We start from the raw sequence: 72,089 nt of genomic DNA, 5'->3' as shown, positions 1-72,089 counted from the left end.
CAGTGAATTTTATAATATATTAAATTTAAACTGATTACTATAATAAATTTAAATTTATTTTCATTATATATTATATATTATAAACACAAGAATTATTAACTGAATTTGGTAACAGAAACATATATAAATATATATATAGTATACTGTACAGCGAAAATTGACTTGCAGGCGGTATTTACAAGTTGACTTGAAGTCAACTGGTAAATGCCAACCTCAAGTCAACTTTTAATAGTTGACATAGAATTTGACTAGAAGAGTCAACTTACAGTCGACAATTACAAGTTGACTTCAGGTTGACTAATAAAAGGCGACTTTCAGTCAACTTTTAGTTAAGTTTGCTGTTAGGGTAACTTCAATGGGGTAGCCTCGTGTAACACTAAGAAAAAATAGTAGTTATTTTGGAATAAGATTAAAAAATAATGAAATATTGTGATGTGGCCAGTTCTATGCGTATTGATATCGTCACCAAACATAAGTATAAAGATTTTCCGCACACTCTCGGATATACCATCCTGAGTTAATACCGGAAATCACATAAATATTCGATAATTGTAATATTATGGCCCTCTATCACTTGCAATTCTATGAGCATGTTAGAGTAAGATTTTACAGTTCAAGGTGAAAGGAAGCTCCAGAATCACCTCGGAATACCGCCACAAATAAAAGGTTACAAAACTCATTTATTCAACCACTTCCGTTTCATGTCGATAACGACATATATTATTTAATTTTGTATTGTACCGTGCTTTTTAGCTTAAATTTTGTAAAGTGTTCGCTCTATAAATTAAACTCTCTGTACGGTGTGTCGATCTGAGTGGGGGCCTTGCCACTCCTTCTTCTCCTCCATCACCAACCCAGGGGAAGACTGCGTTATCGGAAAAATCATCGGAAAACATACCGCAATTTCGTCTTTTTGCTACGGACTTACGAGGAATTTCGGCCTGCTGAAGGGTAACATCTGGACTTGAGAAGATATACCGAAGTCAGGGTGCGAGAGGAGCTGCATCTGAACAATAATAGAGCTATCGTGGAGTCCTCCAAATTTAAGGAATAATTGCATCAGAATGGGCTATCGTCACTTGCTCATACTCTCCTGCGGCTTTTATCCATCGCTGGTTCGCGAACGGCGACAGCCTCAACTTCACATTACTGATGAAGTTGACGAAAATATTTAAAGTCGTTCAGGATGGAGACTTACTCCTGGCGACGGAAAGAAGAGAAAACGAGCTATCGACCAGGATCACATAATATCCTGGATCCTCGTGAATATTCGGAAGTACGATCGATATCCGAATCTTTTAATCAGTAGGTGGGGATGATTGAAATTTACCATAATCACTGTCCTACATACTAGCGGCAAACTGTATATACAGGGTTTTATCCTAACAGCGGAGCATAGGAAATTCGTATTAGTTGACTATAGCACTCGGAATGATCGAATCTGAGAGCGCTGATTGGTCAATATTACGTAGTACCAACAGATAATAAGCCGTTACCAATAGTTGGATACCAAAAATGAGATTCATCCGCCATATTGGTGTGGAGAAATGTTTACAAGCTAATCCTAGCAGAAAGAGGTGTAAAATGGAGAAATGTCAAATGTTGTCGTTACTAAAGTAAAAATTGAATGCTTTGAATGGAAAGTTCGAATATTCTTACTTTCCATTCATTATTTTCCATTTTTACTTTAGTAACCTCACTATTTGACATTTTTTCATTTCACACCCCTTTCTGCTACAACTAGCATGTAAACACTTCTCCACTCCAAAATGGCGAATGGGTCTCATTTTTCTTATTCATCTATTGGTAACGGACCATTTCATGTTGGCACCACATGATATTGACGAATCAGCGCTCTCAGAAACCATCATCCTGAGCGCTATAGTCAACTAACACGAATCTCCTATATGACGCCGTTAGAGATAAACCCTGTATAGCTAACAGAGTATGAGATCTCCGGATTGCATGAACCGATTTTGATGTTCATGGGCTCAAATGAAAGCTTGTTTAAAACCATTTTAAGAAAAGCTTTGCTTAAATCATGATAATGGATTATTCAAAAGAAAAATCGGTTTGAAAATTAGGACAGTCAAACATGCTGTATAAGAGAGTAGTGCCAAGGTTGCCAAGTGTAGTACTTTCGGTACTACCGTAGTACCCAAAAGCGACGTATCCTATAGCGTAGTACTATTTTAGGTACTACGCTATAGACCGTGTTCCGTTTTTAACTGTAAGTACTACAGTGTGACGTCATTATAGTAAGCTACAAGCTGCGTTCCGTTTTAAATATTGTTACTGTAAGTGAAATTAAAAATTTTAAACGGAACGTGTTTTTAGTACTACTGACACTACGGCCTGATGACGTGCTGATAAATAAATTAAAGCTGAATTCTAGTTCCTCTGGTTGACCTAAGAAAATGAATTCTGCAGTGACAAAAGTTCTTGTCGTGAATGGAGTTAATGAAATTGCAAATTTATTAAACTCCGATACAACTGATAGTAATTCAGATGATGAAGATTTATTTTTTATCAGAATTAAGAAAATAGATCGCTCTGATTATTCTATGCGGGTACGAATCAGAAACTACGTAACAGAGGTGGTTTCTTCTTATTCTGAAAATGAATTTAAATCTCACTTTCGGTAATTATTTATTATATAAAATTTGTAAATTAGTAATATTATTTGAAAGGTTATATAAACGTATTTATGTAATACCCTTTAATTTATTAGAATCACAATGAATACATTCCACTTTCTTTTGGAGTTATTAACTCCAAATTTAAGCAGAAGAAGCGAGCGATGTGGCCGTCATCCTCTGTCCCCAGAAAAGCAATTACTGATTGTATTATGGGTTATGGCGACTCCAAATTCATTGAGGTGATAAATTTTTATGAGCAATTATATAATATAGTACCAACATGAATGCTCATATAAAAACAGTATTATTTTAAATTGTTAGGTGCATCAGTGACAGGTTTGGAGTGGGAAATGCAACTGTATGGCGCAGTACAAGAAGAATAGTTAATGCTTTGTATTCATTAGTAAATATATTTATAAAATGGCCATCAAAGGAAGAAGCTAAAGAAACGTGGCAAAAAATAAAAGAGAGGCTTGGTTTTCCAAAAGTCATTGGCGCTATTGATGGCACCCACATTAAGATTGCTGCGCCTAAAGAAAATCATGAAGCCTACATCAATAGAAAAGTTATTAATAACTATTGGGTATGTAATTGAGTGAATAATGCGATCAAGCATTCCTTTATGAATGGAATGTTATTTATTATATTTAACTTAAATACATATTGAAACCAATCTCAAAAGAAACTCTTCTATTCTTTTATACGCCATACAACCGTGAGGTCTTATCCACCATTATATACTTTAATGTTCTACTCTACTGCCCTCTACTTCCGCTCGATAGAGAGCGCTGTACGCTACTTAAACCTATTTTTGGCGCGTAGTATAAATTGCTCTATTTCAACACCCCTCCTCAATTTATACATTGTTAATAACAATTTACATAAAGTGTAAACCATTTAATACTTATCTATCATTCCTATCTTTCTAATATTCTTGACAAACAGTTCTGCGCTAAGTCCTTTTGTAAGAATATCAGCCTTCTGATCATCGGTAGGAACATAAATTATTTTTAGCACATTATTCTTACATAAGTCTTTTACAAAGTTATATTTTATATCAATATACTTTAGACGATTTTTATCCCAGTTCTTTATCGCACTAATACAGGATTGATTATCCTCATATATAATAGCAGGTAGATCAACTTTAATTTCTATCTCTCTGAACAATTGAATAATCCATAAAAATTCACAAATTGCCATTGCCAATGCAATAAACTCTGATTCTGTTGTCGAAAGTGACACCAATGATTGTTTCAGGTAAAACATTCAAAAATCAATGTAATTTAGTTTTTTACTGTTGATTTCAAGTTGTGGCCATTATGACAGAAGTTAGTAATTTATTTTATAATATTTTAACTTTTTACTAATTCCGTCTTCAACAATTTATCTAAATATTATTCTAACCATATTTTCTCAATTGCATATAATGAAAGTATAATTGAATGAATTGCAGAATTATTATGTAATTATTTGGGATCAATTCTGCTCCGTTGTCCCTTATAAATGGCTAAATTTATCCAAGAAGTCATGTATGTTCCCTGTAGGACAAAAAAATTTAACGAAAGCTATACAGAAACGACTGACTCCTGGAAAAAATTGGATTTGTTATAAATTTAAAAAGGTCTTGGGACCGTACGCTTCTTTTGAAATAGCTCGAAATGCGGAAAAAACATGTATTGATATTTCAAGTTCAGATGATTTAAAATTAAATGCCTTGTCCAGCATAGAAATGGAGAGTTTACCCATAAAAAGATTGACAAAAAAAAGGAAATTTTACGACGATGATTACGACTATGGCGATCCAGAACCTGTAAGTGAGTCTGAAACGGATAATGATAAAAAGAATCGTAAGTTTTATTAGTTTATGTATTATTAATGAAAATAATAAATTCAACATAACAGTCTTGCTTATTTCATATAATATATACGCAGGAATACAAAAAATTGGAAATGTTTAAAATATTATAGAGAAATAATATGACTTTTACTCTTTCGAAATATTTTCAAAATATTTGCTACTCCGCTTATTTGTAATTGAACTATTATAATGACCTCGAAAGTTATCTACAAAGATAATATTAGCAATGTAGTTTTTTGAAATGCTTGGAGTACTGAAATATCGATTTATATATTACCAAATATTTGTAATCACACAGTTTACAAATATTGATTTGGATTTTCACATACTTTAAGATTTCTAGAAACTATTGTAATTTGTCAGAAACATACGATGTAATTCAGAACTATCATACCCTTGGTATAGACCACATGCCTAGCTATCGCAATTGCATTTGAGAATGTATCTGAATAAAAGATCTATTGATAATTTAATAGTATCAAGTAGGATATACAATATTTTAAAATTTATTTGTTTTCAAATTACTATAACGTTGCAGGAAAAATTGAAATGCCTAAGTCGCTTTCACTACCTTCGTCAAATTATCAGCCCCGGATAATAATGAACAAATTACATGAACTTCAGCAGGTAAATACTACACTATTATTTGTAGTAATAATAGTTGCAACAAATTAATTTGTTCATGTAATTTTTTATCTATTCAGTTTTAACTTGCATTATTGATTTTATTTTATTAGGCAAAAAAGAATAATGTGAGGAAACCAATCCCTTTAAAACAGAATATATCAGTGTTTTCAACCAATCCACAAGTATCCAAGGCGATTGAAAACACCAGTATGCTTAATCATAAAGCTGTGGATAATGATTCCCCAAATGGTTCAAATGCTTCATTTCATTCGTGTTCATTGCTTAAACAGAAATTAAATTTAATTTAAAAACAACTTTTAACAAAATTTGTTTAATTTTATAGAAACTGATGACTGCAGTGCTCTTAGAGCGAACACCGATGAAAATGTGTGTAGTTTGTTACCTGCACAACATAACATCACTTCAAGTAAGCATATTTCATTTTGATGACATTAATTCAGTTACTCTGAAGTTAATCAATTCTTATTTTAATGTCGTTAAAAATACAGGTTTTACGAATTCTGTTCTTTCTTTTCCAAAGAATAATAATCAGCGGTTAAACCGAATAAGCGAATCAGTTAGACTTGAGCAGGTTAACACAATATATATGAATTGTGGAAAATTAAAATTTCGAAAATATTTTTCTTAATTTGCAATCATATTATTTTCATTAAAAAATTTAGAGTTTGTATAATTTTTATAATTAGATGGAGGAGAATAGTGGACAGATGGAAAGACCATCATCTATCTCCGCACCAGCTTTTCCACCCTCATATCAGGAATGCGAGGAAGATTCAAACAACTTTAATTTAAATGAGGCTACGAATGACAATGAAAGTATACATAGTCTAGTTTCTGAACAAGAAACTGGAATTTCAAGTAAGTATATTTTATCTAATCATATAAGATTTATGAAAAATGTAAAAAATAGTATTTTTACTATATGCTTCCCGTTCGGAATGGTAACTTTGGTTTAATCATTTTGTTTGTAATTTTTATACTTTCGGATATAATCTACATATTAATTTTTATTAGCTCTATGTGTTTAGTTTTTCAGGGCCAATCAGCTAATTACTTTTCACAAAATTAACACGCTGCGTATATAAACCTGAATCTTTCATGTCTTGGCTAAAACAAGCAAATCGCTATTCTCAGACTTAACCGTTGTTTCATTTATTCAGCAGAAACTATGAAAAAATGTATTTTTTAACGATTTTATGATTGATATATGAAACAGAAGGTTTGGCATATTGTCCTGATTTTTTCCTGAAATTCCTGCACTAATGGATAAAATGAAAAAAGAACAGGACGCAAAAGATCCAGGTTTGCTGACGGTAGATGCCGTAAAAATATTTGTTGACGAAGGGTTAATATTACTATATGTATAAGCAATTATAATACTTATTTGATACTACATCCGGCTACTGCGATATTTTCTAATAATTAATGATCGAATGACATATTACGTGCAAATATTTAATTTTTATTGAATAGCGCAGCTTCGTAAAACACAAACAGATAAAATTTGAACTCTTATCAGAAACAGAATTTGTGCCTATTAATATAATTCAGGCAATAAGTTCTGTTTAACACTGTAACTATAGAAGGTATCAATTTTTATTATAAGACCAATCTGAAGCACATTTCAACTTTTACTTAAAAAGTTAATATAGCAAAATTTGGTATATATGCTAGGTACGAAGTTAAAAGGAATTTTATAGTCTAGGTCATTTTAAAGGACAAATCCAGTATACACAGTTAATCCATTCCATGAATAATTTATTAATATTCAATGAGATAAAAATTGCATGTTAATAATCGGTTTGATGAAAGGCTTATTGTATCAGATAGAAGGCTTTATTCTTTTAAGAGAGAATAGTCGCCATACAGCAAAAAAGAAAAAGAAACGGGTAGTAAAAAGTTTACGAATGAGTACAAATGTATAAGTATGTTACATAATTACGTATGCACACACACAATCACCCATCCATAGGAATTGCTTTTCAACAATGCATATTCTCAATTATAACTTTTTAAATATGAAACAACGGCTCGACATAATTTTTTTGTTACAGGCAACTTAATCGTAGATATTAGGAGATTGCACAATGACTTTAATTTATTTCGGGCAGAACTAAAAAAATCATTGAACACACAGAGTAAGATTTTGACGGAAATGTTAGCCCTTATGCATGACGATACTAGAAGAAACGATATTCAGACTACAAATGACACAATGGGCTTTCTATTGCCTGATTTTCCTATACAAAGCATTGAAGATTATATAAAGTTTGAAAAACAATTGCAGGAAGATAATGAAATTCGTAAACTTTTTGTAAGTATTACAAATAGATTGTTGACTCGAAATGTGGAGTCAAGTTAAGTACAACAATATGCTTAGAAAAGTTTTGAAAATTTCCTGCAGATCCTAACTATTATGCTTCTAATATGAATGGGAATCTAGGCTTGGAATCTGGATTGTTGAAGACTATCAACAATCTTTCAACAGATTTTTTATCATTCTTAAAAATATTGCCGACAGGCTTTGACAGAATAGACTCCAAGACCAGATATCCTTCCATGCCGGAAAAAGAATAGCTGGGATTTTTAATATATATTTCAAATTATACTAGGGATTATATTTTTGTAATTTTTCCTTGTTCAGAACAATATTCAATTTTTAAAGTTTTACTGCTACCTTTATCTAAATTATGCTCACTTAAACAATTATTGCATATTTTAATAACTCATTGTTAAATTTATTTTTCTTTTATAGGCTAGTAAAATAAAAAGGATCGGTGGTAATACTATTCAAAAAGTAGTTGCAAATATTTTGAATTTTGCGATTTCCTTAGAAGTGGGTCATAAGCTTACATGGACAGGATGCAATGGTTCAACGAAAATGGAAGGATCCACTTTTGCTAATATCATCGTGGGTGAATAATCTCTTCAATTGAAATTGTTTTACTTATATCATGAAAACTTGATTTTTTTGTAAACTCTTCTATTTCATAGGATCAGTATTTCAACAAAGTGACCTTGGTCATACTGCAACAAGCACTGGTGTTATCAAACACATTAAAAGCTGGCTCCAACATGCAGGAGATAAGTTACGATATAGACAGAAAAAATTGGATAGGACGAATTGCGCACTTAATTCATCTAGAAATTAATAAAATAATGAGCTTCATGACAATGTCTTACTACTCTTTTTTCTCATTAGTATTATAAAGTTTCTTATTTTACGAATGATAATAATTGAAAAACTAATTTTATTTTCAATAAGAAACAATATTTTTTATGTAATTTGTATCCTTATATAGAAATTTGCGTATATAAGCTCAATTGTACTGTCCTATATTTAAGTAGGTTAAATGATATTCAAAAATAAAATACGTTAAATTGACAGTAAAGAAGATCTTTCAATTACTAGAATATTTGAACTATTAATTTCTTTAGTACTTTGGTTAATATATAGAACATATAGTCGAGGCGAGATTGTGGATATTCATGCATTAGCGCTGTGATTTTGGAAATGAAGAAGCGGGCGATATATATTTAACAACTTAAATGTTTATTATTATAATAACAAAATATTAATTATTCGTTTAGTTCGATATGCATAAACACAGCAGTAGTCAATAAATGTCCACAATCTTTAAATCTTCGATAATTTTAACATATATTTCAGGCTTATTTAAAAGGTTATACTTTAAGCTTGATCAAGTATCGGAAATTTGTTCACTTTTCAGCTGTTTACTATAGCCTTTAATATGAAATCACAATTACAGACCATATTAAACAGCTCAAAAGCGAACAAATTTCCAAGATTTGATCTACCCGAAAGAATAATCTCTTAAATAAGCCTGAAATATATCTTAAAGTTATCGTGGGGCTTTCATTTAGTCTTCTAAAAAATATTTCTACGTGTTCAAAAATGTCTTATTGTTATCTGAAACAGTTATCTTAAATTTATCTAATATACCTCTTATGCAAGACAACTTTACATGTTGCATAAGACATCATTTAGAAATCCTTTAAACAACTTTGCAATATTTTGCAAGATATCTTCAGACATCTTAAGAATCCCATCAGATTTCTAAAAGTTATCTTTTTGTTTATTGGGTTGTGGGATTTTGTTTCAGATTAAATTATAGTAATGTGTGTTTACTGTATCACTATTGAGGATGGAGCTATGTGGATTGAACGTTAAAACCAAAAGAGTAGATTCACCATAATCTGGTTACTGTGTCATCACTGAGGATCAAATTGTGTTAATTGAGATGAATATTAAAATAAAGAAGCTGATAGATTAGATATATAATATAACATGTAAGATATTTCCCAGTACTTTGTGGGATTTTATTTAAAATTAATAAATGTAAAATAAATATTTGTTTCTTATTACAATTGTATCTATATTAATTACTATATGTTGCAATCTATTAAAATTAAACCTTTGCTTTTATTAGCAAACTAATAGTTCCACACGGCAGTGATGACAGAATCAAGCTTTTAGCAACAAAAATGAAAATAAGCGCTAGCCAGCAGCAGTATAGAAAATTTGAAGGGAAGCGGTACAAACACAGCTATGCCTGGTCAGCATAGGTGTGATTTGGACTTCAAACAACATTGGCTTTAGAAGAAGAGTGACTACTGCTAATCGTGACATTTTGCGTGTCATCTGTGTCAAGTGATGCTGCGTTTACCCAAAAACTCAAAGCAAATAAAAATGCTTTTCCTAAATTGGTTTTTAATTTTTATAAAATGCTCATATATAGCCATTAATTATAATTATATTTAGTAATAAATACAAAAAATGCGTTCTTGTTATAACAAATTATGAGTTCAGGTATAATAATCTCAATGTTTTTATATTAATCTATTAACAAATGCATTTTTTTATTTATTATTGAGTCCAATAAGTTAATGGTTATTAAAAAAAAAATTCTTGTAATAAAAAAAAAATGAAAAAATTTTAAACTTCACCAAGTCTCGAACCCGAGCCCACCGCAACTACAAACGGCAACTATACCGCCTGCGCTACAGCGCTCGCTTGCTATACCAAGAACAAAACAGCCTTTCAACGACTGACTACAATTCTTTCATTAAATCGTCATAAACGATCAAGAATTAGCTGTAATAATAAATACATTTATCTACACAGCATTATTGCACTAAATTTATTATGTTTTTAATTTGAAGCATACATTTTGCATACAGATACGATAGTTTAAGGGTAACTATTCAGTACTCTAAATACATTAAGCTGTTCATATGCTCCATTGTCATAAAATAATTAAGTAATATTATAATATGTTACGCGTGTAATGGAATAATTTATGATAGATAAGCATATGAACAGCTTAATGTATTTAGAGTACTGAATAGTTACCCTTAAATTATCATATCTTCATGCAAAATTTATGCTTCAAATTAAAAACATAATAAATTTAGTGCAATAATGCTATGTAGATAACTGTATTTATTATTACAGCTAATTCTTGATCATTTATGACGAATTAATGAAAGAATTGTAGTCAGTCTTTAAAAGACTGTTTTGCTCTCGGTATAGCAAGTGAGCGCTGTAGCGCAGGCGGTAAGGTTTCCGTTTGACATGCGGTGGGGTCGGGTTCGAGTCTTGGTGAAGTTTAAAATTTTTTCATTTTTGTTTTTATTACAAGGATTTTTTTTAATAACCATTAACTTATTGGACTCAATAATAAATAAAAAAATGCATTTGTTAACAGATTAATATAAAAACATTGACTTTATTTACCTCAACTCATTTGTTATAATAAGAACGCATTTTTTGTATTTATTACCAAATCTAATTAATTAATGGCAAATTCGAGCATTTTATACAAATTAAAAACCAATTTAGGAAAAGGATTTTGATTTTTTTTATTCACTTATACCATAAGTACCTCAGCTGTCAGACAGATCAAAGCTGTCACTTACTACTTATTTCTTTATTACACTTTATTTTTCAGTTTATACTAACATTTGTCTTCGTTCACGCCGTTTACGGTGACAGGCTGTGAATAAAATATATACAATTTTTGATATATTACATTCTGCATTTAAGATGGCGACCTGTCTACTTTCTGACGTATTTCCGCTGGCCGTATACTTCGTGCAGTCTGCATTCCTTATATCAAAATTCACTTACTATAGAGCGTAGTACTATTCTCAAGATGGCGGACTTGACAACCTTGAGTAGTGCCTCGACGGCCGTATATACATGTCATTATCTACTTTTATATGTACATACTTGCCGTCGAGACACTACCGTGTCTCTTGATTAACCGATATGCCAAAAACAAATAATGCTATAGAAGGATGGCATAATTCATTTGTTGCTCTGCTTCAAGGACACCACTCAACAATTTGTAAATTTATTGATGCATTGAAAAAAGAACAAGGATGTTTATTTAAAAATGGATCAAATAAAAGCACATCCTTCAAACGATAAAAAATTTTCACGAAAAATATATAATAATACTGCCGAAAATATTAAAACTATAGTAAGTCAATGGAAACAAATTTCATTAGTGGATTTTCTATTAGGCATTTCATATAATATTAAATTACGAAAAGTATAAGTAATATATATTTTAATCATGTTCCAATTTCTAAATTTCAATGTTAAAAAATCATAATATTCCTAATTAAAAACAAAATAATAACAAAATTAAAACTGAAAAAAAAGATAAAATCAAAATAAACCCAAAAAAAATGAAATACAACAAAGATCTACCTCCTCGCGGTGTATTCTGGAATAAAACAAAACATGCTTTATTTTTTTTCTATTGACACAAATAATATGAAATTTTCAATTTCATTATAAATAGAAAAAGGTTAGACGAATTAAATCTTAATTTTGGGTATTAGCATTTTCATTTGATTAAGAGTCATAGTTTTAATCGTTACATAAAATGAGAGAATAAAATTTTTCGATGTTACTGTTTTACATGTTAAGGGTTTTGAAATTATTATTTCGAGTTTACGATTTTCGAAGTACCATTTATTTCGAGGAAATGGTCTTTCGAGGTAAAAACTTCGAGGAAATGGTTTTCGAAATCATGCCTTTCGAGGTGAAGTCGTAGAACCAGGAAATCTAACTGCCAATATGGTATTATGCACTCCATTAAAAAATTTAATCGAAGTACAAGCCACTGAACTCATACGACCAGCAACCTTACTCTTTGATACTGGAGTCGACGTCTCCATAATTAAAAAAAAAGTTCCACGAAAAGAAACGATAGCAGACAAAACTCCGATTACGTTAACAGGGGAATAAGTGGTACACCTGTGAAGACGCTGCGATCAGTTTATCTACATATAAAAGTTGGAAAACCTATTATAACTCATAAATTCCAAATAGTACCAGATACCTTTTCACTAACAGCTGACGAATTAATCGGTATGGATTTCTGGAAAAGAAACAGCTTTCATTACGAGGACGTACCTTTGACAATGCTAAGACACACCTGACCAATGAAGCAAGTAGTATCACGTACCGTATCACTAAAACTGAGATCTGAAACATTAGTAGCCGCGTTCACTGATAGCAAACAAGACGGCATTGTACAATGGTCATCAAATACTACCCGAAGTATATGTAGGTAACTGTGCCACTAAGCCAACTAAATCTACCTGTTGCGGCAGCATTTTGAATATCCCGGAGAAAGAACACGAAATACCTTTGCCTACAGTCGTATTAGAAGATATTTCGAGTCCAACGACTCAGGGCGACGACCCTTCTGTTCCGATAATTGTATACGCTGTAAATAATTACGCCAGCAATCTACTCGCCCAGCTAAAATCTCAATTAGAATTAGAATATATAAACCAAGAAGAAATGCGAACACTAAGAGATATCTGTGAGGAATTTAATGATATATTTCATCTAGAAGGAGACAAACTCCTCACCACAGAAGCGGTGAAACACACCATTACTTTGGTAGAAAATACCAAACCCATCTTCAAAAAATCCTATAGATTACCTGAAAAACATAAACAAAAAATCGATGAACAAATTTCTCAGCTAGAAGCCGACGGAATAGTACGGCCTGGTCGAAGTCAGTGGAACGCTCCTCTACTCGTAGTACCTAAGAAACCCGATGCACAAGGAAACATAAAAATGCGCATCGTCGTAGATTTTCGCAAGCTAAGTGAAGCCACTATAGGAGACGCCTATTCTTTGCCTAATATCACTGAAATATTGGATCAACTAGGTCACTCTAAATATTTTACTACCCTTAAGCTAGCCTCTGGATTTCACCAAGTAGGCATGGCCGAAGAAGACAAGGAAAAAACAGCCTTCTCCACACCCCTAGGGCATTATGAATACAACCGTATGCCCTTTGGACTGAAAAATGCGCCAGCAACAATTCAACGCTTAATGAATACCGTATTATCCAAACTCGAAAGAATACAATGTTTCGTCTACCTGGATAATATAGTTATACACACCCCCACTTTTAATAGAACACAATAAAAGATTAAAACAAGTGTTCATTCGACTGCGTGAAAATACTTTAAAGTTGCTACCTGAAAAATGTCGTTTCGTGTGCAAGGAAACTTGCTACCTGGGTCATATAATTACTAACAAGGGCATCTCCCTTGACCCAACAAAAATAGAAGCTGTAAAAAAATTTCCGGCACCCCAGAACATAAAAGACGTGCTATCCATTTTGGGCCTAACAGGCAACTACAGAAGGTTTATTGATCAGTTTGCTGACCAATCAAAACCCGTGACAAACTTATTAAAGAAAGGAGTTAAGTTCAACTGGACCTCTCTAGAACAATCAGCATTCGAAAACTTAAAAGAAAGATTGACTACTGCACCACTTTTATAGTATCCGGACTTTCACCTTCCTTTTATCTTAACCACGGACGCCTCCAATAAAGCAATAGGAGCCGTGTTATCGCAAGGTGAAGTAGGCAACGACCTCCCCGTTGCTTACGCCAGCAGAACGCTTAATAAAGCCGAAGTCAATTATAGCACCAGAGAAAAAGAATTAGCTGCAATAGTCTGGGCAGTACAGAATTTTCGTCCTTGCTTATATGGCATTAAGTTCATTATCATAACTGATCATCAGCCACTTACTTGGCTCTTCAATGTAGAAAACCCAGGCTCAAGATTAATGCGTTGGAGATTAAAACTAACCGAGTAAGATTATGAAGTCAGATATAAGCCGGGAACTCAGAATACCAATGTAGATGCGCTAAATCGTATACACGTGATATCCCGCTCTAGAGCACGGCAGGCCGTCCCAAGGCCAACCGACTCAAATGAAGATGCTAATTCAGCCAACTCCGACACTAAAGAAGAAACAGCTGATCAGGAATCATCGACCTACACCCCAGCAATGATAAATCAAATCTTGTACGAGTATCACGATACTCCCTTCGGAGGACATGAAGGCGTCAACAGAACTCTGCAAAGGATTAAAATTAAACATGTCTGACCAGACATGAAAAAAGACATAAAAAAATGTGACAAGTGCCAACGCAATAAAACGCAACGTGAAACGTGCACCAATGCAGATAACCGACACGCCAGTAGAGCCCTTCGAAAAGGTCACCCTAGATATAATAGGACCATACCCTGCGACTCAACAAGGAAACAAGTAGGCCCTAATCTTTCAAGACCTTTTCACAAGATACAGTGTAGCCTTACCAATACAGGACCAATTGGCCTCTACAGTGGCGCGACTATTCGTTGAAAAGATCATTTTTTCATACGGGCTGCCTCACAAGGTCTTAACCGACCAGGGTATTAACTTTCTGAGCAACCTCTATAAGGATGTGTGTAAGCTATTAAAAATTGACAAAATACAGACAACGGCATACCACCCACAGTCAAATGGTGCGTTGGAAAGATCGCACAGAGCATTGGTGTCATACTTAAAAAATTGTGTCAACGAAGACTTAGACAATTGGGACGAATGGTTACCCTACGCCATGTTCACCTATAACACTGCACCACACATAGCTACAGGCCGAACGCCATTTTCATTGCTATTCGGACGCGAGGTAGAATTACCGACCTCGCTCAAATATACGCCGCAACCTACATATACTTATGAAGATTACTATAAAGAACTTCGCGAAGAAATTTGCTCAATAGGTAATATAATGAAAGACCAATTGATATGAGAGAAGGAAAAATCAAGGATTTATTTAAATCAAAATACAAGGGAAATAAACTATGAAATAGGAGACCAGGTACTGTTGAAAACGGAAATGATTCGTGCAGGAAGATCGAAGAAATTAGAACCCCTATACGACGGTCCCTATACCATTACAGCGAAACTAAGCGAATTAAATTATGAATTAGCAGTAGGTAAAAAGAAAATCATAACCCGCGTCAATAAGCTAAAGCCTTATTACGCGTAGTTACCGACCCCTTACGCCAATCATCCTCTCTCCTATAAATTTCTTTTCCTCAGCATCCCAACCTATCCTCTTAATTTTTAATAATTATTATTATTACCTTAAAAAATTACAAAAATTTGACAATACCGACTCCCGGAAGGTATTCCACGAAACCAGTAACGCCAAACTCTATATCCAATTCTAGCATTGTTTTTCTAACAAACCCTACATAATCTTAACTAAGAATATCTCTGCCTACTAAAAAATCTCTAACATAAAATATTTAATTTCAACAATCTAATGATATTTTCCTACCATTATTAATCAAACTACCTTTAATATTTTATTAAGTGTTTTTCTTTTGTTTTCTCTCTCTCTAAATCCTACATAAACTAAACTATCTTAGGAATAACTTTAAATAAATAAGAAAAAGGACTATGAATAAAGTAAAAACACATAAAATACACGTAAATCTACAATTTATTTAAAATATTAAATACAACAACAAAAAATTTTTATATTTTTAACACAAATTTTATTAAAGCAAGTTATGTTAAAGGAGGACTTGCTCTTCTATCCATACTAGGCTGTCAGTCCACATCCTCGCGATTTGACTATTGACATAACCCCATCTGCGAAAAAGCTCCACGCCCGTGTACTGCAACCACCGGATGCCATATAGGTCGAACACGACTTGGAAGTCGTCCTCGTTTCCCTTATAGTCCCACTCTAATTCGACCTGCCTCCGGTCGCTCCACCGACACATACGGCGAAACGCCACAGCCTCCTCATTCATAATCACAACTAGAAAAAAATAAAAAAACAAACACACATAAATATAAATTCAACAAAAAAAATTATAAAAAACACTTACCGCCCTCAACTTGGACGAATAGGCGCCTCCCTTGGTCATCGAATAGCCCTCGGTCGTACATATCAGCCTTCGGTACGCTTGAAGAGTCATGACACAAAACTTTAACCAGGAAAAATTTCTACACCAAACTCAAAATAATCGAAGTAAAACTCCCCGTAGGAAACACGCGAATATATAGGCCATTCCCCACTACGTTAAAAATCGTACAAAATCGCTGACCTAGTGTCTACGAACGAGTCGCACCTTCGCGACAGCCTAATAAAATCACTGTTGGAGATTGGAGTGTCGGTACGAGCGGTCTGGACCTCTCAGACTGTCTCGCTCCCGCTCACACTCCGTCTCTCTCTATCCTACCTCCAACAGAGGTCAATAGGTGGCCAACGGCGCAGAGCGCTCTCTCGCTATTATGATTTGGGCCTATTGTACATATAAATGCTCAAGAATTTCGTGATAAGCGCGGCTCGATTAAATCAGTCTAGACTCTAGACTCGGTATAATCTTTGTAAATCTGTAGCTTAGCTACTCCTTTACCTCCCTGCGATACCTCTAGGACTCCTAGATCGCAACCCTTTTCCATTTGGCGTTATCGTGATCTCCAGGAAAACGCCATCCTTTTCTTATGTAACTTCGTTGCCTGGGCATCTCAGGTGCGAAGTATCCTGTCCTGAAACCTGGGTTTTGGCCAAGGTTGGGATTACCAAATTGATCGGTTTAGCATTGTGGGTGGTTTTTCCTTTATACTCAGTATCATCTGTGAGCAATCTTTATTACATGTACAAATTCATATTCTGTATTGACCATATGTTAATAAACAGTTTTCTACCAGTTAAATCTCAGCGTTATTTTGTCTCCTAGAGTTCTTTCCTCCTATAGTTATTAGAAGACATCATCCAATCAACTTTCAGACAATCACCTTCCCGTAGAAGTATAATTTAGCAAAGAGAATATACGTAAAGCACAAAAACTATAACTAATTTAACAATTTATTATAGGTTGTAACGTCACGTTTCACGGCTTGACCTCGAATAGTGTTTTCACTCCAGGAGATTCCCTAAAAGAATATTTATCGAACGCCATTCGGCCTTGGTTTGCCAGGGGAGGTATGGGACCAGAAACGGACGACAAGACACACGGAGGTTTTATGGCCAGGAAATATTAAATGAAGTCTCGTTATTATTTTTAATATATGAAAATCACAATTTTATTTCCGCAAACAAAAATGAAGCTATACATAAATTCTATTTCGCATTAACTCAATTTAATTAATTATTTCATCTGGTGGTGTTAGTTCTGGGCGCCAGTTCGCTGGAAATTTTCTTAATATGCCTCCGCGGTTGGCCGGCTGGAAACTCATCTCAAGTGTGGACCAAGACGCTTCATAAAATTTATCTGAAAATAAATGGGGGAACGGCCAGGGCAAGGAGATTCGCACGGGCACGCGTCGGACAGTCTACGAGGAGGCTCTGAATCACCTTTCCTCCGACGAGGGACTACACCTCGTCCTACCACGTATTCCCAGAATACAGGGACTCCCTACGCGATTCGCGACCAATAAACCTTAGCCTTCTACTCTCTAAACCGTTCCCGAATAAGGCAACGTAACAATTAATGAAAAGGAACAATATCCAAATTAATACGTCCTCCACGAGTCGAGGAATTACCGCGCAATCGAACACTAACCGACTTCTAACGACGGACGAAGCTCGAGGACAAGAAAGAATGAATAAAAAGACAATCAAAAAGAAGTCCTGGTTCCTCCTACAGAGAAATCAGGTTTACCTGGGAACTAATGCTACTTAGGCCATAGAGAAGAGTCAAGAATGCTGCATGCGTCGGTGCGTGTCCTCTACCACCAGGTCGACTGCTACACCTCCTGCTATGCTCCTAATTTCGGCTCTATTATTTGATGCACTAATTACGCACTATCCTGCCCAGGGAAATAACTACAGGGCAATGCCCTTACCGAGATATAAAAATGGACGACAGAGAAAAGGAGAAACAAAACGGAGTACGTCCAGACTCGCTAGTCCCAAAATCACGACTGGATCGGGAGGACAGTGGCACGCGAGATAATTACTGTCGCGCGTGCGCGGATCGACCCCCTATCGACCCGCGATCGAACCTATTACGCGTAATGATCGCGGGGTCGCACAGGTGGCGCCGGCCCCTCCCTTTTACGATAGTAAGAAGACAGAGCAAAACAAGAAAATTATTTTTACGAGCGGATGCTTCGTTACAAGGTGTATGCCTACCCTTATGGTCATAACAATCCAAAGAAGCACCTAACAAGTCCAGATAAACCCCATGAAAGGTCAACCGGGACTATTCTACGAAAAATTCGGCACAATCAATTTCTACAAAGAAAAATGGAAACTAGTAACAAGAACCGACATAGCGGAATACCGCGAAAGACTTGCGCAATTAAATAAATTCCTGCGTGATCATACTCTTTGTTAAAATCACGAAAGAAAAAAGATTTGCAACAACTCCGTGTTCGATATCGTCTTTAAACTAGAGTTAGCCGGAAAGAACTTAGAAGAAATAACTGAAAACATTACATCAGGAAAGAACTAAACGAGGAATAGCAAACGGAGTAGGATCAATAGGGAAAACACTATTCGGAATTATGGATAGTAACGATGAATAAATAAACAAACATTTGCAAAATATAGACCAAACCGTAGAAACAAATAAATTAGCGCTTCAAAAACAAATACAAATCATTGATCGAAGTATAGAAATTTATAATAGTATATTACAAAAAATTAGTATAAACGAAGAAATGCTGATAAAGACAGCACGCGATTTAGCCACACAAGTAGACGAAAGAAAAGCATTATACATATAATATAAACCTCAGGTTTGGAGAACTAATGATAAAAACAGATAATTTATTAAACTTCGTAATACACAAGCAAGCCAAGGAATAATAAATCCAAAAATTATTTCATACACGAGAATTCTTAAATATCTCAAGGATGCGATATCTCACATCTCTCCTGGCACGCAATTCCCATTTCCTCTAGAAACATTAAACATAAATCTAATTTCAAAACTAATAAAACCCACAATCTATTCAAAAACTAACAAACTAATTGTAGTATTTCATATCCCCTTAATAACACCTAAAGAATTTGACCTTATACAAATACATTCAATCCCAATTCCAATTCATAATTCAATAACACTACATTCCGTAATAGATTTAAAACAAGAATATATAAATACATTTAGTGCAACCGATGCTAATTCCAATGAAGAATCAAGCCTCGTGGACGTATTCAACACCGCGATTAGAAATAGTAGAAGTAATTTGCAAACAAAAACCCACTTACAATATAGAATTAATGGGCTCCGGAGTAATTAACTTATACGATAATAGTATATTAATAGCTTTGATTTTGTTTTGGAGCCTGTATAAACCTCGAAGCCCAGTAAACACATCAATTATGTTTCTCACCATAATTTCTCTTTGAGAGCCATATATCCAGAAAAATATGTAGCGACAATCAATGCAACCAAAACTCCTAGGCTGCACAACATACTCAACAAGGTTACCGACCTCAACTCACTCAGCGTACAGCTAAAGCAACTAAAGAAGGACGTAGAGAAAGAAGACTTAGGTCAATATCACATTCATCAATATATGGCAATCTCATACTCCACCACAACGTTAGTCATCATAGGACTGGCCATCTACATAATCTGGCGATTTCTTCATCGAAAACCAAAGCCTAAGCCCAGACTCAACTCGATGCCATCATTGCCATCCAATGCTGGTGTTACGTACTGGGTAGTCGTGGCCGCCTATCGGTCGGGTTTCGCGCTGACTAGACACGACAGTCTGGGTCAGTAGAAACGCCGATTGAGCTTTGCGACTCAGTACAATGAACTAAAGTATTACACTCCGAGCGGTAAGAATGTAATGAATTGGCAGAATTCGGGGTGAATGATAGTGTGTATAAACACACGTTGGAACAGCAGATCTGACACAAATATATATATTTTCAGCTATTACAATTGTACTTACAGTAAACACTAAATATGCTGTATCAGCATTCGCAGGATTATTTATTATTCGTCACAACTATTGGAGAGACTAGACCCTCCTATGGTTGTGGATTACTCGCACTTAGATTATTATAATCAGTTCGTAGTAGTTGTTGTTATCTTTCAGAACGGTACGTGTTAGGCACGACTGAAAGATACACACTCGCGATGATTTCTACACGACTTGTTTTCGGATTGAATTATACTAGACTTAACTACCAGTACACGGCGACTGGGCAAGAGATTTTAGTTAGAATACGGTGGAGTACTCTGCTCCCGTGGAACGAACACTAGAGTTACGACCTTGGAACGCGGATGATGCGGCAGCGGCTAAGCTTGCACAGAATAAGACTCGACTTGAGGGTCGCGGAACTCGCATATATGTAGGAGGCTTAATAGGTCATGTGTCGTCAGTAGCGCCATGATCTTTCGACACATGACGACCAAAAAGTCTCCACATCCACGGCCGACGCCCAAGGTTTGACGCATTTCCGGAAAAGAATTCCGGGTGTCAGCAATGTGCAATACTACCGGTATTGCACACGGACGCGTGCGATCTACTTTGGTTCGGCGAGGTGGCTGACCCCAACGTTACACCTCCCCCCTTAGATGAAACATTGTCCTGTGGAGGTCAATGTTTCCAGGATGAGAAGTATGGGTCAGGCTAACTGCCGACAGTTTCTAAAGGAATTCGGTACTTATTAACTAAAGGGTAGCGAGTCCCGTGGCATCGCTATTGGTTCCAGGTACGGCATACTCTGCACATGTCGAATAGGTTGTTGAAATGGCATGCTGACGGTGCGTACCGGAAGCATTGGCATGCTTTCGGCTGCTATCGTTGGAGTGCTTTGAACTCTTATAGAGGTGGTTGACGTCGGGCTGGTATGCGCAGGTGTCGGATTTCGTTTAAACCACAGGGCCGCAGCGATTAATATAATGAAGATAAAAAGAGATCCAGATGAAGCATATGAGATGATGGATGCTCTAAGGGTAGTGGAATCTTGTTTCTGTAGGTCCTTTGCTTCTCGGGCTATGTCCTTGAGGGCTACGCTGTTTTTGGATAGATTCCAGTCCTCCAATGGTTTACTCTTAATAGGCTGTATTTTTATTAATTTTTGTAAAGCTGGTATGTGACCTTCGGGTAGAAGTTCAGGGAGAGGCATCGGCTCTAGGGCTTCGAAGTGAGTAACATCGGACACCATCAGGGTTTGCAGTGATCGTAGCTGAGTAGATGTAGTGTCCGCGAAGCATCCTGCTTCTAATTGGATAATTCCATCTCCAAGGATGGTTTCAGTTCCCCGTACGTTTCCTTGGCAGATGAGGGTGATTTGTTCCGGTTTTGGGAGAGAGTATAGCCAGGTTCGGGGTTGAACCAAAGGGGTCCAGAAGGGGCCGGTGAAAGAGGCAACCCTGATGTCGCAACCAGTCCACTGGGTGGTGTCATGGTGCTGGAGGATGGATATCTCACATTCCTGGTTGTACGCGATCTTATGAAGAGGTGCTCCAGGAGCACAGTAGTAGGTTTTTAGGTGGTGAAGGCAATGGGATAGGGACGCGGAAGGGATATTGGAGTAAAAGCGTTGGGAGGAAGAGACGGCTAGATAGGGATGGGCAGGTTGGATAAAGGTGGTGATAGTTTGGTTATCAGGACGAGTATGGTGGGTTGGGTAAGGATATGTTTTATACAGGTGATATTCTTCCTTGTTAAGGAGAGGGATCTCAATCACGACCACCAATTGTCCCTTGTAGTGATTAATGTGTAGGTGAGAGAGTTCCTGGATGTCCTCCATCAGGAGTTCCTCTTCGTCGAAAGGTAGGGAAAATCCAGTCCTGTGGGTGGCTTCTTGCAAAGCCTGTTGTAACCGGGTAGGTGTTAGTATCATGGGGTGCAAGATTCCACGACGAGCAAAGAGAACGTCATCCACTAGGAATAAAATGCTGGTCCTATATTTTTCCGCGTACATTTCCATGTGTCGGACGTAATCTTGATGTACTCTCGCGTGTTTCTCTTGCTCGAGGGCGTCATTGGAGAGAGCAATAGCATCAGCCAAGGCCCTGGTTTGGCCTTGAAGCTCTTGAGTGTTATTATTTAGGCGATTGAGAGCATGGTGCAAGGCTGAGAATTCTGACTGTACCACATGCGTCTGTTTTTCTAGTAGATGAGCGGTGTGTGCTCCCTTCTCTTGTAATTTTAAGATTTCGCCGGTGTAATATTCGCCGTCTTCCTCGGTCAAGGTACCAAAAAGGGTTTTGGAAAGTCCTCCGATAAATCCTAGAGGAGCGCTTCTACGGTTCCGGCTACGGTTTGTAGGACGTAAGCCTCGGCGAAGTATCGAGGCAAAATGCTCGGTGTCGACTATTTTGCGTCCGATCTCCTCGAGTTTGCTGTTGTGGATGCAAGAGTTGTTACCCTTGCATACATAGAAGATAGTTTCGTAGAACTTTCCAAGATTAGGGGCTTGACTAGTTAGATTGGCGATGTCGATGGTTGTGGCGACCTTCCATAGTACAGGATAATACTGTAAAGTGGCGATCTTCTCGAAGAAGATGCCAGGATTATGTTTTAGATGAGTGATGTTATACGCATGGGTCCAGGAGATCTGCGTGATGCTGAACATCATTATAAATAATATATTTATAATGGTAATCATGGCGAGTTCAGTCGTGTGGTGCAGTGAAACTCGTGCGTCACGAAGTGGTGTTGCAATCGTGAGCGGAGTGGGAAATTTTGGTATAAAAGTGCGGTATTGAGGAGGAGCGATATTGTTCTGGTTAAATTTTTGGTGGCCGTACAGAGTGGCAGGGTGATAACGAGGAAGAAGGAAAGGAGACAAAATAAAGGTTCACGAGATGGTGAGAAGAAACAATAACGCCCACCTTGGGTTTAAAGGAGCTAGGCGTGCTGAAGGGGCATCAGTATGTACCCGATTTGGTAAGTGGATTGAAAGATATTGTCTTCCAAGCACCCGTGATATTTTATAGCGATTGATAATAATCCGTTTATAATTTTAGTGGTAGTTTTGGACTTGGCGGGGATGCGAGAGATCAGGCGGGAGAGGGAGTCCGACCGGAGGGTCAACGTGTGGATCGGCGAGAGGGAACTGGAAACGTGGTCCTTCCGGGAGGACTTCGACTGGTGGGGCCTGCGCTGGCTCCAAGACAGCCGTTGGGAGCGGATAAACCTTCAGGTGGAGGACCCGGAGAGTGGCTGGGAGCCAGATCTGACGGAACAGGAGGTGTTAGAATGGCACGGCCTGGCGTAGATTAAGTTAGAGGTTAAGAAATAATTGTATGTAATAAAAGAAAAGGGTGTAACAATATATTGAAACGTAAAAGAATATGTGCGTAACTGATGATTTAGCAATCCCCTTCTTTCCAATTCCCATTATCCTTCCAGGGGTTGAGTCTTTAGATCAGGAGGTCGGGGGGTATGAAATTGAGTCCGGTGTCTGGATTTTCTTGGAGAGAAAAGGATTGAGATCGGATAGGAAAGAGATGTAGGGAAGGGTACAGGAACTGTGAGATGTAACTATAGATTGGATGAGGTTCCGTTGCTAATTAGGGTAAGCGTTCTTTCCTTGCGTAACCCCACAATTTCTTAGTAGCTCCTTTCGTTGTTGCTTAGCAGGGCCGTCTCCAGGGCTCCTCGTCGTCCCGGATATGAGTGGAGCAGTGAGAGACTAGACTGTAGAGAGCGAATAGCCGTTCGAATACTGGCTTTCAGCTATCTATCGTCGCTAATATATAAGTAAACGATAATTAGGCAGCAAGAGTAGTTCTATAACAGGAAAGTCATGCCTGCGTTAGATTTCGTGGTTAGTAGAGTTGGTGATAGGAAAAGGGGGTATGGAAGCAGGTTTTAGTTTGTCCAGGTGTTTGGTGATGGGAACTCCGGCGTCGGTGAGGATGGTGGCGTTGTGTTGGTCGTTGATTGTTTCAATGACATATGGCCCGATATACTGGGAGTCAAGTTTATGTTTTCTAGGTTCTCGTAGGACATAGACCAGATCTCCAGGAGAATAAGAAACAACAGCGGCATTCCGATCGTAGTATTCCTTAGATTTTTCCTTAGCTTGGATTTCACGTTCTCGGGCTAAAGCGTGAAGCCGGGTTAACTGCTGAGCCAGCTCCTGTGCGTATGCGTCGTAGGTTAATAACTCCTCGATCGCATAGGCGGAGACGGGGGATTGAGCCTTGCGCCCATAAACTAATTCATATGGCGTGAACCCTGTAGCTTCGTGCACAGAGGTATTATAGGAGAACATGGCGAAGGGGATGAACAAATCCCAGTCCGAATACTGGTTGATATTATGTTTTAGGTATTCGGTGAGCACTAAATGACTTCTCTCTAGGGATCCATTGGTCTGGGGTCGGTAACCGGAGGTGGTTAAGTGCTTGATTTTAAAAAGAGAGGTTACGCTTTTGAGTAGTTTTCCTAAAAAGCTGGTGCCTCGATCCGTGAGAATGGCACGCGGAAGTCCGAATTGCGCAACGAAATGTCTCGAAAATGCGTCAGCGATGGTAGCGGCGCGAATGTTAGGTATTGCGACAGCAATGCAAAATTTAGTCAAATTACACTGCATGGTTAGGACGTGTAAATTTCCGGAGGGCGTAACTGGAAAAGGGCCTACGGTGTCCAAGGCTACCTTATCGAAGGGGGCACAGGGGGTGTCAGTTATGAGCATTGGCAGTTTAGGTTTTACGCGAACCAATTTCTGCCGTTGGCAACTATCGCAGGAGCGTATAATGCTCTGGACGTCTTTATGGAGACCGGGCCAATTATAATGTTCCCTAATTCTATGATAGGTCTTGGTCACTCCCTTATGACCTCCAACTAAGCCTCCATGATACTCCACGATGATGTGTCTTCTCATCTGAGCTGGGGGAGTCACTACTTCTCCAGTGCAGATAGTGATTTCGACATCGTCATCGTGGAATGCACGGGAAAAGACGGAGCTCAAATATCGCGACGTCAGCCGGGTGGTTCCGAGTTTATACGGACCGATGCTGAACTTTGTAATGTTATTCTTAAGGACAAATTCTTTTAACTTTTTCAGAGAATTAAGAATTTCTTCGTCGCTGGCGGGGATTAACTCGCTGGGATGGGTAATGACTAGGATGATCTTGGTGGTTTTGTAGGAAAAGTCATGGATGGACCAAATAGGAAAAGGATGACTTTTTATGGTTTTCAGGTCGAGCTTTCCAGTCTCTATGAGCATTTGGCTAATGGGGTCTTGAAAGGAACAGTCAGATGCGACCAGATGGACAATGTTGTTAGGACGATGGCATAGAACATAATCAGAGGTTTCTATGTTACATCGCATAGGGTTAGGGGAAGAGCTAGATTGGAATTTTTCGGAGATAGGATTGGGTTCGATACGGATGAGACCAGGATCTAGAGATGGATCGTATTGAGAAGGCGGCATGGTTTTGTTTTGGGTGGCATCCACTACAGTGATATCCGATTCGGCGTCGGAGCCAGAAAGTTCTTCTTCGGGTTTTTCGAAATCACTGGGTATCCACGTGGATCGTCCTATGGGTTTTATCTTATCAGGAGATGGAAGAGTAAAGTTTAGAGGTTCGGAGGTTGCGGTGGGTGTGATGCAAGAGTCGGAGTCGGTTTCCTCATCGGAATCGGTGTCTTCGTCCGATGATTGTTCGTTGTGGAGGGACGTCAAAAGTTTATGAATTTCTTCTTGGCTAGAGCTCAAGTCGCTAATAATAGAACATTGCTCGGTGGTCAGAGGGGTGCATTCGGCTTCAAAAGAATCTCCGAGTACACTGGGTTCCTCAGGGACGTCTTCCAGAGGATTTTCCGGGTTGGTGTCGTCAGGGAGAGACGTTTCTTCTAGCAGGGTTGGTAACATGCTAGTTGGAGGCCGGGAGTCGATATTGGTTGAAGGGTGACCTTCGGTGGAGGTCTCGAGCTCGGCAGAAGAGTCTAATTCGGCGTAATTAATAGGAGGAGCGGCGGTCTCGCGGCGACGACTTCTCAGACGTGCACCAATTGATTGTGAGTCTACCGGAAGTTGTTTTTGATGGGGAAGGTAACTGGGGTCATCGCGGAACACAGGCAGAGCAATCGGCACCGGATTTCGCGATAAAGCGTCAGCGTTGCAGTTAGTTGTTCCTTTCTTATAGATGATTTCGTAATCGAACTCCTCTAAACAGAGTTTCCATCTTTGGATGCGGTTGGTGGGGTCGGTTGCCTTGCTGAGCCAGACGAGAGGTTGATGGTCGGTGATGAGCGTGAATTTTCTTCCGTACACGTAATGACGGAATTGCTTGATAGCATATACAGCAGCCAGTCCTTCTTTCTCAGAAGTAGAATATCGAGTTTCCGGGTCGGTAAGCGTACGAGAGGCGTAGGCTATGGGTCGATCGTGTCCAACCTTTCCTTGGCTGAGGATGGCTCCTATGGCAAATTCCGAAGCGTCGCAGGTGATGATGAACGGGATCTGGAAGTCTGGATAGGCCAGAACTGGAGCTTCGCACAGGCAGGCTCGTAAGTCTTCAAAGCTAGCTTGGGCTTCCTCGTTCCAAGTAAAGGTGATACCTTTCTTGAGCAGTTGAGTCAGGGGTTTGGCTCTTTGAGCAAAATTTGGAATAAAACGTCGGTAATAACCGGCTAATCCTAAGAACTGCTTGATGTTCTTGGGGTTGGTAGGTACTGGAAGTTTTCGTACAGCCTCCACCTTAGAGGGAAGGGGCTGGACGCCATTCGGGTTGATAAGGTGACCTAAATAAGTGAGTTGTTGTCTTAGGAAGGCACACTTTTCCGATTGTAGCTTGAGACCGTATTGTCGAATTCTGCCGAATAAGCGCTTGCATTTTTCGATGTGTTCAGGGAGTGTGGCAGAAAATACAATAATATCGTCAAGATATACAAAAAGTTCTTGTCCTTGGAGTCCTTGTAAGACTCGATCCATAAGGCGCTGGAAGGTAGCAGGGGCATTCTTGAGTCCAAAGGGCATCCGGGTATACTCGTAATGTCCGAAGGAAGTAGAGAATGCTGTTTTATGCCTATCCTTAGGATGGAGGTGAATTTGGTGGAATCCACTGGCCAAGTCGAAAATAGAAAAATACTTAGATCCTCCTAGTTTGTCCAGGATGTCCACTATGATAGGTAGAGGGTAGGAATCTCCTACGGTTTGTTCGTTTAATCGACGGAAATCGGTAACTAGGCGCCACCGTTTCTTTCCTTGAGAGTCAGGCGCCTTTGGTACTATCCATAGAGGAGAATTGTAGGGCGACGAGGAAGGGACTACTATGCCATTCTCTAAAAGGACGTTGACCTGGCTCTGTACTTCGGAATGTAGTGTTTCTTCAATTCGGTACTGTCGGATCTTGAAAGCGGCTCCTCCGGGGGTATCGATTTCATGGTAAAGATCGGCCTGGTTCTCCGTGTCGGGTCGATCTCCCGTCAAATAGAATATGTCAGAATACTCATGAATTAGTGACTTAATCACGGTTTGAGCTTCTGGATCTTCCGGAGGGGTTTTGAGGAACAGTGCTTCTAAGGCTATAGTTCTTTCCTGCGGTTTTAAAGGTTCAATTCCGTGGGTATCGTCTTCGTAGGGCAACTCTCGTCTAGGGTCTTCGCCTAGGTAGGGAAGAGTGATTGGAGCGTCTTCCTCCGGAGATGATGTTGCCGGCGGGCTTATGGTAACATTAAGGGACTGAGGAGGGTGATGAGAGGCGTTGGCCTTAGTACACCCTTCTCTGATACTTAGGAGCTCGTCACTATTTTTGAATGGTAGAGGCCTCACTGGTTTACTAGAGGTAACCAGGGACCGATGTAACAAGGATATCTGTGCCTCGGTTTGGTTGAGGAAGGGCATCCCCAAAACTCCGGTGTAAGGGAGGTCGAAGTCTTCTATGACTTGGAATCGATGAGGTTCCTCATCGATAGTAAGGGTTACCGATCCTACTACTTCCAGTTGTCCTCTGAGACCTCGGAGGGCCGGGAAGTCGGGGTATTCGAGGCCAATATCTTCTCGAAGGGCATTATACACTATGATGTTAATGTGGGAGCCTGTATCCACCAAAAATTCTCCGTCCAAGTAGCTCAGTTGGGGAACTTTCTTGAGTACTAAGGTCGCGTGAGGCGAATAGCTTAAAATGGCGGGTACAGGTGGCGGGTTTTTACTCTTTTTCTCGGGTGGAGTTAAAATTTGAACGGACGCGGTTTCTATGATGGGTTCGTCGACGCGTCGTCCGGGCGAACCTGATCGTAGTTTAAATCACCGGTCTCTTCGACAGCCTCTATTACTGCAGTTGTGGGAACATGGGCGTTGGAAGGATAGGCAGGTGAAGCTCTACAGCTGGATGCTCTATGCCCAATCCTTCGACACCGTCCACAGGTGAGCTCTGGATCGTAGGGTTCGGACTGTGGGGGTCTAGGGAGTCGAGATCGATAGTGTTGATCTGAAGGAGGTGGATAACCATTAGGTCCGGGTGCAGGAGGAGGTTGAGGATAGCGGGGGTAAGGAGGGTATTGGGGAGGATGAGGAGAAGGATATGATGAATAATACGGGGAAGGTTGATATGCATTTGGATTTTGGGAATAAGGAGGGTAATTAGAGTGATCGAAGGCTTCTCTTCGTTCTATACCGAATTCTCGTAAGCGCGCGTAATCGCAGGCCTCTTGTAAATTTCGGGGGTTTCTGGAATACACGGGGGTGTAATATTCTGGAGCTAGTCCATCCATGAATACTTCCAGAAACTCCCGATCATTGGGTTCCTGTATCAAATCGAGCGATTCTGACCCGTATTTGTTTTCATAAGCGGCATCAAGGTCAGCTTTTAGGCGTTCAGCTCGGTCTATATAAGAACCTAAGGCTTCGTTCGGGCGCATAGCTAATTTTCCACATTGCGTGACTAAATCTATGAAAGTCCGGGGAGGTTGAAATTTTCGTCGCAAGTGAGTGATCAAGTCCTTGATTGTAGGGAACCGTTTACCAGTAACGCTCACACGAGCAGAACCGATTAACTTGGCTAATACCAAGGGAACAAATTCCAGACGTGCGGCGTCAGACAGGGTAGAGTAAATATTTTCTAAATTTTCTATAAAAGGTCCCAGATCGTCTCGGGAGCCATTGTAAGATGGTACTGTTTGGAGTTGGATTAATACCTCTCCGCGGGGAGAGCAAATTCCGTTGGAAACATTTAAATAACCGGACGTATTTCCGCGGTGGCTACCGTTAGCGGGTGGAAGAGGTGGAGGTCCGGGTGGTGATCGTGTAGGGGTGAAAGGCATTTTATATCGGAAGTTAGTAGAAAGATTTGAATAAAACTGTGTCAAACAAGCTGTTCACACCCTGAGGAAATTCTGTAGAAACGGAATTTCCTGCGAGATCCCACCGCTGTCACCAGATTTGTTACGTACTGGGTAGTCGTGGCCGCCTATCGGTCGGGTTTCGCGCTGACTAGACACGACAGTCTGGGTCAGTAGAAACGCCGATTGAGCTTTGCGACTCAGTACAATGAACTAAAGTATTACACTCCGAGCGGTAAGAATGTAATGAATTGGCAGAATTCGGGGTGAATGATAGTGTGTATAAACACACGTTGGAACAGCAGATCTGACACAAATATATATATTTTCAGCTATTACAATTGTACTTACAGTAAACACTAAATATGCTGTATCAGCATTCGCAGGATTATTTATTATTCGTCACAACTATTGGAGAGACTAGACCCTCCTATGGTTGTGGATTACTCGCACTTAGATTATTATAATCAGTTCGTAGTAGTTGTTGTTATCTTTCAGAACGGTACGTGTTAGGCACGACTGAAAGATACACACTCGCGATGATTTCTACACGACTTGTTTTCGGATTGAATTATACTAGACTTAACTACCAGTACACGGCGACTGGGCAAGAGATTTTAGTTAGAATACGGTGGAGTACTCTGCTCCCGTGGAACGAACACTAGAGTTACGACCTTGGAACGCGGATGATGCGGCAGCGGCTAAGCTTGCACAGAATAAGACTCGACTTGAGGGTCGCGGAACTCGCATATATGTAGGAGGCTTAATAGGTCATGTGTCGTCAGTAGCGCCATGATCTTTCGACACATGACGACCAAAAAGTCTCCACATCCACGGCCGACGCCCAAGGTTTGACGCATTTCCGGAAAAGAATTCCGGGTGTCAGCAATGTGCAATACTACCGGTATTGCACACGGACGCGTGCGATCTACTTTGGTTCGGCGAGGTGGCTGACCCCTACGTTACACTGGCGTAACGGTCGACGGCACCGCTCCAGTAACGAACGACGCTGCACGAACACACATGATTATAGTAACACCTGAACAAGTGGCAAATTTTCAATACGCCGATTATTGATCAAACAACCTCTTCTCCCAGGGGGAGGGACGGATGTTATGTATACATATCTATAATAAGCATACATAACCCTTATCACCATTAACATTAATTATACTATTAATAATATTATCATTAAGAAACATTGCTAGTAAATGAAATCTATTATAAATATATTAAATTATCAATATCCCTATTGTAAAGGAGGAATACTCCTAAAACGGAAAATTCCTAAGTGTAACACGAACCGCATGACGCAGTTCGTTCATATTGTCGCCAAGGCTTAGTCCCAACACGTGGCCGATGCGCTTCGACGACAGTCGAACGTTTTAGAACAATGACGCATTTGATTGTTGGGACCCACAAATGTTACCATATAAGGTAATATACTTACGCTGCGCTTTGAGGGTAAGAGACCCTAACGTTCAGCCCCAAAAATCCGTTCGAGTCTACTGCTAAGAAAAGTAAGTGGAATCTCTTAGGACCTTTAGTCCTCCTACCTCTTAGACTTTCTAGGCAATCCTTTGCCTTCTAATGCGCAATTACATAGCTCATAGCTCTTAAACAACTCATTGTATAAAAAGAGAAATTGTAATATTTCTTAATAAACTTTTATTATACAAAAATTTCTTAAGTTTGTCGTGAATCAGCGAATGAACCACAACATGAGTATCGAATATGCTTAAGCGAATGCCATTAAATCTTCGTGTGCTGTCTGGGATGTTTGTACGGATATTTTGCGTTTTAAGTACTTAATCTTTAAATATTTGTACATTATTTATATAAAATTATCTATGTAATTTATTAAAATAATTCAAAAAAGTTTGATGGTTTAATGAAACGATAATATGTTTCATTAAGAATGTTTAATAACAAAGTAATACAGTAATGAGATTGTAGCAATGGATAAAATATATCAATTTCTAAAAGTAAAATAAGAAATATCACCACCTTACCATAATTTGATCTCCATCTTGAATTGAAAAATACTTGAGCTCTTGTAAAGGTTTATCCAGAGGAACTTCTTTTGAAAGCTAAAACGGTAAACAGTGTGTGAACTACAATTTAAATAAATAAATATATATATTACAATTTGGTCGTTAAACATGATATGTTTCAATTTGATCGAGGCGACCTCCAAATTCGCTCCAAATAAAAAAAATATATCCCTAAAACCTTAGCGGTGAGAGAACATTCTAAAGTTACATTTACTATTATAACGTTCGCCCATACAGAAGGTCGTCGCGAACTGCACATACATGCTGTAATTTCGATGTGATACAAGTCACATCGAAACAGCAGCATGTAGTGGTGGTTCGCGATAACGTTCGATTCACTATTCGTTTGCAACTTTAAACGCACCCTAAATTACCCTCTGAACAGCTTACTTTTTACCATTTAAATAACATGCAATTTTGATGAACTGTGGAGTTTAATTTTTGATTTTCCGTAATAGCTACTTTCAAAATTTGTATAAACAATATTAAAGTGTCAATTATAAGTACTAGTATTTGCAGAAATCATGGGCGAATTTTCTTTTGCACACACAAAGATTGACACATCGTTGAAATCGACTCTAAAACCAGTTTTTGGATGATTTCAGTAATAGGCTAATCTTTATGTATATATGTGAAAGAAAATTCGCTAAAAATTTCTACAAATAATAGTACCTATACTTGACAGTTTAGTACGCTTTACAAATATTGAAGGTAGTAGCCTCGCTGGATTCAAATTGTACTAGTTAAATATATTATAAATTTAAATTAAATAAAATCCTGCTTTATAACTTAATTAATAATACTGAAATATCAAAAAATAGGTGGAACAGAATGTAGAACAAAAGTTTACAGTTCTATATTTGCATCTATTCTCATTTTATTAACTATCATCTATTTTTTTTTTATTTTATATAGCTATTTGGAACCTTAATCGGTCCATATTAGCTCACTTTATTAATCAAATATTCAATATATGATACAAAACAAAATCATGTACATCTTCCTTTGTTATATCTAAACAAAATTAAATACTTAAACTACAATTGTTCAAAAATTTATTTATGATATCACACCCACGCGATTTAGGAGAAGAAATCAGCTCATCTATGAAAAACGGAGGAACTATCATCTATTAATTATTGTTTTAGGGTAGTAGTCTAGTAAATCGACCAGTTTTGCAGGGTATTTTTCGGGAATTTTTTTGACTACCTAAATGAAATACAAAAAATCTGAAAATTTTATGTTCTTAATCCTATATTGAATTATACAAAAATTTATTTTTTGTTTAATTTGTACGTTATTTTATTTAAATTATACGGGGCCAAAGTAGGTGGAAAAAAATATGTGCTGCTAGCCCGTGAGGTATCTCCAGTTTTGGGTAATCGGAAACAAAAAAATGCAACGGATTATTGTTCAGTACGATTGTCATTCTGGCCGAAACTAGAAAAAATTAATTTGGTTGAAAAATAACAAAATGGCGGACTTCGAAAAAAAAGGTACAATTTTTGTAGTGTAAATTGGGCTATAACTTGAAAAATAATGGATGACAAAAAATGATTCTAGTTCCGGCCAGAATTACAGATGTGTAGAACAACCTGTAAAAATGTCAGCCCGATCGGTTCAATAGAAAATTTGTTATGCCTCGGGCCGACCGAGAAAACTTGGTTTAGAGAAAAACGCGTTTAAAGTTTGGCTAACAGAACTTTCATCCTCACACTGTCGTCGATCCCCGGTGTGTACAACAAGCCTTTGGTCTCTTCATACGTGTCAAACACGAGTATATCTGGTTATATCCTTTCGTATATCATAAGGTATACGAAACTCCAAGGGAATATAAAGGTAATGAGTCATAATAGTGAGGAATAATCGTTAGCAGTTGTCGCGCAACTTACAGCGTTCAATTATGCGGCGCTCTCGAATATGTTATATCTTTGTTAATATTTTGAATATCGGTTTAAAATTTATACACCATATTCTCATGTTGGTATACTGTCGAAATATGAAAAAAACATTTTTTCGACTCAAACAATTAGACTGCTATCATAACTTGTTTTTTTTTTTTTTTATTAAAAGAATGTTATTTTTCGCTCGACTTTAATTTTTGAGGTGTCATATTAATTATGAAATCACTCTGCAAATTCATCAAGCCGACTTTTTAAAATAATGATTAACGTGCATGGAAATCTGTTTTATTTAATAAAAAGATACTTAATGATTTGAAAAAAATTATATTATTATTGTTTCTATAGATAAATGCAAGAATTGATTCGGTGAATTTGTAATGTACGTTTTCACAATCAATATGACATATCAAAGTTTAAAATCGAGCGAAAAACAAAATTTTTGTAATAAAAACCCCTAGTTAAAAATAGTACATTTAGCAAATTGGGCAAGAAGCATGTGTATTTTTAACGAATGTGATGTTTATCGCACGAGCGTAGCGATTACGGAAATTACACAAGTAAAGAAACCTTCTCGCACGTATTACATACAGGGTGTATCTCTAACGGCGACATATAGGAGATTCGTGTTAGTTGACTATAGCACTCAGGACGATGGTAACTGAGAGCGCTGATTGGTCAATATCATGTAGTGCCAACTTGAAATGGTCCGTTACCAATAGATGAATACGAAAAATGAAACCCATCCGCCATTTTGGAGTGGAGAAGTGTTTACATGCTAGTTGTAGAAGAAAGAGGTGTGAAATGATTAAATGTCAAATAGTGAGGTTACTAAAGTAAAAATGGAAAATAATGAATGGAAAGTAAGAATATTCGAACTTTCCATTCATTATTTTCCATTTTTACTTTAGTAACCTCACTATTTGACATTTAATCATTTCACACCTCTTTCTTCTACAACTAGCATGTAAACACTTCTCCACTCCAAAATGGCGGATGGGTTTCATTTTTCGTATTCATCTATTGGTAACGGACCATTTCAAGTTGGCACTACATGATATTAACCAATCAGCGCTCTCAGTTACCATCGTCCTGAGCGCTATAGTCAACTAACACGAATCTCCTATATGCCGCCGTTAGAGAAACACCCTGTATATCATTTTTTGAAACACTATGCGAGGAGCTCAATTTTTTGTGCAAGGCTTCCGTGTGGAAGCTCTATTTTTATGCATGCGTTTGAAAAGAGTGCGTAAAATTGGTGCTTCTCGCACAGTGTTTCAAAATATAATTAAAAGATTTTACTTAATAAGACGACATTAGATGTAAATATAAAAGTGTAAACTTTTGTTCTACATAGTGTTCCGCCTATTATTTGATATTTCATCATTATTAATTAAATTATAAAGTAGGATTTTGTTGATTTCAAATTTAAAATATGTCTGACTAGTACAGTCTCAATCCAGCGAGGCAACTACTTTAAAGTAACAATTACGAAAAATCCAAAATTAATTTTCACTGTCCATCAAAATCTCATGTTATTGAAGTGGCAAAAAGTAAGTGGCTGAGGGGGGGGGGGGGTTACTTCAGGATTTTTTCTTATCACCCAAGCATCAAGGATTTCTTTTTATTTAGTTGAAGTAAATTTTTGAAGAGGTTGCCTCTGTCAAAAAGAACAACCACCTTAATAAATATACGTACACAGGGTGTATCGGCAATGAAGGATATAATTTAATCCAAATATTTTGTAGAGTAAACCGAGCCGGAAAACCTTGTACCATTCTTTACGCAAACGTACTTTTGCTGAGATAATTCATTTTTAAATCGACGAATCAGGACTTGAATTCGATAGAATAATTACTTTACTTTCACTTTCATTGACAGTTCTCTTTCAATAAACAAATGAAGTCCGCACTTCTGATTGTTCTGTGTCGTCATACATGTACGTACAACTATACCGATTATTATTAATGTTACCTCCTGACGTCTTATATTCCTGATCTAGGCACTGTATAAAACCTATTTTTTGTATATTTATAATGCGCACGGGATTCCTTAACTGTCAATTCAGTTAAAAATTATGGAGAACAATATGGTGCTATTGCAAACCCAATTTTAAAGTCATTTTATATTTATGATGACGTGCTGTGTGAATTCCATTATACAATAACGTAGTCAGAAAAGAAATGTATCACAAAAGGAATTTTTATCTTTACATGGTGCACTATCTCAGCAAAACGCGAGTAGCATTCTGGAAGTCATCGCTGAAAAAAAGATACTAATTTAAACTAGGTTAAAAATGTCTCCAATGTTTTTCAAATATCAAAATTCGGCATGGATAAATTTTTTAAATCAAAACTTATTTTTAAATACTTGCAAAAAATCTGAAAGAAAAAATAGCAAATGATATAACTACACACCTAATTAACGTTAGGATCAATCGGATCCCTCCCTCCTCCCCGTAGCATGCAAGGGTTAAGAAAATGTTTTTTTTTTTCGGTTTTTGAAAATTCTTCTAATTTCCTAAATAGAGCAGTTCCTACGACATATCATCGTAAAGGTAAAATGATTTTAAAATCGGCCTCCAAATAACGCTGTATTGTTCTCAACAATTGTTAATTAAATAGGCACTCGAGGGATACCATTAAAAATGTACAGAAAATCAATTTTATACAACGCCTGGATCAGAAATGTATGATGTCAGTATGTAATATTAAGGGGGAAAATACATGTAAAAGCTTCATAAATGGATGATTTTCAATTTCTTTGTTTATACAGAAAACTCGATTCTATATAGATATTCGCAAATAATATATACATAGATTATATCTTTATCTAAAAATCGCGCGCGCGCGTCTTTCCGCTTTTTTTTTTTTAACAAAATGGCCAACTTTTTGTGCATCTTTATGCCGGAGCAACGCTCGTTTCTCAAAACTGCGAAATTTACTGATATTTCAATTATTATCTGAAATTAAAAAACACAACACATAAATTTGTAATTTACATCTACAGCTTCTATTTGAACCCTTGATATTTGAAAACTCTTTAAATTTAGAAAAGTTATATCCGTTTAAATAAGTACTGTTAATTCTGACCTAGTTTTTCTTAATTTTTATTGCATGAGAATAGAGTTTTGTTTATGAATATGTAAAAACACGTAAGTTCATACAGAATGAAATAATATTATAAAACACTGTCGAAAGTTTCATCAAGATCGGTTGAATAGTTTTTAAAGAAGAGTTTACATAAATTTAGAAAAGTATGTTTGAGAAAAAAGGGTCTAAAGTTTTATTCTTTCATCTGCTTACGTGCCCGGAACATTAGTATTACTCACGTAGCGCGACACGTTTAAGGCTATAACTTCTTAGATTTTCTGAATTTCTCTTCAAAACTTTGGAAATATAATCTTGAAGATATACTTTAGCGATTTATGAAAAAAAAACAAACAAACAAACAAAAAAATACAATTTTTTAAGCTTTTACATGTATTTCCCCCCTTATTAATTGTTGCAGTCGTATGTGTGCGTATATAGCGATATAGAACAGTGAGAAGTATGAGCCTCATTTGTTTATTGAAAGAGAATTGTTAACGAAAGTGGAAGAAAAGTAGTTGCTCTGTTGAATTCGAGCCCTGATTCCTCGATTTAAGAATGAATTATGTCAACAACAGTGCGTTTGCGGAAAAATGGTACACAGCTTTTTCGAGTCGGTTTATCCTTAAATATGTTTGGTGCAAATTTTATTGATCACCGTCGATATATCCTGTATATCATAGGAGAATAATAACAAGATAATGAAAGAAAGATGCGTACGTTTTTCTGTTTAAAAGAGAGGGTCGGAATTTTTCCCCCTGTCTTAAATAGCCGTTGTGTAAGGCCAATTATTTTTTGAACTTCTATATTTTTTAGTAGTTTTCTTTTAATTACTGTAGGCTTAATTGGATCATCAAGACTTATAAACTCCACATTTATAACATTAGACATCATTTTTACTTTTGTCTTAGGCAATGGAATATCGGAAATGCCATACTCTATAGTAAATTACAGATTACTCATTTATTATTATTAATAAGATATTATTATAGTTTTTTTATAACTGGTTTTAACAAAACAATTGTATACTTGTAACTAATATTGAAAATCTTGGATGTTCTACATCAAATTGATGTTTCTTCTTAACATCTTTTATGCATTCTTGCCATTTTGACAAATACAATTTTAAATAATCATATTCTGCTCCTCTCCTTTCATCACGTAAGATTTCTGTACCATTTAAGAACTTTAAATTGCTTATTTTTGCAATAATTAATTCTCGAGCATTTTCCATACTTTCGTTTTCCACAACCGGATTACCTTTAAATTTTAATTCTTGAAGATTGGTTATCTTTTCAAGTTCACTTACAGATTGCCACTAAAAGTGTAAAGTATTTGGAAAAGTAATATATCTGTCAGTTCATTATAGTTAAATTGAAGCTTCTAACAAAGTTAAATAGTGTTTGATAATATATTCATATACCTCAGATATTTTATTATCGCAAAGATGTAGCCTTTTTAAGGCTGGAAAAAATTCTGTCTTTCCACTTGGATTTATATTCGGAAAATAAATCTTTTCTATTTGATTTGAATTTAAATTGACATATTCTAAACTGTAAAGTTTAATTTATTTTATCATTACGAATGTTTCTTTTGATTATTTATAGTTTAAATTTTTATCTTACCAAGGAAGAAGCCCTAATTTTAAAATGTCATTTGAACTTTTTATAAGATTGCCTTCAAGAGCTAATGAACGTAACTGACACCAATTTTTATTCTGTGGTTCTAGAATTATACTTATTATATTAAAAGAAATAAACAATTCTTGAATGGATGGAAACATTATAATACAATTTTCAATATCTTCCCAGTTATAATTCATTTTATTCATTGTTAAACATTTCATACTTTTAAATTTATCTCCAAATTCACTTAAGTTACCTGTAGGTAATTGATTCTCACTGGAATATAACTTTAAATTAGTATATACATTGCTTAAAACTTTCAATAAGCGTAATTTCATTCATGAGTGCCTTCAAATATTACATGTAAAATGCAACTATAATATCTTTTCCTATTATATTTTGAGTTACAATAATTAATAACACCAGTTTTCTAATTGTTTTAGACGTATTTATGATAATGAAGTCCATATGTCATATGATTTAAAATCTGTGCTAGCAGAATAAGCAGTAAACAGAATTTCTAAAATGAAACTAGAAAGCAATCAGGTATGCGAATATAGGATCAAATCAAACTACTAAATGTAAAGTATCAAAGTGTATTAACTAGCAAAAAAAGGTTTAACTACTGTCTGTTCTACCTACGTTTTTAATTTATATAAATTATTAATTGGTAGATCTTTTTAAACTAAAATAATAATTAGACACATTTCTGTCAGAAACTGTATTTTAAAATACAATTAATTTATAATTTAGTTTATTATTTGTTAAAAATATAAATTAATTATTTATCTAATACAGCTAACACAAAGAATTCCTTTCAAATTCTATTTTATGATAATAAAACAGTTCTTTTTAAAACTTTTAATGCCTTGGAATTTATTTCTACTGTGTTATAAAGCTAACTAACTAAATTGTTCTAAAATTGTTCATACTAGCTTGCAACTCAAAATGTTTTCAAAGAATTTTATTATTGTTTGAAAAATTCTGTAGGTCAGAAAAAAAAAATTAAGGTATTAGTCGCATAAGTTTGAAATGACTATCCAAAGATAAATGCTCATCTTGTAGACATACAAGGTGCATTAACAAAATTTTGTGAATGGTACTATTTTTTAAGTTTTCAAACTAATGCTGATTAGGATAAGTCAGCCCCCATATATACAAATTAAGAAATTCATCAATAATTCTCTTATCATATAAATTGCTACAATAAATCAGGGATGCATACTGCAATCATTTTAACAAAGTCAATGTAAGGATTTGTATAACTTGAAAATGACATTGAAAAATTGTGCAACAAGTGAACGTGAAGCTGATTGTTCTTCTACACCCTCCTAATTTCTCTAATGTAGTGCCAGCAGATTTTTACATATTTCCTTCTTTTCAATATCTTTGAAATCTTAATTTGATATATTATTTTGTAAATCATTTATTATTAGCAATACTTCTCACAATGACTCGATTACATTAATAGCATCAAGTAACTCTATTTCACTTGGTAATATGCATAATAAGGGGTGCTTGTTCATGTCTCCAAATTGGTATATACATAGGCAAATTCTAATCAGCACAGCTTTTAAAAAATAAAACTATTCACCTACTTTTTAAATATACATTGTATAAAAATCTCTTACCTTACATTGAGTTGTGAGAGAAAGTGAAGCTGGAAGCAAATACTTTCAATAATACTCCAAGAGTTTATTAAATTCTTTGAAATATCTAGCTCTTTTATATTAGGACATAAATCTTTAAGTTCGCCAAATTTTCCAGTGTGACTTATATGCTGTTCTCTTATACATACTACTTCCAATTCATCAAATTTACTTTGCTTCTTATTAACTTTTGAAAGTCCAACCAATTCCAGGAATGGAGCATTAATTTCTTTTTGTAAACTATTTAGACTATCTTTATCAACGCCTACTAAATCATCCTTAACTAAACCGTACCGAGCTTTAATAGCTTCTGGGCAAGATATTCCTAATGTTGCTTTGCCTGGGCGAATGAATGAAGCGGATGTTTGATGCCTAATAAATAGAATTGACATAAAACTTTGTTTCTTATATTTATTCTTAACATTATAGAAAGTATACCACTTAAAATCTTCCTAATGTTTAAACAATAGAATTTACTTATCTTCAAAATTATAACAAATATCAATTATTTATCAAAGATCTCTCAGTATTCAAATAGGGAGATTTTTCAATAAAATTTTATCCATGGAGTTGGTAGTTTTTATAGGGCCAATATAACATAGTTAATAAAAGCTAGTCATAGATTCAAATGATATAATCCACAGGATTGGAACTGTACTACTTTAATCTATGTGCAGCTTAGTTTGCGACAATTATATTTGTATCTGTGTTAAGGCTGACCCACAGTTATGGAGATAAACATATTATTACCATAATACTATCAGAGATGATTTAAGTGGTACACCCTAAACAGATTCTTGTTTACCATGCTTTAAAATATCTTATTCCTTTGTATATTCCATTATGTTTACCACGTGCTGGATCATCCCAATCTACTCCAAGCCATAGACCTCTGCTATCTCCAACTGGTCCATAATACTTTAATGTACCAGTATAACCATCACATTCAACACGACTTTCAACCTTATACTTTTCACAATCCATGATGCAGAAAAGCTAAGGCCATCAAATATTATTTATATCATTTGAAAATTATAAAACTATTAAAAAATTGTAATTTTTAACAAATATTGTTTGTGTTACTATAGTCACTCTATTTTCCTTAATTATCAGAATAAATATTTTTATTGATGCTTTTAGCTAAATCATAAGATTTTCAATTTTCATTATTTAATAATAAAATATTAAATAGAGTTATATAAATCAACATATGTAACCTATTAAGTATCAGTCGTAACGAGGGTGTTTTTTTTCTGAGAATTGGATCGGATTGATTTGGAATCTAGTCAGTCATGCAACTGATAGAAAAAAGAAACGAGATTCCCTAGGTCAATCCGACGTGTCGTTTATTTTCAGTAGTGGGATTCTGTAACTCTTAGCGACAACTTTCGGTATCGTTAAGTCCAGTTACCGACAGAAATCGCTAAGTGCGATTCTGTAACTCAGAGTCAGCGATGATTGTCGCTTGTAATGTCGGTACTGTCGGTAACCTACCGAATCCTACCGAATAAACGTACCTTTCCTTTTTAAGAAAACTCTCAGTTCAATCTTAGTTAAGCGACGGAGTTACGAACAATTGAAGTTAATATAAATTGTACTAAACCGAATCATTTAGCTGAGAATTGATATTTCACTGAGTTTTTTATTGAAAGGAAAACTAATAATATCGTTGTAACTTAACAACGACCGAGATAGATGTCGCTAGAGGTTCAGCGGTACTAATATAAAATTTATCCGACGAATAACTTTAATAAACCTTTGCTTTTCCTTGCACGCATTCCACCAAAAACTCACAATGCTCGTAATAAATAATATATACCACATCAACTATTATATTGTGAGTGTTTTTGGCCTCAAGTGGGTCAAACCCCTTAACGACAGCTGTCGGTATCGCTAACTACCGACAGTTATCGCTTGCGCTAACGAATGAGCGATTCTGTAACTTTAGCTTTACGACAATAGTCGGTGCAACTCATATTTGTACGATAACGATAAAATTCGTTAAGGTTCTAGGGAAGCTGGTAATATTGGTGTATTAATACCAACCGAAATAGGAATTTTTGTGTTACTTGACTATATCATTTTTGACTATAGCAATTCTTACTATAGCAAAATTATCATATTTTATTTAAAAGAAGTATTAAAACGTAAGTATATTTTAATTAAAATAAGTATTAAAAATTAATGTTTTAACATTTTTTTGAGTTAGACAATGTACAGTTAGTGCCTGTGTGCTATAGTTAAATAATACAATTAATTCTATATTTTAGAGAAAACCTCTGCATATATATATATATTTATTTTTAAATATAAAAATTGGAAAAATATTAAATTTTATTTCCTACGATTTTTACTGTAAGCCTTAATTTATAAAGAAAATTTATTGTAAGTACTTTTTTGTGATTTCTAAATATTAATTTAAGAAATATTTGTGACATTTATTATATTTACTTTCTCGGTAAACATCTACCGACGCCTATCACGGTCGTCGTTAAGTTAACGATAGAATTCGGTAGCGACCGCCATTTTTAACACCAATTATCGAAAACTTTGTGTTACAGAATCGCTCTTAGCGATATCTCTCGGTAACTCGATTCAATTACCGAAAGTTGTCGATAACTAGTTACTGAATCCATATAGACGGAAGTTACAGAATCGCTCTTTTCGTTACTGCAAGCGACAACTATCGGTAGTTAGCGATACCGATAATCATCGCTGGGAAGTTACAGAATCCCAGCACAGGGTCGGTTTAGGCCCGTTGTAAAGGTACGATTTCACTTGTCGCGTTGTCGCTCGTCGCTAGCGATAAATATAAGATGATATAGTATATGCTATCCAAGATGGACACTAGCGACAGAATATGCAGTTTATCTCTCCTATGTTTTCACTTGTCGCTTGTCCCTCGTCGCTAGCAGCGACATTTTCTGAGGCGGGTTCTGAATGTAGGAACGAAGGAAACGGGTAATCGCTAGCAGCAATCGCATAATGGTTTCTTAGGTGTAGTGACTGTGGTGTCGTGTTATGGTATATGACATTTGAATTTAATTTGCATATGTATAAAAAAATTGTGAATATTATAATAATAATCAAAAGTTATGAGGTATGCACATATATTGAATGAGGAATTAATAAAGGTTTCATATATATTTGAAATGAATGTTTTCTTAAATCCTTGTTATGAAAATAATTCCTTCATTTTCCTATATAGCATGAGAGGATGAAAATTATATAGTTCATATATCAGAAAATAATAATTTACATTAGTAAAATTATGATTATCCCTAATTTGATAATTTTATTAGTAAAATTAATTGTTGCTACATGTTACTCATAATAAAACTTAATTGAATTTATTTTGTAATAAAAATGTTACAATTTAAGATTTTGTTTTTAGTAAGAAATCTATACAGGGTAAGGAACTTAAACCGCCCCAAAACATTAGTAGAAAAAGATGCATATCTTTTTAACTATATAAGAGATATTCAATTTTTATATATGACCCTTGCGAAAGCAAATAACAAGAGAATTCGAGCAGGTCCTATGCACAAATTGAATATCTTTTATAATTAAAGAGATACTCGTTTTTTTGCATCTATATTCTAGGGCGGTATAACAGCTTCACTCTGTATATATGCCGTATTATTTTACAAGCAAAGCCTGTTTTTTGGGTTAATTATATTCAACGTTTTTTATATATTAATTACAATAATTATTCATTATATTATTTTTAGCTTCATATGTATCGGCTTGCTATAAATGTGACAAATGTATTTTCAATTTGAATTTCCATCCATTTTTCAAATTTAAAATTCACACGATCCGCCTGTTCCGTTCCGTTGAATACATACAGAGCAGCGATACAGGCGATACGGGCGATACTAGCGATGTCGCTGAAAAGTTGGATAAATCCAACTTTATTTCAGTGTCGCTAGCGACAGAATATATAAGGACAAAGTATACTACACTTTCTGCTTATTCTGTCGCTAGCGACACTGAAATAAAGTTGGATTTATCCAACTTTTCAGCGACATCGCTAGTATCGCCCGTATCGCCTGTATCGCTGCTCTGTATGTATTCAACGGAACGGAACAGGCGGATCGTGTGAATTTTAAATTTGAAAAATGGATGGAAAAGATTGCGAGGTCCCGAGGCAATCCCTACCGGTAGGCGGCGCTGGTGTTGGCAAACGCGTGTCTCAGGTCCATCTAACCCCTAACGCCATCTATCGGAAGAGACCACGAAGCACGAGCGTTAAGCTTAGAATAGGGTAAAACATATATGCATTGTTGCCAGAAAGCGGAATAAAGAGAGAGCGGAGATATTTTCTCGGACCTCTCTGTCTTTCTCGCTGTTAGCTTCTAACAGAAGAGTCGAGGCAAAATCTTTCCGTTTCGCTTTGCCGAAAATCTACCAATATTCGATGTCATTTATATTTGCAGGCCAATGCCTTTATACATGATTTTTTCAGCATATTTATTTATCAGCATTGACTTATTTAAATCAATAATAAATTAAGGAAATGCGTATTTGATATATAATAATTATTTTAACTATAATTTCATCGTTATATTTCGCTTATTTCCGTAAAATCTGCATTTCTTTAGTTTATTATTGATTATTGTAAGTCAATGGCCATTAAAAAAAATTTAATCTTAAAAAAAAAAAGAAAAGTACCGTTCAGGAATCGAACCCGGACCCACAAATCGCCACGCGATTACCTTACCGCCTAGACCACGAGGCTTCTTCAGTGCACCGTAAACAGATAGTCTTCTTAAGGGCTTGAAATCTTCTTTTAAACCATATAAATAAACGAGCAACCTACAGCTTTATTCATTGTTATTCTATCATAATGGTACACAAATTAAAGAATAATTATATAATGTAGATTTTCAAAAGCTTTTCCAATAACCAAGAACGGAAACTGCGAGCGTTGATTATTTATCTTCGTTCTTGGCTATTGGAAAAGCTTTTGAAAACTATTCAAAATATAATTATTCCTTAATTTGTGTACCATTATGACAGAATAATAATGAATAAAGCTGTCGGTTGCTCGTTTATTTATATGGTTTAAAAGAAGATTTCAAGCCCTTAAAAAGACTATCTGCTTACGGTGCACTGAAGAAGCCTCGTGGTCTAGGCGGTAAGGTAATCGCGTGGCGATTTGTGGGTCCGGGTTCGATTCCTGAACGGTACTTTTCTTTTTTTTTTTAAGATTAAATTTTTTTTAATGGCCATTGACTTACAATAATCAATAATAAACTAAAGAAATGCAGATTTTACGGAAATAAGCGAAATATAACGATGAAATTATAGTTAAAATAATTATTATATATCAAATACGCATTTCCTTAATTTATTATTGATTTAAATAAGTCAATGCTGATAAATAAATATGCTGAAAAAATCAAGTATAAAGGCATTGGCCTGCAAATATAAATGACATCGAATATTGGTAGATTTTCGGCAAAGCGAAACGGAAAGATTTTGCCTCGACTCTTCTGCTAGAAGCTAACAGCGAGAAAGACAGAGAGGTCCGAGAAAATATCTCCGCTCTCTCTTTATTCCGCTTTCTGGCAACAATGCATATATGTTTTACCCTATTCTAAGCTTAACGCTCGTGCTTCGTGGTCTCTTCCGATAGATGGCGTTAGGGGTTAGATGGACCTGAGACACGCGTTTGCCAACACTAGCGCCGCCTACCGGTAGGGATTGCCTCGGGACCTCGCATGAGCAATCTCCCGTTTCATCTCTGAGCTATTCAAGATGGCGGACTTGGCAACCTTGCCTGCCATGAGCAATCTCCCGTTTCATCTCTGACGTTACACAGTTTTCTAGGGAAAAATTCGACGTTCAATTATCCAAAGATGCCATGTAGTACGAGTTTCCCCATATAACATTTATGATCAAGATTCTCACCTTAGACGTGGTCGAGACTCAATTCGACGTTAGAAAAATCCATAACATCTTTGCTTACGAAGGTAATGAGCGTTATTTCAATCGTCTTCGAAGATTCATCATTTATTTCATCAATCGAAATTGGATATAACTCAAGCTAATCGATTTACACGCATACAAACGTGTATACAGGGTTAGAGATTATAGGGTGACAACCCGAAAAATTTTAAAAGAGGAGACAATTTTAAGAAAAAAATTCAAATACAACTTTTTAATATGATTAATATTTACAGAGTTACATAACAATTTGTTTGGGCGAAGGGCCAGTATAAATTTTTATTCAGCTCGGAAAATATTAACAATATGAAGAAATTTCATTAAAATTTTTTATAGAAGTAATAATAAAGAAGAAATAAGTCTTATAACTTTTTACTATATTATTGACATTTTTCCAGTTATAGAACAAAATGTTTGGATCTAAATTGGCTTCTCAGATAAACTACATAAATTGTTATATAACTCGTTAAAAATGAACAATTTCAAAAAATGTATAGAATACCTTTTTAAAGATATTGTAATTTGCAACAAAAAACTCATACGAAATTTTTTCGTATTATTAATATTTATTGAGTAACACAACAGTATATGTAGTCCAAACATATTGTTAAGTAATTCGATAAGTGTAAATGATACGAAAAAATTTCGTAATAGTTTTTTGTTGCCAATTACAAAATCTTTAAAAAGCTATTCTATAGATTTTTAGAAATTGTTCATTTTTAATGAGTTACATAACAATTTATGTAGTTTATCTGAGTAGCCAATATAGATCCAAACATTTTGCTCTATAACTGGAAAAATGTCAATAATATACAGACCATGCACACCAACACAATGATAGCGAAGTGTCAATGAATAACTGTATACGTATAAATAAATTACACTCAAAAATTGCGAAAATTGACCGATAGTTTGCGCTGATAGTATGCATGCATATACACCAATATACATTCTTATCTTACTGTCATTGCATTAGTGTTCATGGTCTCTATAGTAAAAAGTTATTAGACTTATTTCTTCCTTATTATTACTTCTATAAAAAATTTTAATGAAATTTCTTCGTATTATTAATATTTTCCGAGCTGAATAAAAATTTATACTGGCCCTTCGCCTAAACAAATTGTTATGTAACTCTGTAAATATTAATCATATTTAAAAGTTGTATTTGAATTTTTTTCTTAAAATCGTCTCCTCTTTTCAGATTTTTCGGGTTGTCACCCTATAATTTCTAACCCGTATATAGTCAATAGTAATATATATTAATCTTTAAATTGAGTATAGCTAATCTAACGGAAATTAAGAACCGTCATTTAAATATAACACAATGTGTGAATCTTCATACGCTATATGTACTCAAACAGATGTATTGAAAGATTGAAATATCGATCTATCAACTTCGTAGGATGTCGATGATAATAATACAATTGATCTACAATTGCTGTGTATGTAATAATATAAAGAATATATTTATTTGATAGAGAGTTTTTTTTCTTATGGTAAACTATACATGATTTGTTGAAATAAAGTTATAAACATAATTTAACGTCATATAACGACATATGGGAGAGTTAAAAAATTCTGGTTGGTAAAAGTTATTTTCTTTTAACCTTAGGCACCTTTCTATTTCTATTCCTATTCTTAACATTTGTTACTTTGTAGAAGTCGCTTCCAATCTTTTTTCTTCGCATTGATCTTTCTAGGGCTCGTCTTTGTTTGCTGGTCAGCTGTTTCTTCATTTTATCTTTAGATTTATTTTGCAAGGTGGATGGATCTGATATACTGAAAGCTCCGCTGCTGGACACCATTTTTAATACCTCAGCTTCTCTATTGCTCGTATTGTACACTCCCTGTAAGTCAAAAACATTTTGCAATAGATTATCCTTTTCCCCTAGAATATGTGCTTCTGCATCAGAATTGTCATCGTCCTTTATCTTCTCCATATTTTCTTTGTTCTCATTTCTTTCATTTTCCATCCTTTCAATGCTATTGTTGTTTTGTAAAACTCTCACGAGCTGTCCATCCTGTTCACTATACATGTCATCTTTCTCCTTTCGATTTTCCAGATAACTTTTATCCTCAAACACAGTGGATGTCATTGTGTTGTTGTATGAAATATCACTCACATTCATGGATCTTTTATTGTTATTAAGCAACAAATTATTTGTAATATCTTCCTTGGAATAAGGCAAAGCTAATCTGATTTTTCGGAAATCTTGGGCAAATGTAAAGCTTATTTTATTCTTGGATTCTGATGCTACAGGCTCCTCATTATCCACACTGTCCTCTGCTACTGTTTCCAATTCACTTGCTACGACTACTTTTCTTTGCAAAGGCTCTTTAAAATCTTCAGGAGCAATGTAAAATGGTATTTTTCCTCGCTGCCAGTCATTTAGAACCATTTTTGCTACAGCTGTAACATCCGGCTCCCCCTTCTTCATTAGTCGGCCGTTTCTTTTTGCTAATTGCTCCAAAAAGTCAATGTGATCGTACCACTCTTTGATTTTATATGTTTTATGAATATACTCTGGCTTTACTTTCTCCAGAACAGCAGAGATGTAATCTTCTGGATTCTGTACAAGTTCAACCCTCACTACACCCTTTAACACTTTCTCTGTATCAGTTTCAGCTGACGGATATACTATTCCTGGACAATCGATTAAATAAATGCGTCGCATTAGTGTAATATATTGCCATACTTTAGTCTCTCCTGCAATTGGCGCTACTTTACAAACTTTTTTTGATCTTAAAGTATTAATAATAGAGCTTTTCCCAGTATTCGGATATCCAATAAATCCAACACTTATTTGCTTTTTATCCAAATGCAACTTGGCAAATTGTCTCAGCAAGTTAATCAAGGATCCTTTGCCAAATGGATGTGTTAAGGAGGCATGAAAAGCTATTGTAGGATATTCGTGACTTAAAATTGCCACCCATCTCTGCGTAACCCATGTTGGTACAAGATCTACCTTATTTAAAATAAATATTAAATGCTTATGAGGCTTCTCTGTTCTTAAATATAATTCAACTGGAGGTGATCTGGTTCCTTGAGGATTTCTTGCATCTAAAACTTGTAAAATTACATCAGCAGAGTCTATTACTTTATACAATTCATTCCAAATTCTTTTACTTTGTCCTGCTGCCATTACCCAGTCTCTTTGAGCATCCTTAATTCCATTATCATCTTTTATCAAATCTATATCCTTTGTAAGCTTCTCTTTATCATAAACATTTTCTTTTTTCTCTGCATGCTTTTGCAGCTCTTCATATGAGGATATTACTATATTTGGCTTCTTCCTGATTCTTTTTGGACCAAATACGCTATCATAGCTCTCTGTGTCTAAAAGATGTACCCTACCATTAGTTGCTTTCTGCTCCAATAACATTACAGGCAATTGAGTAGGATTCATTATTACTTTGTAAGGATCTTTCATAGTTGTTCCTAAGTCATTTTGAAACTTTTGTAGAGCATCTTGTGAAATAACTCTGGAATTCCCAAACCAACGTAGGGAAGGTTCTATCCTGGACACTGTGCCTGATGGATGCCATCCTTGAAATGGAGCAGGACTGATAATTTTGCCAACACGATTTCGCTTTGGTTTTTGATTCCTATACATCTGTAACCTATTAATCGTGCCTTTTGTACGTACTTTCGATACACCTTTAAGGCCCTCTATAGGTCGCTCAGGATTCATACTATGCCCTGAACGATTAAATCCTTCCTTCCTTGGTTTTTTAGATATTGCTCGAGATTTTGCCATTTTTATTAGAATTTGCTGAATAATTGTTAAATAAAATATTATATTAACCTCCTAGCAAAAGCCACACAAATCCTTACTTTTTCTCACAGATTTCGACGTGACCTGCAGCCATACTTTACTGTCTCCTACAGGGGGCGGAAACTCTCTGTGGTCTCCAACGAGCTGGATTGAATTGGATGGGCATCTAGTCACAGTCACGCAACTTACAATAAAAAAACCCTAGATTCCCTATAATCCGGCGTGTCTATGGACAGAGATGAAACGGGAGATTGCTCATGGCATGGCATGGTCCTAAAATAATCCTTGCCGGTAGGCGGCGCTGATGCTTGTTAGAAGTATTGGAAATTCAAATTGAAAATACATTTGTCACATTTATAGCAAGCCGATACATATGAAGCTAAAAATAATATAATGAATAATTATTGTAATTAATATATAAAAATCGTTGAATATAATTAACCCAAAAAACAGGCTTTGCTTGTAAAATAATACGGCATATATACAGAGTGAAGCTGTTATACCGCCCTAGAATATAGATGCAAAAAAACGAGTATCTCTTTAATTATAAAAGATATTCAATTTGTGCATAGGACCTTCTCGAATTCTCTTGTTATTTGCTTTCGCAAAGGTCATATATAAAAATTGAATATCTCTTATATAGTTAAAAAGATATGCATCTTTTTCTACTAATGTTTTGGGGCGGTTTAAGTTCCTTACCCTGTATAGATTTCTTACTAAAAACAAAATCTTAAATTGTAACATTTTTATTACAAAATAAATTCAATTAAGTTTTATTATGAGTAACATGTAGCAACAATTAATTTTACTAATAAAATTATCAAACTAGGGATAATCATAATTTTACTAATGTAAATTATTATTTTCTGATATATGAACTATATAATTTTCATCCTCTCATGCTATATAGGAAAATGAAGGAATTATTTTCATAACAAGGATTTAAGAAAACATTCATTTCAAATATATATGAAACCTTTATTAATTCCTCATTCAATATATGTGCATGCCTTATAACTTTTGATTATTATTATAATATTCACAATTTTTTTATACATATGCAAATTAAATTCAAATGTCATATACCATAACACGACACCACAGTCACTACACCTAAGAAACCATTATGCGATTGCTGCTAGCGATTACCCGTTTCCTTCGTTCCTACATTCAGAACCCGGCGTTGAACCCGCCTCAGAATATGTCGCTGCTAGCGACGAGCGACAAGCGACAAGTGAAAACATAGGAGAGATAAACTGCATATTCTATCGCTAGTGTCCATCTTGGATTGCATATAGTATATCATCTTATATTTATCGCTAGCGACGAGCGACAAATGGTCACGTGGGACAAAGTATACTACACTTTCTCCTTATTCTGTCGCTAGCGACACTGAAATAAAGTTGGATTTATCCAACTTTTCAGCGACATCGCTAGTATCGCCCGTATCGCCTGTATCGCTGCTCGTACACTGTTCAAAACTGAATCATGTACAGGTATAGTTTCTGCTTCCCTATACTATCTTGTAGCAAAAATGCTTCTCGCAAAATTGATTCATGTCCATCTCAACTCCTCTATACTATCTTATAGCAAAAGTTTAAAGACAACAGCAGACGAAACGCGACATCGACAAATATGAAGATGACGTTTTAGACGTAGTAAAAGTATTATCCAGAAAGCATATTATTTATGTTGGAAATGTAGGGATGTCGAAAAATGGAATGGAAAATAATGCAAATATGGTGCTTATATATAATATTATTTATCAAGTATAAAAGGGAAGAGATCGGATGCAATTTTCAGCCTATAAAGAGGAAAAAGCATCAGATATATAAGTATTGGGAGCAGTAAGTCAGAAGAAAGATGAATTTAACAAAGCAAAATATTCTTTAATCTTTCTTTTGATTTACTGCTCGCGATACTTATCTGATGCTTTTCCTTCTTTATAGGCTGAAAATTACATCCGATCTCCTCCCTTTTATACTTGATAAATAATATTATATATATGCACCATATTTGCAATATTTTCCATTCCATTTTTCGACAACCCTATGTTTCCAACATAAATAATATGCTTTTTGGATAATGCTTTTACTAAGTCCAAAACGTCATCTTCATATTTGTCGATGTCGCGTTTCGTCTGCTGTTGTCTTTAAATTTTTGCTATACTAGTATAGAGGAGTTGAGATGGACATGAATCAATTTTGCGAGAAGCATTTTTGCTACAAGATAGTATAGGGAAGCAGAAACTATACCTGTACATGATTCAGTTTTGAACAGTGTATGTATTCAACGGAACGGAACAGGCGGATAGTGTGAATTTTAAATTTGAAAAATGGATGGAAATTCAAATTGAAAATACATTTGTCACATTTATAGCAAGCCGATACATATGAAGCTAAAAAAAAATATAATGAATAATTATTGTAGTTAATATATAAAAAACGTTGAATATAATTAACCCAAAAAACAGGCTTTGCTTGTAAAATAATACGGCATATACATACACAGTGGGAAATTGAATCGTGTGTGCTTTCAACTATAGTGTAGTATATCATTTTGCACGTTAAATTACATAGTGAAGCTAGCCGAAATACACACGATTCAATTTCCCACTGTGTACTACGTTTTGGCCATTAATCTTGAGTCTTGGCGAGGGGAAGTTAGAATCAGAGGGGCGAGGGGATTTCTAGGGAGTTTGTACGTAGCTGTCAAATGGCGCGATTAACCCTCAATTTTATATCATCAACAAAAATAATATTTTCGGAAAACGATTGTGGAAAAGAAGAAAGGAATTTAATAAATAACAGAGAAGACAAAATATATCAGATGAGTATAAATGAATACAAAAAATGAAAATTATTGTGAATTTTTAAGAAAATATACTTTGTGGTTATTTTTTTTTTGTTACTGTTGAAATCCGGTTATGATGACTTTCAATTAACCTTTTAAGGACGGGACATTTCCTTCTATAATTGATATTTTTATTATCATTAAAAACTTAGCTAAGTATACTCAAAATCATTCGTAGAACCGCCAACATTAGTGGTGGTTGATATATCGACCACACCCGGCCACTAGGAAAAATAAATTTTTTAAAATGTGAACCTTATTTTTTATACTCGTTTATCACGAGTCCCTTTGTCTCTCATATCTAGGTACTTGATTTTATAATTTTTCATGTGTGTGGTACTCTTGAAAGCATGGATTTATGGATAATGGAAGATTACAGCTGAAACATATGTATTTGGTCCGACGTGTAATTTTACGGACAGAACATAAATGACACCTTCTACTTGTATCAATTTTCGGGAAATGACGACCAACTAGTCTCGTAGGGCAACTAACATTATAAGAAATGCTATGGTTAGAATCCATTTTCAACAAAGATCTAGCAATCTGTAATCGAAATTTAGGATACGGCATATGTTCACTATTTTTAATTTTATATAATGCATGGGCATTGGACATGCATAAATCAAGAAGATGGAAAAATAGTTTTTTGTACCACTTCATGGACTTACGCACAGTCTCTGTTATAGATAATTGCCTATCTATGTTATCGACGCCGCCCATATTCTGGTTATAATCATGAACACACGTCGGCTTCAAGATATCTTCATTGGTTTGATAATCTTTCTTTCCGGTTACGCAAAAATCAAGATCGTGTACGGTTGTGAGCATTCGAACACTTCTTTTATCCTCCCACTTTATTGCCATCCATATATTATTATGTGCTGCTTGTACTTCACCACGCAACAATTTGTTCTCAAGTTTTGGCATTCCTTTTCTGTTTGCTTTCACCGTACCACACAATCCTGTGTTATGTCTATATAAGAATTCAGCCAAAATAGGAGATGTATACCAGTTATCTATATATACAACGTGGCCCTCATCAAAATAAGGTTGCAAGAAATGAGCAACTATATCTCCAGTGAAGCCTAAACCAAATTTTTCAAAATCGGTATTTGCACCAGTGTAAACAACAAAACCTAATATAAATCCTGTCTCGCAATCCACTAACTCGAAAATTTTGATACCAAAACGATTTCTCTTCAAGGGAATGTACTGTTTGAATCGTAGCTTGCCTTTCCATAACAAAAGACTTTCGTCTATGCAAAGGGTTTTCCCTGGAATAAGAGCGGTTGCAAATTTTCGTTGTAAATCATCTATCACTGGCTTTATTTTTATCAGAGGATGGTCTACTATTTCTAAATTATTATGAAAATGTAAAAAACGCAAAATTTGCATATACCTGTCGCGAGGCATCATTTGACTGAAAATTGGTGTGTGCAATAAAGGATCTGTAGACCAATAATCTTTCAAATTGCCATTCCGAATGTTGCCCATTAGAATTGACAGACCAAAGAAAATTTCTAAATCTTCTTTTGTGACAGGAGACCAAGATTTCATATGAGAGCTTTCAGTTTCATTATGTTGACCTGCATAACAATTTGTCTCATCAATTATCAACTGAAATATGGAAGAGTCAAAAAAGTAACCGAAACAGTCTAACGGTCTATTTCCCGTTATTTCAATACTAGAATTAATATTGAAGATACCATCAAGTTGTTTTATAGATGGATGAAACTTCGCATTTTTGAAAATTTGATGCGCATTGTAGTCAGTGTTGTGTAAATTGACATAATCAAAGTCAGTAACATTTTGACTTGGTACATCTGGCTCAGATTCGCCGCTACTCCAATCTTGACTTTCAGCCATTTTACCAAATTGATAAAAATTTGATAATAATAATAATAATAAATTTTAAGCAATAATATAAATGAATAGTACAAGATAAAAAACCAGTTGAAAAGTGTAAGATTACGGACCTTCGGGATTTTAATTATGTTATAGCTAAATTCATTTTACTAGCGAGAAAATTCTTGTGGTGATCTCCACGTAGCGGCAGGAATATGCACTAATCCCTCACATAGATCATGCAATACTCTTCTGCATATGAATCTTAATGAATTTTTGTCCTCAAAAATAATTAATAATATTTATTTTTCTCCTTTCTGACTGGTCGATATATCGACCACTCCCGTCCTTAAAAGGTTAATTGAAAGTCATCATAACCGGATTTCAACTGTAACAAAAAAAAAATAACCACAAAGTATATTTTCTTAAAAATTCACAATAATTTTCATTTTTTGTATTCATTTATACTCATCTGATATATTTTGTCTTCTCTGTTATTTATTAAAATCCTTTCTTCTTTTCCACAATCGTTTTCCGAAAATATTATTTTTGTTGATGATATAAAATTGAGGGTTAATCGCGCCATTTGACAGCTACGTACAAACTCCCTAGAAATCCCCTCGCCCCTCTGATTCTAACTACACACACAACGCCGCGACGCAAGATTAATGGCCAAAACACGTCCGAAAGCACTGAGAGCTTATTATACCTAAAACACTATACTTCGTTTCTTCTCTATGAATCACACTTACTATACATTTTGCGTGGTATATTCAATTCTCGCCAACAAACTATACAGCGTAGTATCTTCCAACATGGCGGACTTGGCAACGCTGTTCTGTATATCTTGGGCTGAAGTTGGCCGCTAAGGAAAGTGACGTCATTTTCACATCGCTTCCAACGAACTATACTCAACGACGAAACTATAGCTGTGAACTTGCAAATAAATCGATGTAATCGATATAACTAATCCGGCGACTTGTTAACTGTCAATAGTAATGTAAGGTTATGTATATTTAATGCAGTGAGAATGTTCATTATTATGTTAGTGAATGAGTTTAATTTTTAAAATGACAAATATATTCGAGTAATAATGACATAAGGAATTGACAATTATTAGATAAGTATAACATTGGCTGCGTTTCAAATACGTAGCGCTACATGAGCGCTCCGCTAGGTGCTAGCTGTTTTCTTTGTAGACACTAGAGCGCTATTGAAAAGTCGCTAACTTTGTGTAGCACAAAGCAAGCAATAAACTATACATAAGTAAATATACATAGATATAATGCATTATTTGTATACAAATATATATTTTAGTATTATATATGCATATATGAATGCACCAATTTCAAAAACCTCTTTAGTTGTTTCATTTTCGAAGTAACATAGATTTATTGGATCATTAGCTAGCAGTGTTAGAGGTTTATATAATATGGAAAAAATGTATATTATCAATAATGTTCTTTTAATGTCCGATGATTCAACAAGTGAAAGCTCTGAAGATGACAGTGCGGATGAGGAGCTACAAATCTTTCTTGATCACAGTCTACAGAATACAAGTAAGAGAACATAATTATGATGTATATTAATAAATAGTATAGTTAAACAATTTATATTTAATCCTGATGCTGAATAAATAATTATTTACCTCATAGCATATTCTTTTCATAAATTATGATAATAATAGAAAATGTTATATAATATCTTTTTGGAATTGTATAATTTATGTTTTCTAATTTGAAACACGACCACTTAATTACATCTATTATATTCTCTAACATACCAATATGTATAGTAAGTGTAGCAACTCCTAATAAAATATTGATATAATTGCCTGTAGATTCCAACTTTTTTCTGGTATAGAGAGATAAGCCTATAATTTTTATTTGGAGCACATAAAATTTTAAATAATCATTTAACAATTTTATGAAAGATTATTGGAGAAGTACTAAAATTTCCCTGCATTGTAAATTGCAAAAAGATATTTTCTTCCATGCTAGAAAAAACAAAGTTGTGATATCTTATAAGTAATACAAAAGTACATGCAATTTTATGAGTGAAATTATTGTTAATACAGTAAAAAGATTGCTATTTTTTTTTTAATAGAACAAGCTGAAATTGCAAATATTGCTATGATTACCGTAGGAAATGAAAGTTTTGCAAAAATGCATGGATTAAGAAATACAGAAAAGCTAAAATTAACATATAATAAGGGCTTCTTTGAAAAAATAATTCCAAATTATACAGATAACCAGTTTTTTTCTCATTTTAGAATGGATAAGGAAACGTTTATGGTAAGGTAGCTATATTTCCTACTCGCTATAATTATTGCACCTTTTTATATCAATAATGAAGTACTTGCATATTACAGACATTGGAACAATTATTAAGACCTCAAATTAACGAGAACAAAACAACTCCATTTCGGAAGAAAATTCTACTAACAATTTGGATTTTAGCTTCTCCCGAATCATTCCGATCAGCATGTGACAGATTTGGCCTTTCTAAAAGTAGTGGATGGAAACATTTTAAAGATGTTCTTTCAGCAATAAAAAAATTAATGCCATGTTTCATAAAATGGCCAAGTTATCATGAGCTGATTGAAAGTGAACAAGTAAGATTTGAACTTTTTACTTTATATAGTCACAATATTTAATGGTTACATTACTTTTAAATTGTAAATTGCTTTTGATGGTTGTAGGTTTTTCTCAAAAGATGTAATGGATTCAGAGGCGTTATTGGAGCGATAGACGGTTGTCATGTTCCTATAAAACAACCACCCGGAAACGCTAACGATTACTATAACAGAAAGGATTTCCATTCAATAGTGCTTCAAGGTATTTGTTGCTAATTCTTTCAATCAATTTTTGGAATCATTACCCTAAATTTTTTATGTTGCAGGAACTTGTGATCACTCCGGGAAATTTATTGATTGCTTAATTGGCAGGCCAGGACGCGCACACGACGCAGCAATATTTAGAAGTAGTAGAATATATGAAAAATTAACGAATGCTGAAAATCCTTTGCTACCGCGCACTTTACATTTACTTGGCGACTCAGCTTATCCACTGCTTATCAACGTATTGACTCCCTTTAGGGACAATGGTAATTTAGCACCGCAACAAATTAAATATAATGTTAAACACGCATCTATACGATCTGTAATAGAACGAGCATATGGTCTTTTAAAGGGAAAGTGGAGACGTTTAAAATGTTTAGATGTTAACAGTATTTCTATGGCCAATAATATTGTTGCAGCAGCTTGTGTACTACACAATTTTCTTATAATTTATAAGCAAATAGATGTTTTAACTGATCCACTTGGCAATGATAGTGATAATAATGAAACCGTAGAAAATAACACAGATTATGATGAATATGAAAATGAAGAGCCTCGAAGAAAACGAGATTTTATTATGAGCCAATTATAGTATTTAAAACAGTGCGAAAAGTCAGGCTGTCTAATTGATTTGTGATATTGTATAAAGTTTATTAAATATGATTTATAATCTTATTGAAGTTATTCTTACAACGGGAGTGAGAAAGTGAACGTTTCTTATTATTTTATGTTTAAATATCTTTTACCCTTTAGATTTACCATAAATTAAGTCAAAACTGATGTACAAATAACATTGACAATTGTTTTATAATTTCATTAAATTATAAAAGAATATTTATAATAAACTACAGTTCCCATTAATTTTTATTTATTACCAAAAGATATGTCATACAAAATATTACAAATGCGTTTAATACATACATATAGTAAATTGAGTAAATTATTTCTAAAGCAATAATAATTGAAGAATTATGTATCATTAAGTAATTACATTACTAATAACCATTAATAAAGCTTCTTATGGGAAAATAGATCGAAAACCAGAAAGGAAGATATGTATATTTCCTATTTTTATAATGAATATACCCCTATAAATCTATATATAAACAAATAAACTCTGTTAAACTTTGTTAAACATAAAACATATTTCTTTTGAAACGTTATAATTAGTAGCATACTCATTATGTTTATGAAAGAGAATATTATTAGAAAAAAAAACAGCCAATTCAGATAAACTTTTAATAAATAATGAATTTCTTATACTAATTAAAAGGTCAAAATATTAAACTTTTACTTCGCTAAACCGAAAACATCAATTACTTATATAATTATTGAAGAGAAGGGAATAAGATATCATTTATGCAACTTTTTTTTTATTTGCGACTCAATTAACTTGTAGAGCAATTCATTTCTTTGCTTTAATAGAGCATTTTTTTCTTGTAAAATCTTATTTTTTTCTTCGATTGCATTTATCTTTCTCTTTTGATTTTCTGCAATACTATTTAAGCTACTTTGGTTACAGCTATTAGAGATAATATTATCGTGAATACTTTTTAATGTTTTCAATTTTTCTTCTTCAATTTGAAGTGCTGCAGCTCTCTGTTGAACCAATTTTCTACTTTTATCTTTTATAATGCAGTCTTCTTCATCTTTTTCATCAAGTTTCCTTTTTCCTGATTTTGATGCCATTATATCTGACGTAGAGCTTTCTAAAGTACTATTTAGGAAATAAGGTTTATGGTAAAACAGATAAATTGTAATATATATAAAATAAGTGCTGAAATAAATTATAAGTAAAATTATTTAAATATGACATCATAGATAACCTGGAGATGCTACAATTTAATGGTTCATCACAATAATTCATTGATGATAACCCTTCATCAAAAGTGACAGATTTATCATTACAAAATATGTTATACATTTGGTCGAACCAAATCCATGTTTCCCTGCCTCTTCCAGTTTTCTTTTTTTCATTTTTAATAATTTTAAATCGGCTTTTCAAATTTCTCATCTTCCGGTCTATTTTATCAGAATCTAAATCTTTAAATCCAGCTTTTTGGAATTCTCTTTGTATTTCTTTCCAAAGTATACCCTTCTTTTCTTTGGGATTTCTAAATCTATATTTCCTCTCTGTGTATTGGTTAAGTAAAAACTTCGTACTTTTTAAATCCCATATAAACTTGTCATCTGAAATAAAAAAAAACATTTTAATATACATAGACTACACTATTACATAATATAGTTTTCTATACGTTGATTGTTAGGAAATCCGCTAGTAGGCTACATTCATTTAAGCTCTATTTTCTACAGATCTTGACTGCATTGATTTTGATATGAAAAAAGATATGAGCCAGATCTGCAGTGGAACAGGCTCTATGCAGACTGTACAAAATATCTGTATATAATCCTAAGTTCAACAATTTTTCAAAAGAATCTATAATGTCTCAGATCTAAAACCTATTTTCTTTTCTAAATTCCAAAACCAATCAGGCCTAGATCTGCAAATAAAACAAAATGCTAATAGCGAATATTATAGCAGGATATTTTCTACCATTATGCTAATTCAAAATAAATGCAGTTGTAAGAAGATCATATACATACGAACAACTTAAATAGGCACTTTTTAACTTACCATTTTCTTTTTCAGATTCCTCACCACTCTCTTTGGCTCCATAAAATGCATCAAAACCTGGAAATGTGAACATATTATTATTAAAACTTGTATCTTTGTTAAGTTTTTTATGCTGAGTTGCAAGTTAATTGAAATTTTTTGCTTCATTTTGATCTTTTTATACTTACTATACTTATCACCATCATCCGGATAACTACCTTCATCGGCTTCATCTTCAATAGTTAATGATTTATTGATTTCATTTCCTTCTTTATTTTGAAAATATTCTTTCATATACTCATGATCTGAAATAACGATATATCCTTTCATTCACATTTCATAAATATACATATATGTTGTAACCGGTGGAATCGATCCAGGTTAAAATAATCTACACAATCATTCCGGGAACACTAACTTTATTCCAACACGAATAAAATTAACTCAAAGCATGGGCCTCCCGCGATGCTCTGGCACACTTATTATACGTTACACTAATTGTCTTATCACTAAAGAGGAAGGGGGGGGGGGGGACTTAAGGGAGGTTGGCAGGGACAGCAACAGGGGGGCACTAACTGGGAAGGTGGACGGCAGGGAGAAAAGTAGGGAAAAGGGACTCAACCGCTCCGATGACGTCTCTCGGCTTCCTCCCGCGTCGACACTCTTCTTGAACTCCGCACGAAACCGATGCAAAGATTGGGGCCAGGAATGGGGAGTCGGTACTCCTCACTAATCCCGCGATGACCCAATCAACTTCACAGTCCTCGACGTGCGGTCTGCTAATCACGAAGCGCAAGCGGTGTCCAACCGACTCGTACGATAGCAGGAAAAGATCTGGCAGTCCTCACTGCCGGCAGAAGTGGCCCGATCCTTAATTCCTCGTTTGTCCAAGGGTCCGGGTCCGTTTCCTAATTCCTAGGACATTAGTAATCAGCAGGGCAACAGCGCATGCTCTCGATCATCGAGCCAATTATCAGAGGTAATATTGACTATGATCCGCATTCGCACTGTTCCCTGGGTTTCTCAATCTCTCTTCCAGCGGCGTCGTCTGCTACATGGCTTGGTGGCTGCTCGGGCGGGGCGATGCGGTGCGGGGTCGGCAATGATGGGTCGGTAGTGGCGCGGTCAGGGGAGATCACAGCTCGGCGCGCTAGCGGCGCGACGCGGTAACGGGAAGGAACTGGTGGGGCGTTCAGCGGGGATATGCGGTAGGGGGACGGTAAGAGCCTCGCGTAAACAGTCGCGCTCGGCAGGAAGGTTAGAGTGAGAGGGCATTATAAGCATTGGGGCATGGGAGAGTAAAGGATAGCAACAACAACAGTTTTCTAGCTCATGTTGGAGCAGAGGAGACTTCTTAATACTAAATTTAAGTAAAATAAAATATTCTTAATTCGAATAAGCCTATTTACAACTAATCCTACAAACATTCGCCCAATCCCCGATCATACCATTTCCTAAAAACATACACTCTCCTTCCGTGGGCGACAATTACAATATTCCTTCTGCGGAAAACTACATGGTAGCTCCACGGAAGGTTCATCATACTACACTCACACATCAGCAGCCATACTGGGGGGGCGCGGGAGGCACTAAGGGGGAGAGAGGAGAACTCAAAAATATGTACATTTCTGTAACGTGTTTCCACCACGTTACAACTCCTCCCCACTTAGATCGGACCTCGGGGGGTAGGGGGTGCTATACTAACTTAACCGACTATTTACAGAAACTTATGATCCTAAGTTGAGCCATCGACGGGAGAGTGTTCCCCGGATACATTTTCTGAATTTTCCATAAAAATAATAATATATTTACAGGGGGGTGGGGGGTGATCAGGGGAATACAACGTATCTTACAACTAACTGTACACAGTTCCAAATATTTAGCGCATCATCGCGCTCATGGCTCGATACAACTTCAAGGGGGTGGCGCTGCGCGCCTTCTTAACTAGAAAACTAAAATCTGGCACTGCCGGGCCGCCAAAACTACAGGATCTCTTAGTTCCTAACTTGGTACTGGCGCCGCTGCGCCGAAATTTTACTTCCACAAAAATCATTCCCAACTCGGGGATACGGGGGCTGAGTGGGTCGTCCGGGGGGGTCTTGGTCTATTTCAGCCTTACCATTACTACGCGGACAAGAAACCATGTTTCGTACGCGACAGAGAGCGAAGGGGGGAAATGCTTCGCGACGCGGACGCCGATCGAGTGCAACTCCGAACCGCGGTAGCAAGTGCGCCGATCCACCCAAACTCATCCATACCAACAGTCAAGCCATTACATAATGAACTTCAAGCATACCTGGACAGCGTAGTAGTCGACGAGCTATCTGCTTCCAGGGGATCTGGAGAAAAGGGTCGGAATACAACATAAAAATGGGCAAATCTACGGCGGTGGGTTCGCGTCACGATGGCCAGGGCAATACGACAAGAGTAATAATAAAAACAAAGGGGGGGGGGGGAAGTTCCTGTAGCACGACGTTAAAATTTGAATATCAGCGACTCTGGTTCCTCTCTGGGCTCCCAGATCTGGAGGGCCGAAGTCCGATTTCGTTCACGGGATACGCATTTACAATGTCGGCAGGGAACGGCAGGGACTCGGGAATAGCTGCTTTCGGGGGAGGGTCGGTAGAGGCGAGAGGAGGGCGATCTAAGGAGTTGGGGAGGTATCGGGATTTTCAGGCTCATAAGGGTTGGTATTTCGGGAGGGGAATTCGATAGGATAGGGGCAATGGTTGCGAGTCGGGGGAGATTGGGACTTAGACTCCTGACTGGAACACCGTTCCACGAGTCGACAGTCTTCGGTTTCTTGAAGGTTTGAGGAGAAACGGGTCTGTCCTTCTTCTTTCTCTTAGTTCTCCTTCTTCTTCTCTTAGGCGAAGGTGTACGACGATCTGGAAGGTGACATGGCGGAGAGCTCACTTTCTCTACTTGTTGTTCACTAGGACAGAGGGCCGCTAATTCCGGGGACTGAGGGGGGGGGGGGGTGGATTTCACGGGAATAGGGTCGGTAAGGGTAGACGGAGTGCGGGGAGGAGTATAGGCTTCATGTGGGAAATAGGAATCTAAAGGTTGGGGGGGAGAGGGAGGCTGAATACTGTCTTCCATTCTGATGGCGTCCACCCGATGACACTCCAACAGAAGATCCTGAAAGGTAACAACGCCTTTTCGGGCAATTTCGCGACGGTATACCGGGAGGAGATTATTATAAACGATATCAATTTGGCGATCCATCTCTAACGGCGGATCCATTCGCCGGAGGATCTTCCTAACTTTTGTCAAAAATTCTATAGGCCTCTCCCGGGGACCTTGGGCTCGCGATTCAGCTTCTTTAAGGATTATATGGGTAGGGTAGGTGGTGGAGAAGGCCAGGAGGAAGGGAATTACGAATTCTCGATATCGGATCCATGAGGGGCTTTCTAAACGGTACCACTCTAGGGCTATACCGGACAGAGCGGCAGGAAGGGCGTATAACACGGCCGCCTCCGTCAGTTTTCTTCCTCGAATCAACTCGGCCAATATCGCTAAGAACTCACGGGGATCCTCTCCGAACTCACCCGAGAACACCGGCGAATACATCATGAAACTATCCCATGCTCTCATTTCCGGGGTAATGGCATCTGCAAACAGGACGCCATCGGGAGAGAAGGGATCGAAATATTCTAAGGAGGGAATTCCAGGGGTGGGGGTGGTAAAACGGGAAGGTGGGGTGGGGTCTGCTACGTCAAAAGGGTCTGAGATTTGAGACGCTCCCGCTGACGGGGCCTCACAGCAGTGAGGTGGTACTGAGGGGGTGGAAGGGAAAAAATTATTACCAGGGGTGGACTCGTCTGCAGGGGAGAAAGGGAAGTTTTCATATAGAGGGAGAGTCTTAGGGATTGTCGGTAGGGGGTAAGGGGAAGGAGCAGTTCTCGAAGGCGCCTAACACGCTAGATCCGGTGCCTCCTGGATCCTGAGAAAGTCCGGTCCTGAAAAGTAATCTTTTCGCGGTAGACGAGGGGGTGGGGCATAGATTTCGTCAGCTACGTAAGGGAGGTGAGGTTTCGCGACAGGGAGAGCAAGAGCATTTTCGGAAGCATGAAGGGACTCCAGCATACGCGAGTCCGGACGGCAAACATCTTCCGACGGCAGGGTCTGGCTCCTCTCCTCACTTCGGCCCAGGTTCGGTTCCTCGAGGGCGGACATCTCTATGTCCGGAAGCTGAGTCCGATATCTGAAAAGCCGATCGCGGAGCACAGGGGGATCTCCCGTTATCTCTAACCCGTGGGATTCCAATATGGACTTGACCGCGGCTATAGGGAGGGCATAAATTATGTCGCGATAACGATTGAGGATGGGCATGGAGGGAAAGGGTGGAAGACAGCTCATCTCCTACCTGGGAAACGCCGACCAGATATCTCGAAACCCAAAAAACACGGTTCCAGCCGTCAATCTCCTGGAGATGGTCGAAAATGGCTGCTGACTGCGGGCGGCGAGCACGGTCGGTTAGGCGGGAGTCGGCAGACGTTTCTCTTCCCAACAATCACTTCCAAAATTCAAAGTTCACAACAAAAACAATTAACGTTCGCACTCGACCGGTCACCCGCGGCACGACCAAAAACGCGGGAAAACGCCACCGGAGTTAACGGTCGGACTGGGAATGGGAGGGGGAGCAAGGGGAAATCGGGAAGGAAAAGGACTAAAAAGACTGAATTTTAAAACAATTGGTGTACCCGCGGACACTTCGAGCACTCTACTCGGCGGGGCCCCACGTTGGGCGCCAATTTGTAACCGGTGGAATCGATCCAGGTTAAAATAATCTACACAATCATTCCGGGAACACTAACTTTATTCCAACACGAATAAAATTAACTCAAAGCATGGGCCTCCCGCGATGCTCTGGCACACTTATTATACGTTACACTAATTGTCTTATCACTAAAGAGGAAGGGGGGTGGGACTTAAGGGAGGTTGGCAGGGACAGCAACAGGGGGGCACTAACTGGGAAGGTGGACGGCAGGGAGAAAAGTAGGGAAAAGGGACTCAACCGCTCCGATGACGTCTCTCGGCTTCCTCCCGCGTCGACACTCTTCTTGAACTCCGCACGAAACCGATGCAAAGATTGGGGCCAGGAATGGGGAGTCGGTACTCCTCACTAATCCCGCGATGACCCAATCAACTTCACAGTCCTCGACGTGCGGTCTGCTAATCACGAAGCGCAAGCGGTGTCCAACCGACTCGTACGATAGCAGGAAAAGATCTGGCAGTCCTCACTGCCGGCAGAAGTGGCCCGATCCTTAATTCCTCGTTTGTCCAAGGGTCCGGGTCCGTTTCCTAATTCCTAGGACATTAGTAATCAGCAGGGCAACAGCGCATGCTCTCGATCATCGAGCCAATTATCAGAGGTAATATTGACTATGATCCGCATTCGCACTGTTCCCTGGGTTTCTCAATCTCTCTTCCAGCGGCGTCGTCTGCTACATGGCTTGGTGGCTGCTCGGGCGGGGCGATGCGGTGCGGGGTCGGCAATGATGGGTCGGTAGTGGCGCGGTCAGGGGAGATCACAGCTCGGCGCGCTAGCGGCGCGACGCGGTAACGGGAAGGAACTGGTGGGGCGTTCAGCGGGGATATGCGGTAGGGGGACGGTAAGAGCCTCGCGTAAACAGTCGCGCTCGGCAGGAAGGTTAGAGTGAGAGGGCATTATAAGCATTGGGGCATGGGAGAGTAAAGGATAGCAACAACAACAGTTTTCTAGCTCATGTTGGAGCAGAGGAGACTTCTTAATACTAAATTTAAGTAAAATAAAATATTCTTAATTCGAATAAGCCTATTTACAACTAATCCTACAAACATTCGCCCAATCCCCGATCATACCATTTCCTAAAAACATACACTCTCCTTCCGTGGGCGACAATTACAATATTCCTTCTGCGGAAAACTACATGGTAGCTCCACGGAAGGTTCATCATACTACACTCACACATCAGCAGCCATACTGGGGGGCGCGGGAGGCACTAAGGGGGAGAGAGGAGAACTCAAAAATATGTACATTTCTGTAACGTGTTTCCACCACGTTACAATGTATATATATTTACACTTCTGTTAACTGCATGTAATGTTATAAATGATCATTTCATGTATTATACATACCTGTTTGCAATTTTAAATGAAAGCTTTCATCACCTGTAACTTCATAATATGCATTTCTATAATCATATGTAACTGTATAAAATTCATTCGACATAATTTTAAATTGAATATTAGCGCAAGCTAGGCCTCTAACCTCTAAAATTATTACTGATATTTTGTATGTACATACACGTACATACTATAAATTCATATAGCGCTATGTTGTCCAAAGGCACTTTTAAAGCAGTTACTTAAAGCTGCTTCGTTATTGAGCGGAGCGCTCATGTAGCGCTACGTATTTGAAACGCAGCCATTATATTTTATAATACAGGATGTTAGTATACTTTGTGGTACTTTGTGAAATTTCTTTTTCAGTTAAATTAAGATAGAATAATTCTATTTGAATTGTTGAGGATAGAGCTGACTGGATGAAGTAAAATTAATATTTACATATTTTCAACACTGTGCAAAGAAGATGTATACTTTCAATATTTATGTGCATCAGTGATTATCAGGAGCATATTAATTGCAAGAAATTGTTAAGGTATTTGAAAATCATATGCTAAATTTCCAGGTGTTGAAATCATTAACAAAATGCATGTTTAACTGTTTTTTCTTTAAACTGATGTAGAATTTAACTGTCCGATAAGTTATATCATATATACAAACAATTATCCAGGAGACAATAAAACTTTCGTATTACTATGATTAAAGAAAGTAGATGAATATTTGCTAATCGTTACTTAATCTCCATTTATAATATAAAAAAAGTATTAAAACCAAATATTTATCTACGCTTCCCTAATCAGAGTAGAAAGAAATTATTATCTGTAAAAAAATTATTTAATTTCTTATAAGTATATCATTGAGTTTTATAATATAATATGTAATATACTTTTTGGAACTTAGTGAGATTTTATTTCAGATTGAATTATAATAACGTGTTTATTGTGTCATTGTGCAGGCTTGAATTGTAATATTAAATAGAAGAAATCAGAAATGATATCAGTTTCCCATAGTAAGAGCCATAATGCAAAGTTATTGGTGAGAGTTAAATCTAAGGAAAAGGTGGAGAAATTAACAAATTTGGAGGCCAATTCTTGATAGTGCAGAAAGGCTTGCAGGTGATTTTGGGCATAAGCTTTTTGAAATATATAAGTCAATTAAATAATAAGTATAATGAAAACATCATCTAGAATTGAAACAATGAAATGAAGTCATCATTTTAATATTTTCCATGCGATAAATAATACAGTGAATAAATTTGGGAAAATGATAGCAGTATATCTAAAATAGAAACTTCCATTGCATTAATTTGTGTATTATTTAGTTTATATTGATGAAAAGAAAATACAAATGGCACTAGTTTACTTGAAAAAGAGCCCTGATTCATAGTTGATATGGGGAGTAACAGTTAAGAAAAAGGGATGAATTTCTAAGCAAATCCTTAAAAGTGAAGGGCTTGTAGATGATTTTAGGTATACAATTTTGGAATTAAAAATCACATAGTTGATGAAAATTATAACAAAATCATGTGGATCTGTAAATATGAAAAGAATTCATGATTGCAATATTTTACATGTAATGGGGCATACAGTGAATAAATTTAGGAAGCTGAAAACTATATATATATCTAAAGAAGAGAGGCATCCATTGCAGGAGTTGGTGTATTTCCTAGTTTATATTAATGAAAGGAAAATATAAATGGCACTAATGTGCTGGAGAAAGTGCCATAATGCAAAGTTGATATTGAGAGTGACAGCTAAGAAAAAGGTGGAAAAATGAGTCAATTCATAAGAAAATCCTTGACAGGGAAGGATTTGCAGGTGATTTTGGGCATACAATTTTGGATTTAGAATTCATATAGTTGATGAAAATTATAATAAAATCTTGTAGATGTGTAAATATGAAAGGAATTCATTATTTCAATATTTCACATGTAATAGAGCATACAGTGTGTAACTTCAGGAAACTGAAAGCAGTACACTTAAAAAACATAGGCTTCCATTGTATTAACTGGTATATATTTTACAGTTTATATGAATCAAAATAATAAATAAATGGCACTAGTTTACCAGAGTAAAAGCTAAAATGAAAGTTGATAGTGAGAGTAACACCTAAGAAAAAGGTGGATTTAGAGGTAAATTTAGAAGCATGTTCTCGAAAGCGAAAGGCTTTAAGGTGATTTTGGGTATAAAATGTTGGAAATATAATTCAAACAGTTACTGTGAATACTATGTTAAAAGCCTTTAAAAGTGTAACTATGATAAGAATTCATCATTGTAATATTTTGTACTTTATTTAATAGAATAATAAATTAATATTTTGAATTGAAACTTTACATTATGGAACGATGAGAATATTGGAAAATGTTTTGTTAGATTGAATTAGTTAAAATAATTGATTAGTTTGAACTCCTATATTCTTACAAAACGTTATAAGATCCCACAAAAAACAAGCTTCGCTTGTAAAGAAAGAACGGCAAGTACATAAGTCGTATCTAGCATAATTAATATAGTAATATAAAATATTTTAATTAAAAAAAATAGTGAAATCCAAAAGCTAGGCAAGTATAAATTTTTGTTACCACGATGAAAGTTAAAATTTGGAAAAAGGAAAATAGTAACACAAAAATTATACTTGCAGGGCCCGTAATATTCATGTGTAAGTCGCTATCTTGCAATTTAAGCGTTGCTTCTCATAAGTTAAAAATGTGGCTATTTAATACGATTGCATACAACGAGCCACCGGCAAGTATAATTTTTGTATTACTATTTTCCTTTTTCTAAATTTTAACTTTCATCATGGTAACAAAAATTTATACTTGCCTAGCTTTTGGATTTCACTATTTTTTTTAATTAAAATATTTTATATTACTACCCAGATAGCAACGTCTGAAACCTCAGGTTTAATCACGACGTGATATGTATATATTACCGCATAATGCTTTATTTTTGTGATCAGATTATGTTAAAACATAACATGTTAATATTAATGGTCTATAATGTCAATATGATCCTGAGCTCACATCGTGACATTTACTGACGTATCGTGAGGACATGCTATGTTCTACATTTCACGTCATATTGTAAGAAAAAAATGAGGTCATGTAATGATAATAATATGAAGATTGCTGTCGAAACACCATGAGTGAATTATGAGTACATTGAATGTAATTGTGGTAATACATTTAATATTTTCAAATAACGAGTATTCAAGAAGCAAGCTATATATCGCTATCAGCGCTACAGCACGTGCATTTTTTTAAATTAATGTGACCGATAAAATTACAGCCAGTCGAAATATATAGACAAATGGAACTTTGCTACTAACTAACGTCAGGCAGTGTAATAGACAAGGTATCAGTTTCATTATTCCAACGACCAGCGTTCAAGACCCACCAGGGAAAACGATTTTTCATCAGCAAAAGTACGGTCAAATCATTTAGACATCAAAAATGAAAGTAAATTTGATTAAATGCAGAGCGAAAATGTTGCATCTCCGGCGTTAAAAATTGAAGAATTATCCTACATCGGAATTCAACATTTTCTATCATTTAATGATACCTCATGACGTGAGTGCAATCTGAGGTACAAATGAGTCCTCATCTGTGTCTATTTTTGTCATCACGGAATACTGCATTCTGAGGACAATATGACAACATTACGACAGGATTTTGCTATCTGGGTATATTAATTATGCTAGATACGACTTATGTACTTGCCGTTCTTTCTTGTGACGCTACTGTCTATCCCAAGGGATGGTGTAGGCGGGGAGGGAGGAGTGATTCCCCCCACCGCTTGCGTTCGCGTCCCAATAGGCGACTTCCTATAAGACCCGGGCGCCTTCGATGTAATTATTTAATAATTCCCGAATATTTATTGGTACAGAGGGGGTTCTAACCCTCGTACGCGAATATAGGGGTGGGGTGCTAATACACTAACTCGCTAATTTCGATTGAACTCTCTTTATTATGAAATCGGTGCTTAATACAATACCCGATCCTTCACACGTGGTATAACGGTGTTACGCGGGGTCCTAAATGTGGGCGCGGCCTAAGTCGTGCGAACGCGGCTGAAGCCCCGATGACGTAGTAGTTAGCCCCGCGCTCGAGCCACTAGTTGGCGTTCGCGGCGGTCCCGCCGAGTCGCGCGGTACTCGCGCGCCTCCGGCGGATTCGTAGGCTAACCACGACGCGACGTTACGCGGATGGGTCCCTATTCCCGCGCGTGCGCGTCACCCGACGGTTAGTCGCACTGACTCCGTTCCCGCGTACTCAAACACCACAACGACCCGGATTGTTTACGTCGCGGACTCTAAGGTCACTAGTCCTCACGGGGATTATACTAAGTCCGCGGCCTTGAAACGAATTACGGGAATGTTCCCGTCAACGGTCAACTCACAACTAATCGATGCAATCGCGAACTCTTTTACTAATTCGCGCCTGTACACAATAAAATGCTCGTTACCGGTCCGACGGAATGACCACTCCGCTAAGTTGCCCGCTTACCCGTGACAGGTGAGCAGGGCCAGCGGTTCCCTATACAACCGGTCGGTGCTACGAGCCCTAAAGCCCTAGCACACCCCGGGACGTCACTGGACTTTATTACACAACGAATAATCACCCAAATGTCTGCTTACTGTAGGCAGGCTCTCTTCTTTCTTTCTCTCGCTCTCGCTCTCGCTTCTCTCTCTCTCCTCCCTCTCTCTCTCTCTCTCTCCTTCTAGCCCTTGACACTGGCCCGAAGGGCAGTAGGTTTCCTCTGGCCGGTATGGATTCGTGGCGGTGGCAGTCGCTGCACTTTATCGTGCCTCCCAATTTCCGTGCGGTAGCGGCTGTCACTCCTGTGGTTCGTACCGGCTGGGGGAACTATGTCGGGCACTATGTGTCACCTCTGACATCTAAACTACGTGTGTCGGGGCAGTCCGCGGGAGCAGGTAAGGCCCTGCGCCTGTCCCGCCGCTGCCCCGCTACACCCATCGCGCGGCACTAGGGAGCCGACAAGTTATCGATCCTAGATCAATACCTATCGGTTGATAACTCCCTAGTTCGTACGCGACCCGCCTATCTAGCGCTTGAGATTAGCAAAGCGCTAGATGGCAGCTATAGTAACGTTGCGAGAACGCAACGTTACAACTCCCCCCTCGTTAGGACCAACGTGGGGGTTGGTCAACTTCCTCCCGGTTGAAGTCGCCCTTGGGGTGTCTCTGATTCAATTTAATTTCCTCTGGTGCGCGCAATCCTACAATGCTACAATAAAAAAACGCTCGCTTCGCACACACATACTTTATTACACACACACAAAATAATTCGGCCTACATAAACAACAATAATAAAAAAAAAATAATTATCCGGCTCGATACAAAAACAAAAAAAAAATATTAATCATAAAAAAAATAGACTCTATACACAAAAAAAACTTAAACACTAGACACGGACAGACATTAAACGCTCAGGAGGAGGAGGTCCTCCTCCATAGCCTCCTCCTTCCTCTTCTTTTCCTCTTCCTTCTCCCGATCCTTCCTCTCCTTCTCCCTCTTCCTCGCCTCCTCTTTCTTCCGTTTCTCCCGCTCCTCTTCCCTCCTCTTCTCGACGGCAGCGCGGATGCGCTGTCGCCGAGCCTCATCTTCTTCCTCCTCCTTCTTCTTTCTCTCCTCCGCCCGCTTTCTTTGCTGGGCCCTTCCCTGGCCCTTCCGGCCACCCCGTCTGCCACGGTGGGCCTTCTTCTTCGGCTTGGGTACAGCCGATCCGATTCCCGCCGGTGGTGGCACAATGGCCGCCTGCGAGGGAGGGCGGATGCCCGTACGGGTGCGGGGTTGACCCGCTACCCGCCGGAGCATCTCGTTCTCCCTACGCAGCCGGCTCATTTCAGCCTCCCACGCGGCAGGCTGCGGGTCGGTGTACCCAGAGGCCGGGAACGGATGGTAGGCCGGAGGGTAGGGGGTACCCTGCGCAGAATAGCGGGACGGAGGGAGGGAATAGCCCTGGTGGTGGTGGCCGGGGAGGAGCTGTGGGTGGTGGGAGGGTGGCTGGTGGGTGGATGGGCCCACTGCTGGCAGGGGTCCTGGCAAG

At 36.7% G+C, this 72,089-nt stretch overlaps 6 protein-coding genes and 1 long non-coding RNA gene across 8 annotated transcripts; 4 read left to right on the top strand and 3 right to left on the bottom strand.

Annotated features, from left to right (window-relative positions):
• Window positions 1-2,417: 2,417 nt before the first annotated feature.
• On the top strand, window positions 2,418-3,234 carry LOC136775207 (uncharacterized). The gene is made up of 3 exons (XM_066729781.1): window positions 2,418-2,641; window positions 2,732-2,878; window positions 2,961-3,234. The coding sequence occupies exons 1-3, from the start codon at window positions 2,418-2,420 to the stop codon at window positions 3,232-3,234; spliced, it is 645 nt and encodes a 214-aa protein (XP_066585878.1).
• A 667-nt stretch (window positions 3,235-3,901) lies between these two features.
• Window positions 3,902-8,300, top strand: LOC136775206 (uncharacterized). Its single transcript, XM_066729779.1, has 6 exons — window positions 3,902-3,970; window positions 4,096-4,452; window positions 5,835-6,006; window positions 7,203-7,462; window positions 7,904-8,063; window positions 8,143-8,300. The coding sequence occupies exons 1-6, from the start codon at window positions 3,962-3,964 to the stop codon at window positions 8,298-8,300; spliced, it is 1,116 nt and encodes a 371-aa protein (XP_066585876.1). The 5' UTR covers window positions 3,902-3,961.
• Window positions 5,097-5,716, top strand: LOC136775160 (uncharacterized). Its single transcript, XR_010822907.1, has 3 exons — window positions 5,097-5,127; window positions 5,238-5,554; window positions 5,637-5,716. It is a non-coding gene; the product is annotated as an uncharacterized lncRNA (long non-coding RNA).
• Window positions 8,301-31,430: 23,130 nt separating the features above from the next.
• Tbce (Tubulin-binding cofactor E) lies at window positions 31,431-41,278 on the bottom strand. The gene is made up of 7 exons (XM_066729664.1): window positions 40,838-41,278; window positions 40,015-40,404; window positions 38,384-38,659; window positions 38,182-38,311; window positions 37,788-38,076; window positions 37,479-37,696; window positions 31,431-31,804 (listed from the first exon to the last, which is right to left on the bottom strand). The coding sequence occupies exons 1-7, from the start codon at window positions 41,014-41,016 to the stop codon at window positions 31,715-31,717; spliced, it is 1,572 nt and encodes a 523-aa protein (XP_066585761.1). The 5' UTR covers window positions 41,017-41,278; the 3' UTR covers window positions 31,431-31,714.
• Window positions 41,279-47,431: 6,153 nt separating this feature from the next.
• Window positions 47,432-49,899, bottom strand: Ns2 (nucleostemin 2). 2 transcript variants are annotated; one of them, XM_066729662.1, is made up of 2 exons: window positions 49,820-49,899; window positions 47,432-49,757 (listed from the first exon to the last, which is right to left on the bottom strand). In XM_066729662.1, exon 2 carries the CDS (start codon window positions 49,740-49,742, stop codon window positions 47,577-47,579), a length of 2,166 nt encoding a protein of 721 aa, XP_066585759.1. In that variant the 5' UTR covers window positions 49,743-49,757; window positions 49,820-49,899; the 3' UTR covers window positions 47,432-47,576. The 2 variants fall into 2 exon arrangements, with proteins under 2 accessions (XP_066585759.1, XP_066585760.1); XM_066729663.1 differs by lacking the exon at window positions 49,820-49,899 and having other exon boundaries at window positions 47,432-49,531; window positions 49,632-49,757.
• A 3,252-nt stretch (window positions 49,900-53,151) lies between these two features.
• LOC136775205 (piggyBac transposable element-derived protein 4-like) lies at window positions 53,152-54,482 on the bottom strand. Its single transcript, XM_066729778.1, has 2 exons — window positions 53,285-54,482; window positions 53,152-53,159 (listed from the first exon to the last, which is right to left on the bottom strand). The coding sequence occupies exons 1-2, from the start codon at window positions 54,480-54,482 to the stop codon at window positions 53,152-53,154; spliced, it is 1,206 nt and encodes a 401-aa protein (XP_066585875.1).
• A 1,420-nt stretch (window positions 54,483-55,902) lies between these two features.
• LOC136775204 (putative nuclease HARBI1) lies at window positions 55,903-57,892 on the top strand. Its single transcript, XM_066729777.1, has 5 exons — window positions 55,903-56,020; window positions 56,568-56,755; window positions 56,833-57,075; window positions 57,163-57,298; window positions 57,363-57,892. Exons 1-5 carry the CDS (start codon window positions 55,903-55,905, stop codon window positions 57,890-57,892), a joined length of 1,215 nt encoding a protein of 404 aa, XP_066585874.1.
• The last annotated feature ends 14,197 nt before the right edge of the window (window positions 57,893-72,089 follow it).

Source organism: Prorops nasuta, unplaced genomic scaffold (assembly GCF_024137725.1).
Source record: "Prorops nasuta isolate Cenicafe-Biocafe unplaced genomic scaffold, Cenicafe_Pnas_1.2 PNAS00007, whole genome shotgun sequence".
Taxonomy (NCBI): Eukaryota; Metazoa; Arthropoda; class Insecta; order Hymenoptera; family Bethylidae; genus Prorops; species Prorops nasuta.
Note: the sequence above shows the minus strand (reverse complement) of the source record. Positions and strands in the feature narration are given on the sequence as shown.

Coding starts and splice junctions, on each gene's coding strand:
- LOC136775207 (XM_066729781.1), top strand. CDS start 2,418: ATGAATTCTGCAGTGACAAAAGTTCTTGTCGTGAATGGAGTTAATGAA. Junction 2,642..2,731: donor GAATTTAAATCTCACTTTCG/GTAATTATTTAT, acceptor TTAATTTATTAG/AATCACAATGAATACATTCC. Junction 2,879..2,960: donor GCGACTCCAAATTCATTGAG/GTGATAAATTTT, acceptor TTAAATTGTTAG/GTGCATCAGTGACAGGTTTG.
- LOC136775206 (XM_066729779.1), top strand. Junction 6,007..7,202: donor ACAAGAAACTGGAATTTCAA/GTAAGTATATTT, acceptor TTTTTGTTACAG/GCAACTTAATCGTAGATATT. Junction 8,064..8,142: donor TTTTGCTAATATCATCGTGG/GTGAATAATCTC, acceptor TCTATTTCATAG/GATCAGTATTTCAACAAAGT.
- Tbce (XM_066729664.1), bottom strand. CDS start 41,016: ATGGATTGTGAAAAGTATAAGGTTGAAAGTCGTGTTGAATGTGATGGT. Junction 40,405..40,837: donor ATAAGATATTTTAAAGCATG/GTAAACAAGAAT, acceptor TCTATTTATTAG/GCATCAAACATCCGCTTCAT. Junction 38,077..38,181: donor GCGATAATAAAATATCTGAG/GTATATGAATAT, acceptor TTACACTTTTAG/TGGCAATCTGTAAGTGAACT.
- Ns2 (XM_066729662.1), bottom strand. CDS start 49,742: ATGGCAAAATCTCGAGCAATATCTAAAAAACCAAGGAAGGAAGGATTT.
- LOC136775205 (XM_066729778.1), bottom strand. CDS start 54,482: ATGGCTGAAAGTCAAGATTGGAGTAGCGGCGAATCTGAGCCAGATGTA.
- LOC136775204 (XM_066729777.1), top strand. CDS start 55,903: ATGTATATTATCAATAATGTTCTTTTAATGTCCGATGATTCAACAAGT. Junction 56,756..56,832: donor TGGATAAGGAAACGTTTATG/GTAAGGTAGCTA, acceptor TGCATATTACAG/ACATTGGAACAATTATTAAG. Junction 57,076..57,162: donor AGCTGATTGAAAGTGAACAA/GTAAGATTTGAA, acceptor TGATGGTTGTAG/GTTTTTCTCAAAAGATGTAA.